The 72,089-nt window shown below is 45.0% G+C and overlaps 2 long non-coding RNA genes across 2 annotated transcripts; both read right to left on the bottom strand.

Moving 5' to 3' along the window:
- Positions 1–1,092: 1,092 nt before the first annotated feature.
- On the bottom strand, positions 1,093–4,446 carry LOC127923268 (uncharacterized). Its single transcript, XR_008113850.1, has 3 exons — positions 4,404–4,446; positions 2,285–2,336; positions 1,093–1,148 (listed from the first exon to the last, which is right to left on the bottom strand). It is a non-coding gene; the product is annotated as an uncharacterized LOC127923268 (long non-coding RNA).
- Positions 4,447–42,401: 37,955 nt separating this feature from the next.
- On the bottom strand, positions 42,402–49,627 carry LOC127923267 (uncharacterized). Its single transcript, XR_008113849.1, has 3 exons — positions 49,490–49,627; positions 42,465–42,602; positions 42,402–42,429 (listed from the first exon to the last, which is right to left on the bottom strand). It is a non-coding gene; the product is annotated as an uncharacterized LOC127923267 (long non-coding RNA).
- Between the last annotated feature and the right edge of the window lie 22,462 nt (positions 49,628–72,089).

Below are 72,089 nucleotides of genomic sequence, written 5' to 3'. Positions count from 1 at the left end.
CACTGATGCAGCCACCACCACCTGATGCAGCCACCACCACCTGATGCAGCCACCACCACCTGATGCAGCTACCACCACCTGATGCAGCCACCACCTGATGCAGCCACCACCATCTGATGCAGCCACCACCTGATGCAGCCACCACCACCTGAAGCAGCCACCACCTGATGCAGCCACCACCACCTGATGCAGCCACCACCTGATGCAGCCACCACCTCATGCAGCCACCACCACCTGATGCAGCCACCACCACTGATGCAGCCACCACCACCTGATACAGCCACCACCAGCTGATGCAGCCACCACCACCTGATGCAGCTGCCACCACCTGATGCAGCCACCACCTGATGCAGCCACCACCACCTGATGCAGCCACCACCACTGATGCAGCCACCACCACCTGATACAGCCACCACCATCTGATGCAGCCACCACCACCTGATGCAGCCACCACCTGATGCAGCCACCACCATCTGATGCAGCCACCACCACCTGAAGCAGTCACCACCACCTGATGCAGCCACCACCATCTGATGCAGCCACCACCACCTGAAGCAGCCACCACCACCTGATGCAGCCACCACCACCTGATGCAGCCACCACCACTGATGCAGCCACCACCACCTGATGCAGCCACCACCTGATGCAGCTACCACCACCTGATGCAGCCACCACCACTGATGCAGCCACCACCACCTGATGCAGCCACCACCTGATGCAGCTACCACCACCTGATGCAGCCACCACCTGAAGCAGCCACCACCATCTGATGCAGCCACCACCACCTGATGCAGCCACCACCTGATGCAGCCACCACCACCTGATGCAGCCACCACCACCTGATGCAGCCACCACCACTGATGTAGCCACCACCTGATGCAGCCACCACCACCTGATGCAGCCACCATCTGATGCAGCCACCACCACCTGATGCAGCCATCACCACCTGATGCAGCCACCACCACTGATGCAGCCACCACTTGATGTAGCCACCACCACCTGATGCAGCCATCACCACCTGATGCAGCCACCACCACCTGATGCAGCCACCACCACCTGAAGCAGCCACCACCACCTGATGCAGCCATCACCACCTGATGCAGCCATCACCACCTGATGCAGCCACCACCACCTGATGCAGCCACCACCTGATGCAGCTACCACCACCTGATGCAGCCATCACCACCTGATGCAGCCACCACCACCTGATGCAGCTACCACCTGATGCAGCCACCACCACCTGAAGCAGCCACCACCACCTGATGCAGCCACCACCAACTGATGCAGCCACCACCACCTGATGCAGCCACCACCACCTGATGCAGCCACCACCACCTGATGCAGCCACCACCAACTGATGCAGCCACCACCAACTGATGCAGCCACCACCACCTGATGCAGCCACCACCACCTGATGCAGGCCACCACCTGATGCAGCCACCACCACCTGAAGCAGCCACCACCTGAAGCAGCCACCACCTGATGCAGCCACCACCACCTGATGCAGCCACCACCACCTGATGCAGCCACCACCACCTGATGCAGCCACCACCACCTGATGCAGCCACCACCTGATGCAGCCACCACCACCTGATGCAGCAACCACCACCTGATGCAGGCCACCACCTGATGCAGCCACCACCACCTGAAGCAGCCACCACCTGAAGCAGCCACCACCTGATGCAGCCATCACCACCTGATGCAGCCACCACCACCTGATGCAGCCACCACCACCTGATGCAGCCACCACCACCTGATGCAGACCACCTGATGCAGGCCACCACCACCTGATGCAGCCACCACCACCTGATGCAGCCACCACCACCTGATGCAGCCACCACCACCTGATGCAGCCATCACCACCTGATGCAGCCACCACCTGATGCAGCCACCACCACCTGATGCAGCCACCACCACCTGATGCAGGCCACCACCTGATGCAACCACCACCTGATGCAGCCACCACCACCTGATGCAGACCACTGATGCAGCCATCACCACCTGATGCAGACCACTGATGCAGCCACCACCACCTGATGCAGCCACCACCACCTGATGCAGCCACCACCACCTGATGCAGACCACCTGATGCAGCTACCACCACCTGATGCAGACCACCTGATGCAGGCCACCAACACCTGATGCAGACCACCTGATGCAGCCACCACCACCTGATGCAGCCACCACCACCTGATGCAGACCACCTGATGCAGACCACCTGATGCAGACCACCTGATGCAGACCACCTGATGCAGCCACCACCACCTGATGCAGCCATCACCACCTGATGCAGCCACCACCACCTGATGCAGACCACCTGATGCAGCCACCACCACCTGATGCAGCCACCACCACCTGATGCAGACCACCTGATGCAGACCACCTGATGCAGACCACCTGATGCAGACCACCTGATGCAGCCACCACCACCTGATGCAGCCACCACCACCTGATGCAGCCACCACCACCTGATGCAGGCCACCACCACCTGATGCAGCCATCACCACCTGATGCAGCCACCACCACCTGATGCAGCCACCACCACCTGATGCAGCCACCACCACTGATGCAGCCACCACCACCTGATGCAGCCACCACCACCTGATGCAGCCACCACCACCTGATGCAGCCACCACCATCTGATGCAGCCACCACCACTGATGCAGCCACCACCAACTGATGCAGCCACCACCACTGATGCAGCCACCACCACCTGATGCAGCCACCACCACCTGATGCAGCCACCACCACCTGATGCAGCTACCACCACCTGATGCAGCCACCACCTGATGCAGCCACCACCATCTGATGCAGCCACCACCTGATGCAGCCACCACCACCTGAAGCAGCCACCACCTGATGCAGCCACCACCACCTGATGCAGCCACCACCTGATGCAGCCACCACCTGATGCAGCCACCACCACCTGATGCAGCCACCACCACTGATGCAGCCACCACCACCTGATACAGCCACCACCATCTGATGCAGCCACCACCACCTGATGCAGCCACCACCTGATGCAGCCACCACCACCTGATGCAGCTACCACCACCTGATGCAGCCACCACCTGATGCAGCCACCACCACCTGATGCAGCCACCACCACTGATGCAGCCACCACCACCTGATACAGCCACCACCATCTGATGCAGCCACCACCACCTGATGCAGCCACCACCTGATGCAGCCACCACCATCTGATGCAGCCACCACCACCTGAAGCAGTCACCACCACCTGATGCAGCCACCACCATCTGATGCAGCCACCACCACCTGAAGCAGCCACCACCACCTGATGCAGCCACCACCACCTGATGCAGCCACCACCACTGATGCAGCCACCACCACCTGATGCAGCCACCACCTGATGCAGCCACCACCACCTGATGCAGCCACCACCACTGATGCAGCCACCACCACCTGATGCAGCCACCACCTGATGCAGCTACCACCACCTGATGCAGCCACCACCTGAAGCAGCCACCACCATCTGATGCAGCCACCACCACCTGATGCAGCCACCACCTGATGCAGCCACCACCACCTGATGCAGCCACCACCACCTGATGCAGCCACCACCACTGATGTAGCCACCACCTGATGCAGCCACCACCACCTGATGCAGCCACCATCTGATGCAGCCACCATCTGATGCAGCCACCACTTGATGTAGCCACCACCACCTGATGCAGCCATCACCACCTGATGCAGCCACCACCACCTGATGCAGTCACCACCACCTGAAGCAGCCACCACCACCTGATGCAGCCACCACCACCTGATGCAGCCATCACCACCTGATGCAGCCACCACCACCTGATGCAGCCACCACCACCTGATGCAGCCACCACCACCTGATGCAGCTACCACCACCTGATGCAGCCATCACCACCTGATGCAGCCACCACCACCTGATGCAGCTACCACCTGATGCAGCCACCACCACCTGAAGCAGCCACCACCACCTGATGCAGCCACCACCAACTGATGCAGCCACCACCACCTGATGCAGCCACCACCACCTGATGCAGCCACCACCACCTGATGCAGCCACCACCACCTGATGCAGCCACCACCAACTGATGCAGCCACCACCACCTGATGCAGCCACCACCACCTGATGCAGCCACCACCACCTGATGCAGGCCACCACCTGATGCAGCCACCACCACCTGATGCAGCCACCACCTGACAGCCACCACCTGATGCAGCCACCACCACCTGATGCAGCCACCACCACCTGATGCAGCCACCACCACCTGATGCAGCCACCACCACCTGATGCAGCCACCACCTGATGCAGCCACCACCACCTGATGCAGCAACCACCACCTGATGCAGGCCACCACCTGATGCAGCCACCACCACCTGTAGCAGCCACCACCTGAAGCAGCCACCACCTGATGCAGCCATCACCACCTGATGCAGCCATCACCACCTGATGCAGCCACCACCACCTGATGCAGCCACCACCACCTGATGCAGCCACCACCACCTGATGCAGACCACCTGATGCAGGCCACCACCACCTGATGCAGCCACCACCACCTGATGCAGCCACCACCACCTGATGCAGACCACCTGATGCAGGCCACCACCACCTGATGCAGCCACCACCACCTGATGCAGCCACCACCACCTGATGCAGCCATCACCACCTGATGCAGCCACCACCTGATGCAGCCACCACCACCTGATGCAGCCACCACCACCTGATGCAGGCCACCACCTGATGCAACCACCACCTGATGCAGCCACCACCACCTGATGCAGACCACTGATGCAGCCATCACCACCTGATGCAGACCACTGATGCAGCCACCACCACCTGATGCAGCCACCACCACCTGATGCAGCCACCACCACCTGATGCAGACCACCTGATGCAGCTACCACCACCTGATGCAGACCACCTGATGCAGGCCACCACCACCTGATGCAGACCACCTGATGCAGCCACCACCACCTGATGCAGCCACCACCACCTGATGCAGACCACCTGATGCAGACCACCTGATGCAGACCACCTGATGCAGCCACCACCACCTGATGCAGCCATCACCACCTGATGCAGCCACCACCACCTGATGCAGACCACCTGATGCAGCCACCACCACCTGATGCAGCCACCACCACCTGATGCAGACCACCTGATGCAGACCACCTGATGCAGACCACCTGATGCAGACCACCTGATGCAGCCACCACCACCTGATGCAGCCACCACCACCTGATGCAGGCCACCACCACCTGATGCAGACCACCACCTGATGCAGACCACCTGATGCAGGCCACCACTCTCCTGGAACATATGGAGAGCAGTACTCAGTAAAGTGTTGGATTTGCCCCAAACATAACACTTCGTATTCCCACAAGAAGTGAATTCCTTCGCCACATTTTTTTGCAGTTTTACTTTAGTGCCTTGTAAAGACGATGCATGTTGTGGAATATTTTTATTCTGTACAGGCTTCCTTCTTTTCACTCTGTCAATTAGTTTACTAATGTGGAGTAACTACAATGTTGTTGATCCATCCTCAGGTTTCTCCTCACAACCATTAAACTCTGTTATAATTTTTTTATTATTTTTATTATTTAACCTTTATTTAACTAGGCAAGTCAGTTAAGAACAAATTCTTATTTACAATGACGGCCTACCCCGGTCAAACCCTCCCCTAACCCGGACGATACTGGGCCAATTGTGTGAACCCGAGTCTGTAGTGACGCCTCTAGCACTACAATGCAGTGCCTTAGACCGCTGCACCACTCGGGCCCCCCATTTAACGTCACCATTAGCCTCATGATGAGTACAGGAGAGGGCTGAGAATGCACCCCACTGGGGGCCCCACAAGGGTGCGTTCTCAGCCCTCTTCTGTACTCCCTGTTCACCCATGACTGCGTGGCCGCTTCCAACTAAATCATCAACTTTGCAGACGACACTACAGTGGTAGGCTTGATTACCAACAACGACGAGACGGCCTACAGGGAGGAGGTGAGGGCCCTCGGAGTGTGGTGCCAGGAAAATAACCTCACACTCAACATCAACAAAACAAAGGAGATGACCGTGGACTTCAGGAAACAGCAGAGGGAGCATCCCCCTATCCACATCGACAGGACAGTAGTGGAGAGGGTACACATCACGGACAAACTGAAATGGTCCACCCACACAGACGGTTTGGTGAAGAACATCAGGAGGCTGAAGAAATGTGGCTTGTCATCAAAAACACTGACAAACTTTTACAGATGCGCAATCGAGAGCATCCTGTCGGGCTGTATCACCGCCTGGTACGGCAACTGCTCCGCCCACAACCGCAAGGCTCTCCAGAGGGTAGTGCGGTCTGCACAACGTATCACCGGGGGCAAACTACCTGCCCTCCAGGACACCTACACCACCCGATGTCACAGGAAGGCCATAAAGATCATCAAGGACATCAACCACCCGAGCCACTGCCTGTTCACCCCGCTACCATCCAGAAGGCGAGGTCAGTACAGGTGCATCAAAGCTGGGACCGAGAGACTGAAAAACAGCTTCTATCTCAAGGCCATCAGACTGTTAAACAGCCATCACTAACATGGAGAGGCTGCTGTCAAAATACAGACTGAAATCTCTCTGTCTCCAAGCCATCAGACTGTTAAACAGCCATCACTAACATGGAGAGGCTGCTGCCAACAAACAGACTCAACGCTCTGACTTTAATAAAAGGTATCACTTTAAACTTTAATAATGTTTACATATCCTACATTATTCATCTCATATGTACAGTTGAAGTCGGAAGTCTAGATACACTTAGGTTGGAGTCATTAAAACTCATTTTTAACAAACTATAGTTTTGGCAAGTCGTTTAAACGTTTTGGGTAGCCTTCCACAACTTTCCCACAATAAGTTGGGTGCATTTTGGCCCATTCCTCCTGACAGGGCTGGTGTAACTGAGTCAGGTTTGTAGGCCCTCACACGCTTTTTCAGTTCTGCCCACAAATGTTCTATAGCAGGGGTGTCAAAGTCAAATGGACGGAGGGCCAAATAAAAAATTTAGCTACAAGCCGAGGGCCGGACTGTTCGAATGTTCATTGAAAAAATTTTAAATGACGCATATAGTCTAGTGAACCTAATTGAACCTACTGAAAACCTAACAAATATATTCCAATATGATCAGATAAATAAAGCAATATTTTCTTATGGCTCTGTCAGTAATCTTTAATTTTCAACAGACACAAAAGACAAATTTCCTTTATATAAAAATCCCCATAACCTGAACATTAAATGAAAGAAACCGGTATTCAAGGCACCATCAGTAGCCTATATTTTCTATTTTAGCAAAAGTGGGCTAAATTTACTTCAAAGAAAAAAACAATAATAGCAATTTTCTATCATCCACTCAACTGAAATATTTTTAAAATATAATTGGATTGAAATACAATAAAATAAAGTGCAAAAATCTATTAATCAAAAACAACACTTTGTTTAAGGAGAAGTAACATGCAGTGAAAACAAATATTAAACTTTAACTTTTAAACTTGAACTGAGTAAAAACTCTAAATATGTGATTGCACAGTAATGTTCACTTGTTTGAGGTTGAGGGTGATACTTGGTGGTGTCCCATCTTTTCCACAAGTTCATCAATGTTCGGGGTAAGGCTCTGAGCTGAGGAAATCCTCAGAATTGAGTGGAGGTGTTCAGCAGTAAGTCGACTTCTATGTGATGTTTTGTTCAAGTTCATCAAAGAAAACAGTTGTTCACACAGGTATGTGCTGCCAAACATAGACAACGTTTGAGCAGCCTGGATGCGCAGCTGGGGCATTGTGTCGGGGAGGAAACGGGCGAACTCCGCAGCACCCACTGCCGCATATTTTGCCCTCAGTGCATCATTGCATTGGAGGTCAATCAACTCCATTTGGAGGTTTGGTGGTGAGCTTTCCACGTCAACAGCAAATGGGTTACCGAGCAGTTCCAACCTGCTTTTGTGCTTCAAAGTCAGCAAATCGGCGTCGAAAGTCAGCGGCAAGCATACCTATTTTATCAGCCAACTGTGCGCTCGGGAACGCACTGGTAGAGAGCTTCTCTTTCATGGTCTGGCAGCTGGGAAAGTGGCTCAAATTTTCTTTCCGCATCTGCGTCTCCCACAGAGTCAGTTTGGTTTTAAATGCCTTCACTGTACTGTACATATCAGAGATGACACGATCCCGACCCTGCAGCTGCAAGTTCATTGCATTCAGATGACTCGTAATGTCACACAGAAAAGCCATTTCACACAGAAACATTTCGTCTCGGAGTTGTGTTGTGTCTTTCCCTTTGCTGTCCAAGAACAGACAAATCTCCTCACGAAGCTCGAAACATCTTTGAAGCACCTTTCCCTGGCTTAGCCATCGCACCTCTGTGTGATAAGGCAAATCACCATGCTCCGTTTCTAACTCCGTCAGAAATGCCTTGAACTGGCGGTGATTCAAACCTTTGGCTCTGATAAAGTTAACTGTGCGCGTGATGATGCTCATTACATGCTCCATTTTCAAGGCTTTACCGCACAACGCTTCCTGGTGTATGATACAATGATAAGCTGTCAGCTCACCTGTCGCGTTTTCCTCTTGCATCTTTTCCCGTATCTTCGCCACCAGTCCGCTCCTGTGTCCACACATCGCAGGTGCTCCGTCGGTTGTCAAACCCACGAGTTTTTCCCAAGGCAGCTCCATCTCATTTACACATCTTGACACCTCTTCATACAAATCATGCCCCGTAGTTGTGCCATGCATAGGACGTAAAGCCAAAAACTCCTCTGTCACGCTTAGGCTGGAGTCCACTCCGCGGATGAAAATTGACAACTGGGCAATGTCAGAAATGTCGGTGCTCTCATCCACAGCCAAGGAATATGCAATGAAATCTTTTCCCTTTTTCACAAGCTGCTCTTTTAGATTGATGGACAACTGGTCTACTCTCTCGGCAATGGTGTTTCTGCTCAGACTCACATTTAAAAAGAGTTGCCTTTTTCTGGGCAAACTTCGTCACAAACTTTAATCATGCAGTTTTTGATGAAATCCCCCTCCGTAAATGGCCGGGCTGATTTAGCGATCTCTTCTGCCAAAATAAAACTGGCCTTGACAGCAGCCTGGCCTTGTGATTTGGCTTTTTTTTTTTGAACAGAGCCTGTCGAGATTTGAGGCCTCGTTTTAATTCCTCTGCCTTTTGTAGCCTTTGTTCCATGTCCATATTCTTGTTTTTGTCCGCGTGTTTCGTTTCATAATGTCGTCTCAGATTATACTCTTTCAGTACCGCCACACTTTCTCCACACAGAAGACACACAGGTTTTCCAGCTACCTCCGTGAACAAATACTCCGACTCCCACCTTGTTTGAAACCCCGGTTCTCAGTGTCCACCTTCCGTTTTGCCATTTTTGATGGGTATCTGAAAGTTAATTTTACTGTGATGCTGACAACTGCTGTGCCAATAAATATTGAAATGAAGCAGCCTACTGCTCGGTGCGTCACCGTTGCATTGTGGGAAATGTAGTATTGGTGCGTGTAAAAGATCTGCGGGCTGCCGGCTTGCTGCGGTCTGCGGGCCGGTTCTAATAATAAATCAAGATCATCCCAGGGGCCGTAAAAAACCTTCTCGCGGGCCGGATGTGGCCCGCGGGCCTTGACTCTGACATATGTGTTCTATAGGATTGAGGTCAGGGCTTTGTGATGGCCACTCCAATACCTTGACTTTGTTGTTCTTAAGCCATTTTGCCACAACTTTGGAAGTATGCTTGGGGTCATTGTCCATTTGGAAGACCCATTTGCGACCAAGCTTTACCTTCCTGTCTGATGTCTTGAGATGTTGCTTCAATATACCCACATAATTTTCCATCCTCATGATGCCATCTTGTTTGCTAAGTGCACCAGTCCCTCCTGCAGCAAAGCACCCCCACAACATGATGCTGCCACCCCCATGCTTCACGGTTGGGATGGTGTTCTTCGGCTTGCAAGCCTCCCCGTTTTTTCTCCAAACATAACGATGGTCATTATGGCCAAACAGTTCTATTTTTGTTTCATCAGACCAGAGGACATTTCTCCAAAAAGTACCATCTTTGTCTCCATGTGCAGTTGCAAACCGTAGTCTGGCTTTTCTATGGCGGCTTTGGAGCAGTGGCTTCTTCCTTGCTGAGCGGCCTTTCAGGTTATGTTGATATAAGACTTGTTTTACTGTGGATATAGATACTTTTGTACCTGTTTCCTCCAGCATCTTCACAAGGGCTTTTGCTGTTTGTTGTTCCACGATTGATTTGCACTTCTCACACCAAGGTACATTATTCTCTCGGTGACAGAACGCGTCTCCTTCCTGAGCGGTATGACGGCTGCGTGGTCCCATGGTGTTTATACAGATGAACGTGGTCGCTTCAGGTGTTTGGAAATTGCTCCCAAGGATGAACCAGACTTGTGGAGGTCTACAAAAAAAATTCTGAGGACTTGGCTGATTTCTTTTGATTTTCCCATGATGTCAAGCAAAGAGGCCTGGGGTTTGAAGGTAGGCCTTCAAAAGCTTCTAAAGCCATGACATCATTTTCTGGAATATTCCAAACTGTTTAAAGGCACAGACAGCTTAATGTATGTACATTTCTGACCCACTGGAATTGTGATACAGTGAATTATAAGTGAAATAATCTGTCTGTAAACAATTGTTGGAAAAATTACTTGTGTCATGCACAAAGTAGATGTCCTAACCGACTTGCCAAAACTATAGTTTGTCTCATATATAGTTGAGTCAGTTGTCTCATATATAGTTGAGTCAGTTGTCTCATATATAGTTGAGTCAGTTGTCTCATATATAGTTGAGTCAGTTGTCTCATATATAGTTGAGTTAGGTGTCTCATATGAAGTTGAGTCAGTTGTCTCATATATAGTTGAGTCAGGTGTCTCATATATAGTTGAGTCAGTTGTCTCATATATAGTTGAGTCAGTTGTCTCATATATAGTTGAGTCAGTTGTCTCATATATAGTTGAGTCAGTTGTCTCGTATATAGTTGAGTCAGGTGTCTCATATATAGTTGAGTCAGTTGTCTCATATATAGTTGAGTCAGGTGTCTCATATATAGTTGAGTCAGTTGTCTCATATATAGTTGAGTCAGTGTCTCATATATAGTTGAGTCAGTTGTCTCATATATAGTTGAGTCAGTTGTCTTATATAGTTGAGTCAGGTGTCTCATATATAGTTGAGTCAGTTGTCTCATATAAAGTTGAGTCAGTTGTCTCATATATAGTTGAGTCAGGTGTCTCATATATAGTTGAGTCAGTTGTCTCATATATAATTGAGTCAGTTGTCTTATATATAGTTGAGTCAGTTGTCTCATATATAGTTGAGTCAGTTGTCTCATATATAGTTGAGTCAGTTGTCTCATATATAGTTGAGTCAGTTGTCTTATATAGTTGAGTCAGTTGTCTCATATATAGTTGAGTCAGTTGTCTCATATATTGTTGAGTCAGTTGTCTCATATATAGTTGAGTCAGTTGTCTCATATATAGTTGAGTCAGTTGTCTCATATATAATTGAGTCAGTTGTCTCATATATAGTTGAGTCAGTTGTCTCATATATAGTTGAGTCAGTTGTCTTATATAGTTGAGTCAGTTGTCTCATATATAGTTGAGTCAGTTGTCTCATATATAGTTGAGTCAGTTGTCTCATATATAGTTGAGTCAGTTGTCTCATATATAGTTGAGTCAGTTGTCTCATATATAGTTGAGTTAGGTGTCTCATATATAGTTGAGTCAGTTGTCTCATATATAGTTGAGTCAGGTGTCTCATATATAGTTGAGTCAGTTGTCTCATATATAGTTGAGTCAGTTGTCTCATATATAGTTGAGTCAGTTGTCTCATATATAGTTGAGTCAGTTGTCTCATATATAGTTGAGTTAGGTGTCTCATATGAAGTTGAGTCAGTTATCTCATATATAGTTGAGTCAGGTGTCTCATATATAGTTGAGTCAGGTGTCTCATATATAGTTGAGTCAGTTGTCTCATATATAGTTGAGTCAGTTGTCTCATATATAGTTGAGTCAGTTGTCTCATATATAGTTGAGTCAGTTGTCTCGTATATAGTTGAGTCAGGTGTCTCATATATAGTTGAGTCAGTTGTCTCATATAAAGTTGAGTCAGTTGTCTCATATATAGTTGAGTCAGGTGTCTCATATATAGTTGAGTCAGTTGTCTCATATATAATTGAGTCAGTTGTCTTATATATAGTTGAGTCAGTTGTCTCATATATAGTTGAGTCAGTTGTCTCATATATAGTTGAGTCAGTTGTCTCGTATATAGTTGAGTCAGGTGTCTCATATATAGTTGAGTCAGTTGTCTCGTATATAGTTGAGTCAGGTGTCTCATATATTGTTGAGTCAGTTGTCTCATATATAGTTGAGTCAGTTGTCTCATATATAGTTGAGTCAGTTGTCTCATATATAATTGAGTCAGTTGTCTCATATATAGTTGAGTCAGTTGTCTCATATATAGTTGAGTCAGTTGTCTTATATAGTTGAGTCAGTTGTCTCATATATAGTTGAGTCAGTTGTCTCATATATAGTTGAGTCAGTTGTCTCATATATAGTTGAGTCAGTTGTCTCATATATAGTTGAGTCAGTTGTCTCATATATAGTTGAGTCAGTTGTCTCATATATAGTTGAGTCAGTTGTCTCATATATAGTTGAGTCAGTTGTCTCATATATAGTTGAGTCAGTTGTCTCATATATAGTTGAGTCAGTTGTCTCATATATAGTTGAGTCAGTTGTCTCATATATAGTTGAGTCAGTTGTCTCATATATAGTTGAGTCAGTTGTCTCATATATAGTTGAGTCAGTTGTCTCATATATAATTGAGTCAGTTGTCTCATATATAGTTGAGTCAGTTGTCTCATATATAGTTGAGTCAGTTGTCTCATATATAGTTGAGTCAGTTGTCTCATATATAGTTGAGTCAGTTGTCTCATATATAGTTGAGTCAGTTGTCTCATATATAGTTGAGTCAGTTGTCTCATATATAGTTGAGTCAGTTGTCTCATATATAGTTGAGACACAAGGTTACATAGGGGTCACTCTGAGAGACAAGGTTACATAGGGCTCACTCTGAGGGACAAGGTTACATAGGGGTCACTCTGAGACACAAGGTTACATAGGGGTCACTCTGAGGGACAAGGTGACATAGGGGTCACTCTGAGACACAAGGTTACATAGGGGTCACTCTGAGGGACAAGGTGACATAGGGGTCACTCTGAGACACAAGGTTACATAGGGGTCACTCTCAGACACAAGGATACATGGGGGTCACTCTGAGAGACAAGGATACATGGGGGTCACTCTGAGACACAAGGTTACATAGGGGTCACTCTGAGGGACAAGGTTACATAGGGGTCACTCTGAGACACAAGGTTACATAGGGGTCACTCTGAGGGACAAGGTGACATAGGGGTCACTCTGAGACACAAGGTTACATAGGGGTCACTCTGAGGGACAAGGTGACATAGGGGTCACTCTGAGACACAAGGTTACATAGGGGTCACTCTGAGACACAAGGATACATGGGGGTCACTCTGAGGGACAAGGATACATGGGGGTCACTCTGAGACACAAGGATACATGGGGGTCACTCTGAGGGACAAGGTTACATAGGGGTCACTCTGAGACACAAGGTGACATAGGGGTCACTCTGAGAGACGTGTTACACAAAGACAGTCACTGATGTCATACATCATGCAACCAGTGGTTGTGTAGGTCGGTGTCATAGAAGCCTCTCTACCAACCCAGAGACAGACATTCAGCCTGAACTCTTTATTATAGCCTGTCCCCATGGCCCAGCAGGACGTTCTGTCTGAAGTCAAAGTTCAGCTCGTATTTATAGACTCACATGTATCGTAGATGAGGGTTCTGGGAGAAAGCCCGGGCCTGGATAGAGTGCAGACTGCAGTTTATAATGATTCTGAAAGACATGTGAACAAACAGACAGTAGAAGAAGTGATTAATGTTGGTACTGAACGATATCAGAAGGCAGGAGTCTTCTAATGTTCTCCCATGTTATAATCAGCTTGGTCATATTATAATCAGCTTGGTCATATTATAATCAGCTTGGTCTTATTATAATCAGCTTGGTCTTTAATCAGCTTGGTCTTTAATCAGCTTGGTCATATTATAATCAGCTTGGTCTTATTATAATCAGCTTGGTCTTTAATCAGCTTGGTCATATTATAATCAGCTTGGTCTTTAATCAGCTTGGTCTTTAATCAGCTTGGTCATATTATAGTCAGCTTGGTCTTAAATCAGCTTGGTCTTTAATCAGCTTGGTCATATTATAATCAGCTTGGTCATAATATAATCAGCTTGGTCTTTAATCAGCTTGGTCATATTATAGTCAGCTTGGTCTTTAATCAGCTTGGTCATATTATAATCAGCTTGGTCATATTATAATCAGCTTGGTCATATTATAATCAGCTTGGTCATATTATAATCAGCTTGGTCATATTATAATCAGCTTGGTCATATTATAATCAGCTTGGTCTTTAATCAGCTTGGTCATATTATAATCAGCTTGGTCATATTATAATCAGCTTGGTCATATTATAATCAGCTTGGTCATATTATAATCAGCTTGGTCATATTATAATCAGCTTGGTCTTATTATAATCAGCTTGGTCTTTAATCAGCTTGGTCATATTATAATCAGCTTGGTCTTTAATCAGCTTGGTCATATTATAATCAGCTTGGTCATATTATAATCAGCTTGGTCTTTAATCAGCTTGGTCTTTAATCAGCTTGGTCATATTATAATCAGCTTGGTCATATTATAATGTCATATTATAATCAGCTTGGTCTTATTATAATCAGCTTGGTCTTTAATCAGCTTGGTCATATTATAATCAGCTTGGTCTTTAATCAGCTTGGTCTTTACTCAGCTTGGTCATATTATAGTCAGCTTGGTCTTATTATAAAAAGCTTGGTCTTTAATCAGCTTGGTCATATTATAATCAGCTTGGTCATATTATAATCAGCTTGGTCATATTATAATCAGCTTGGTCATATTATAATCAGCTTGGTCATATTATAATCAGTTTGGTCATATTATAATCAGCTTGGTCATATTATAATCAGCTTGGTCATATTATAATCAGCTTGGTCATATTATAATCAGCTTGGTCATATTATAATCAGCTTGGTCATATTATAATCAGCTTGGTCTTTAAACAGCTTGGTCATAATATAATCAGCTTGGTCATATTATAATCAGCTTGGTCATATTATAATCAGCTTGGTCATATTATAATCAGCTTGGTCTTATTATAATCAGCTTGGTCTTTAATCAGCTTGGTCATATTATAATCAGCTTGGTCATATTATAATCAGCTTGGTCATATTATAATCAGCTTGGTCATATTATAATCAGCTTGGTCATATTATAATCAGCTTGGTCATATTATAATCAGCTTGGTCTTTAATCAGCTTGGTCATATTATAGTCAGCTTGGTCTTTAATCAGTTTGGTCATATTATAATCAGCTTGGTCATATTATAATCAGCTTGGTCTTTAATCAGCTTGGTCATATTATAATCAGCTTGGTCATATTATAATCAGCTTGGTCATATTATAATCAGCTTGGTCTTTAATCAGCTTGGTCATATTATAGTCAGCTTGGTCTTTAATCAGCTTGGTCTTTAATCAGCTTGGTTATATTATAATCAGCTTGGTCATATTATAATCAGCTTGGTCTTTAATCAGCTTGGTCTTTAATCAGCTTGGTCATATTATAATCAGCTTGGTCTTATTATAATCAGCTTGGTCATATTATAATCAGCTTGGTCATATTATAATCAGCTTGGTCATATTATAATCAGCTTGGTCATATTATAGTCAGTTTGGTCATATTATAATCAGCTTGGTCTTTAATCAGCTTGGTCATATTATAATCAGCTTGGTCTTTAATCAGCTTGGTCATATTATAGTCAGCTTGGTCATATTATAATCAGCTTGGTCTTTAATCAGCTTGGTCATATTATAATCAGCTTGGTCTTATTATAATCAGCTTGGTCTTATTATAATCAGCTTGGTCATATTATAATCAGCTTGGTCATATTATAATCAGCTTGGTCTTTAATCAGCTTGGTCATATTATAATCAGCTTGGTCTTATTATAATCAGCTTGGTCTTATTATAATCAGCTTGGTCATATTATAATCAGCTTGGTCATATTATAATCAGCTTGGTCTTTAATCAGCTTGGTCATATTATAATCAGCTTGGTCTTTAATCAGCTTGGTCATATTATAATCAGCTTGGTCATATTATAATCAGCTTGGTCATATTATAATCAGCTTGGTCATATTATAATCAGCTTGGTCATATTATAATCAGCTTGGTCTTATTATAATCAGCTTGGTCTTTAATCAGCTTGGTCATATTATAATCAGCTTGGTCTTTAATCAGCTTGGTCATATTATAATCAGCTTGGTCATATTATAATCAGCTTGGTCTTTAATCAGCTTGGTCTTTAATCAGCTTGGTCATATTATAATCAGCTTGGTCATATTATAATCAGCTTGGTCTTATTATAATCAGCTTGGTCTTTAATCAGCTTGGTCATATTATAATCAGCTTGGTCTTTAATCAGCTTGGTCTTTACTCAGCTTGGTCATATTATAGTCAGCTTGGTCTTATTATAAAAAGCTTGGTCTTTAATCAGCTTGGTCATATTATAATCAGCTTGGTCATATTATAATCAGCTTGGTCATATTATAATCAGCTTGGTCATATTATAATCAGCTTGGTCATATTATAATCAGTTTGGTCATATTATAATCAGCTTGGTCATATTATAATCAGCTTGGTCATATTATAATCAGCTTGGTCATATTATAATCAGCTTGGTCATATTATAATCAGCTTGGTCTTTAAACAGCTTGGTCATAATATAATCAGCTTGGTCATATTATAATCAGCTTGGTCATATTATAATCAGCTTGGTCATATTATAATCAGCTTGGTCTTATTATAATCAGCTTGGTCATATTATAATCAGCTTGGTCTTTAATCAGCTTGGTCATATTATAATCAGCTTGGTCATATTATAATCAGCTTGGTCATATTATAATCAGCTTGGTCATATTATAATCAGCTTGGTCATATTATAATCAGCTTGGTCTTTAATCAGCTTGGTCATATTATAGTCAGCTTGGTCTTTAATCAGTTTGGTCATATTATAATCAGCTTGGTCATATTATAATCAGCTTGGTCTTTAATCAGCTTGGTCATATTATAATCAGCTTGGTCATATTATAATCAGCTTGGTCATATTATAATCAGCTTGGTCTTTAATCAGCTTGGTCATATTATAGTCAGCTTGGTCTTTAATCAGCTTGGTCTTTAATCAGCTTGGTCATATTATAATCAGCTTGGTCATATTATAATCAGCTTGGTCTTTAATCAGCTTGGTCTTTAATCAGCTTGGTCATATTATAATCAGCTTGGTCTTATTATAATCAGCTTGGTCATATTATAATCAGCTTGGTCATATTATAATCAGCTTGGTCATATATATCAGCTTAGTCTTATTATAGACAGTTTGGTCATATTATAATCAGCTTGGTCTTTAATCAGCTTGGTCATATTATAATCAGCTTGGTCTTTAATCAGCTTGGTCATATTCCCAGCTTGGTCATATTATAATCAGCTTGGTCATATTATAATCAGCTTGGTCTTTAATCAGCTTGGTCATATTATAATCAGCTTGGTCTTATTATAATCAGCTTGGTCTTATTATAATCAGCTTGGTCATATTATAATCAGCTTGGTCATATTATAATCAGCTTGGTCATATTATAATCAGCTTGGTCTTTAATCAGCTTGGTCTTTAATCAGCTTGGTCATATTATAATCAGCTTGGTCTTATTATAATCAGCTTGGTCATATTATAATCAGCTTGGTCATATTATAATCAGCTTGGTCATATTATAATCAGCTTGGTCATATTATAGTCAGTTTGGTCATATTATAATCAGCTTGGTCTTTAATCAGCTTGGTCATATTATAATCAGCTTGGTCTTTAATCAGCTTGGTCATATTATAGTCAGCTTGGTCATATTATAATCAGCTTGGTCATATTATAATCAGCTTGGTCTTTAATCAGCTTGGTCATATTATAATCAGCTTGGTCTTATTATAATCAGCTTGGTCTTATTATAATCAGCTTGGTCATATTATAATCAGCTTGGTCATATTATAATCAGCTTGGTCTTTAATCAGCTTGGTCATATTATAATCAGCTTGGTCTTATTATAATCAGCTTGGTCTTATTATAATCAGCTTGGTCATATTATAATCAGCTTGGTCATATTATAATCAGCTTGGTCTTTAATCAGCTTGGTCATATTATAATCAGCTTGGTCTTTAATCAGCTTGCTCATATATAATCAGCTTGGTCATATTATAATCAGCTTGGTCATATTATAATCAGCTTGGTCATATTATAATCAGCTTGGTCATATTATAATCAGCTTGGTCATATTATAATCAGCTTGGTCATATTATAATCAGCTTGGTCTTTAATCAGCTTGGTCATATTATAGTCAGCTTGGTCTTTAATCAGCTTGGTCTTTAATCAGCTTGGTCATATTATAATCAGCTTGGTCATATTATAATCAGCTTGGTCTTTAATCAGCTTGGTCTTTAATCAGCTTGGTCATATTATAATCAGCTTGGTCTTATTATAATCAGCTTGGTCATATTATAATCAGCTTGGTCATATTATAATCAGCTTGGTCATATTATAATCAGCTTGGTCATATTATAGTCAGTTTGGTCATATTATAATCAGCTTGGTCTTTAATCAGCTTGGTCATATTATAATCAGCTTGGTCTTTAATCAGCTTGGTCATATTATAGTCAGCTTGGTCATATTATAATCAGCTTGGTCATATTATAATCAGCTTGGTCTTTAATCAGCTTGGTCATATTATAATCAGCTTGGTCTTATTATAATCAGCTTGGTCTTATTATAATCAGCTTGGTCATATTATAATCAGCTTGGTCATATTATAATCAGCTTGGTCTTTAATCAGCTTGGTCATATTATAATCAGCTTGGTCTTATTATAATCAGCTTGGTCTTATTATAATCAGCTTGGTCATATTATAATCAGCTTGGTCATATTATAATCAGCTTGGTCTTTAATCAGCTTGGTCATATTATAATCAGCTTGGTCTTATTATAATCAGCTTGTATATAGTCTCCACATTGACTCTGTACCGGTACCCCCTGCATATAGCCTCCACATTGACTCTGTACCGGTACCCACCTTCTGTAGCTCAGTTGGTAGAGCATGGCGCTTGTAACGCCAGGGTAGTGGGTTCGATCCCCGGGACCACCCATACGTAGAATGTATGCACACATGACTGTAAGTCGCTTTGGATAAAAGCGTCTGCTAAATGGCATATATAAAAAAAAAATATATATAGTCTCCACATTGACTCTGTACCGGTACCCCCTGTATATAGCCTCCACATTGACTCTGTACCGGTACCCACCTGTATATAGTCTCCACATTGACTCTGTACCGGTACCCCCTGTATATAGCCTCCACATTGACCCTGTACTGGTACCCCCTGTATATAGCCCCCACATTGACTCTGTACTACCGGTACCCCCTGTATATAGCCTCCACATTGACTCTGTACTACCGGTACCCCCTGTATATAGCCTCCACATTGACTCTGTACCGGTACCCCCTGTATATAGCCTCCACATTGACTCTGTACCGGTACCCCCTGTATATAGCCTCCACATTGACTCTGTACCGTAACACCCTGTATATAGCCTCCACATTGACTCTGTACCGTAACACCCTGTATATAGCCTCCACATTGACTCTGTACCGTAACCCCCTGTATATAGCCTCCACATTGGCTCTGTACCGGTACCCCCTGTATATAGCCTCCACATTGGCTCTGTACCGGTACCCCCTGTATATAGCCTCCACATTGACTCTGTACCGGTACCCCCCTGTATATTGACTCTGTACTGTAATACCCTGTATATAGCCTCCACATTGACTCTGTACCGTAACACCCTGTATATAGCCTCCACATTGACTCTGTACCGGTACCCCCTGTATATAGCCTCCACATTGACTCTGTACCGGTACCCCCTGTATATAGCCTCCACATTGACTCTGTACTGTAACACCCTGTATATAGCCTCCACATTGACTCTGTACCGTAACACCCTGTATATAGCCTCCACATTGTGTATATAGCCTCCACATTGACACCAGTACCCCCTGTATATAGCCTCCACATTGACTTGGTACCAGTACCCACTGTATATAGCCTCCACATTGACTCTGTACCGTAATACCCTGTATATAGCCTTCACATTGTGTATATAGCCTCCACATTGACTCTGTACCGGTACCCCCTGTATATAGCCTCCACATTGACTCTGTACCGGTACCCCCTGTATATAGCCTCCACATTGACTCTGTACCGGTACCCCCTGTATATAGCCTCCACATTGACTCTGTACCGGTACCCCCTGTATATAGCCTCCACATTGACTCTGTACCGTAATACCCTGTATATAGCCTCCACATTGACTCTGTACTGTAACACCCTGTATATAGCCTCCACATTGACTCTGTACCGGTACCCCCTGTATATAGTCTCCACATTGACTCTGTACCGTAACACCCTGTATATAGTTTAGCCTTTCTTCAGACAGCTGCCTATATTCCCATAGCTTAGCCTTTCTCTAGACAGCTGCCTATATTCCCATAGCTTAGCCTTTCTCTAGACAGGTGCCTATATTCCCATAGCTTAGCCTTTCTCTAGACAGCTGCCTGTATTCCCATAGTTTAGCCTTTCTCTAGACAGCTGCCTATATTCCCATAGCTTAGCCTTTCTCTAGACAGGTGCCTATATTCCCATAGCTTAGCCTTTCTCTAGACAGCTGCCTATATTCCCATAGCTTAGCCTTTCTCTAGACAGCTGCCTATATTCCCATAGCTTAGCCTTTCTCTAGACAGCTACCTATATTCCCATAGCTTAGCCTTTCTCTAGACAGCTGCCTATATTCCCATAGCTTAGCCTTTCTCTAGACAGCTACCTATATTCCCATAGCTTAGCCTTTCTCTAGACAGCTACCTATATTCCCATAGCTTAGCCTTTCTCTAGACAGCTGCCTATATTCCCATAGCTTAGCCTTTCTCTAGACAGCTACCTATATTCCCATAGCTTAGCCTTTCTCCAGACAGCTGCCTATATTCCCATAGCTTAGCCTTTCTCTATACAGCTGCCTATATTCCCATAGCTTAGCCTTTCTTCAGACAGCTGCATATGGCTGTATTGCTAAACATAGGTCACTACTTCAAAAGTCAAAAGTAGTGGATTATATAGGGGACAGGGTGCCATAGGGGCCTGGTGTAAGTAGTGCAGTAGTAACGATATAGGGAATAGGGTGCTGTCGGGTTCTGGTCTAAAGTAGTGCACTATATAGGGAATAGGGCTCTTGTCTAAAGTAGTGCACTATATAGGGAATAGGGCTCTTGTCTAAAGTAGTGCAATTTATAGGGAATAGGGTGCCATTTGGGACTCTTCCCTGTTGTATCAACACTTACAGCCTCTGTAGTCCAGTGTACAGCTCCATGTCCACGTCTCTCAGAGTCTGCAGTCCTGTCCAGTTCTCTATGTGTCTGAAACAGAGTAACAAATCATTTTCAGTCGTAGTAACAGGGCAGCAGTAACAGTAGTAACAGGGCAGCATTAACAGTAGTAACAGGGCAGCAGTAGTAACAGGGCAGCAGTAACAGGGCAGTAGTAACAGGGCAGTAGTAACAGGGCAGCAGTAACAGGGCAGCAGTAACAGGGCAGCAGTAACAGGGCAGTAGTAACAGGGCAGTAGTAACAGGGCATCAGTAACAGGGCAGTAGTAACAGGGCAGCAGTAACAGGGTAGCAGTAACAGGGAAGCAGTAACAGGGCAGCAGTAACAGGGCAGTAGTAACAGGGCAGCAGTAACAGGGCAGTAGTAACAGGGCAGCAGTAACAGGGCAGCAGTAACAGGGCAGTAGTAACAGGGCAGCAGTAACAGGGCAGCAGTAACAGGGCAGCAGTAACAGGGCATCAGTAACAGGGCAGTAGTAACAGGGCAGCAGTAACAGGGCAGCAGTAACAGGGTAGTAGTAACAGGGCAATAGTAACAGGGCAGCAGTAACAGGGCAGCAGTAACAGGGCAGTAGTAACAGGGCAGCAGTAACAGGGCAGCAGTAACAGGGCAGAAGTAACAGGGCAGCAGTAACAGGGCAGTAGTAACAGGGCAGTAGTAACAGGGCAGTATTAACAGGGCAGCAGTAACAGGGCATCAGTAACAGGGCAGCAGTAACAGGGCAGCAGTAAAAGGGCAGTAGTAACAGGGCAGTAGTAACAGGGCAGCAGTAACAGGGCAGCAGTAAAAGGGCAGCAGTAACAGGGTAGTAGTAACAGGGCAGAAGTAGTAACAGGGCAGTAGTAACAGGGCATCAGTAACAGGGCAGTAGTAACAGGGCATCAGTAACAGGGCAGTAGTAACAGGGCATCAGTAACAGGGTAGTAGTAACAGTGCAGCAGTAACAGGGCAGTAGTAACAGGGTAGTAGTAACAGGGCAGTAGTAACAGGGCAGCAGTAGTAACAGGGCAGTAGTAACAGGGCATCAGTAACAGGGCAGTAGTAACAGGGCATCAGTAACAGGGTAGTAGTAACAGGGCAGTAGTAACAGGGTAGTAGTAACAGGGCAGCAGTAACAGGGCAGTAGTAACAGGGCAGTAGTAACAGGGCATCAGTAACAGTGCAGCAGTAACAGGGCAACAGTAACAGGGCAGCAGTAACAGGGTAGTAGTAACAGGGCAGCAGTAACAGGGCAGCAGTAACAGGGCAGTAGTAACAGGGCAGTAGTAACAGGGCAGGACTAACAGGGCAACAGTAACAGGGCAGTAGTAACAGGGCAGCAGTAACAGGGCAGTAGTAACAGTGCAGCAGTAACAGGGCAGCAGTAACAGGGTAGTAGTAACAGGGCAGTAGTAACAGGGCAGCAGTAACAGGGCAGTAGTAACAGGGCAGTAGTAACAGGGCAGTAGTAACAGGGCAGTAGTAACAGTGCAGCAGTAACAGGGCAACAGTAACAGGGCAACAGTAACAGGGTAGTAGTAACAGGGCAGCAGTAACAGGGCAGTAGTAACAGGGCAGCAGTAACAGGGCAGTAGTAACAAGGCAGTAGTAACAGGGCAGTAGTAACAGGGTAGCAGTAACAGGGCAGTAGTAACAGGGCATCAGTAACAGGGCAGCAGTAACAGGGCAGTAGTAACAGGGCAGCAGTAACAGGGCAGTAGTAACAAGGCAGTAGTAACAGGGCAGTAGTAACAGGGCAGCAGTAACAGGGCAGTAGTAACAGGGCAGTAGTAACAGGGCAGTAGTAACAGGGCAGCAGTAACAGGGCAGTAGTAACAGGGCATCAGTAACAGGGCAGCAGTAACAGGGCAGCAGTAACAGGGCAGCAGTAACAGGGCAGCAGTAACAGGGCAGCAGTAACAGGGCAGTAGTAACAGGGCAGCAGTAACAGGGCAGTAGTAACAGGGTAGCAGTAACAGGGTAGCAGTAACAGGGCAGCAGTAACAGGGCAGCAGTAACAGGGCAGCAGTAACAGGGCAGTAGTAACAGGGCAGCAGTAACAGGGCAGTAGTAACAGGGTAGCAGTAACAGGGTAGCAGTAACAGGGCAGCAGTAACAGGGCAGCAGTAACAGGGCAGTAGTAACAGGGTAGCAGTAACAGGGCAGCAGTAACAGGGCAGCAGTAACAGGGCAGCAGTAACAGGGCAGTAGTAACAGGGCAGCAGTAACAGGGCAGTAGTAACAGGGCAGCAGTAACAGGGCAGCAGTAACAGGGCAGCAGTAACAGGGCAGCAGTAACAGGGCAGTAGTAACAGGGCAGCAGTAACAGGGCAGTAGTAACAGGGCAGCAGTAACAGGGCAGTAGTAACAGGGTAGCAGTAACAGGGCAGTAGTAACAGGGCAGTAGTAACAGGGCAGTAGTAACAGGGCAGCAGTAACAGGGCAGCAGTAACAGGGCAGCAGTAACAGGGCAGCAGTAACAGGGCAGCAGTAACAGTAGTAACAGGGCAGCAGTAACAGGGCAGCAGTAACAGTAGTAACAGGGCAGCAGTAACAGGGCAGTAGTAACAGGGCAGTAGTAACAGGGCAGCAGTAACAGGGCAGTAGTAACAGGGCAGCAGTAACAGGGCAGCAGTAACAGGGCAGTAGTAACAGGGCAGTAGTAACAGGGCAGTAGTAACAGGGCAGTAGTAACAGGGCAGCAGTAACAGGGCAGCAGTAACAGGGCAGCAGTAACAGGGCAGCAGTAACAGGGCAGCAGTAACAGGGCAGCAGCCGTCGTTTTAGAAACATTAGTTTCTTAAGCAAAAGTTTGTTCATCCATTTTCATTTAAATTTAAATTATGTTACAGAGCTGTTATCCTGTTGGATACTGATAGATGCAGATGCTCAAATTCACTAGTGCAAAATGTCAATATGCTATAGTAAAGCGGTTTAAATTGATCCTGAGTGTCGGTTATTTCCCTGACATCTGGAATCAAGGACTCATAACCCCAATCTTTAAGAACAGAGACAAATTTGACCCAAACAATTACAGTAACCTGGGGAAGGTTTTCTGTAGTATCATAAATGTAAGAGTTCTTAACTTCCTTAATAAGCACAATGTCTTGAGTAAAAGCCCAATTGGATTTATACCAAAACATCACACGACTGACCATATTTACACCCTACACACCCTGATAGATAAACATGTCCACCAAAATAATACCAAAACATCACACAACTGATCATATTTACCAAAATAATACTAAAACATCACACGACTGACCATATTTACACCCTACACACCCTGATAGATTAACATGTCCACCAAAATAATACCAAAACATCACACGACTGACCATATTTACACCAAAATAATACCAAACATCACACGACTGACCATATTTACACCCCTACACACCCTGATAGATTAACATGTCCACCAAAATAATACCAAAACATCACACGACTGACCATATTTACACCAAAAATAGACCTGGGCCCCAAAACATCACACGACTGACCATATTTACACCCTACACACCCTGATAGATTAACATGTCCACTGGCATAATACCAAAACATCACACGACTGACCATATTTACACCAAAATAATACAAAACATCACACGACTGACCATATTTACACCCTACACACCCTGATAGATAAACATGTCCACCAAAATAATACTAAAATGTATTCTTGCTTTATCGACTTCCAAAAGCATTTGATTCTATTTGGCATACAGGACTGTTCTACAAAGTAATTGAAAGTGGTATAGGGGTAAAACATGACATAATTAAATCAATGTCTACTGCCAATATGTGCAGCGTCAAAACTGGCACGAAAATAACATCATCATCTTTAACCAGGGGCGGAGCCTTAGAGATATGAGGAGGAATACCAGGGATGCAAAAGCCCTGCAGTCTTCAATATTTACATCAACGAATTGGCCACTATTCTAGAAAAATCCTCAACTCATGGTGTTAGTCTCCACAGTTCAGAGGTTAAATGCCTGCTCTTCGCAGATGACCTATGCCTGCTGTCACCCAGAGCACCTGGCCTACAGCAGTACTGCCAGACCTGGGCCCTGGCAGTAAACACCCACAGCACATGGCCTACAGCAGAGCCTGGACCTGCTAGAGCAGTAGTGCCAGACCTGGGCCCTGGCAGTAAACACCCACAACACCTGGCCTACAGCAGAGCCTGGACCTGCTAGAGCAGTACTGCCAGACCTGGGCCCTGGCAGTAAACACCCACAACACCTGGCCTACAGCAGAGCCTGGACCTGCTAGAGCAGTACTGCCAGACCTGGGCCCTGGCAGTAAACCCCAAAAATACTAAAATAATGATTTTCCAGAGAAGACCCAGATCTCAGGGAATTAGACCAAAATATATAGAGTACTGCGCACACTACAATTACTTAGGTGAAAAAAAAAAAACTAAACTGGACACCGTAACGATGCAGTGAATTAACTGAGAGAGGAAGTATGCAGGGCATTCTACTTAATTAAAAAAACAAATTCAATAATAAACCCTAATAAAATAGGGTTTTAGCGAATTGAATGTGTCATTGAATACATGGTAATGGTAGAAGTAGAGATATGAGAGAAATACATTATACTAGTGGTAATGGTAGAAGTAGAGATATGAGAGAAATACATTATACTAGTGGTAATGGTAGAAGTAGAGATATGAGAGAAATACATTACACTAGTGGTAATGGTAGAAGTAGAGATATGAGAGAAATACATTATACTAGTGGTAATGGTAGAAGTAGAGATATGAGAGAAATACATTACACTAGTGGTAATGGTAGAATATGTAGAGATATGAGAGAAATACATTACACTAGTGGTAATGGTAGAAGTAGAGATATGAGAGAAATACATTATACTAGTGGTAATGGTAGAAGTAGAGATATGAGAGAAATACATTATACTAGTGGTAATGGTAGAAGTAGAGATATGACAGAAATACATTATACTAGTGGTAATGGTAGAAGTAGAGATATGAGAGACATACATTATGAGAGAAGTACATTATACTAGTGGTAATGGTATGAGAGGAGGAATCCTGTCCAACAACAGAGTAGTGTTGACTGATGAGAGGAGGAATCCTGTCCAACAACACAGTAGTGTTGACAGATGAGAGGAGGAATCCTGTCCAACAACACAGTAGTGTTGACCGATGAGAGGAGGAATCCTGTCCAACAACACAGTAGTGTTGACAGATGAGAGGAGGAATCCTGTCCAACAACAGAGTAGTGTTGACTGATGAGAGGAGGAATCCTGTCCAACAACAGAGTAGTGTTGACTGATGAGAGTAGGAATCCTGTCCAACATCAGAGTAGTGTTGACTGATGAGAGGAGGAATCCTGTCCAACAACAGAGTAGAGTTGACTGATGAGAGGAGGAATCCTGTCCAACAACAGAGTAGTGTTGACTGATGAGAGGAGGAATCCTGTCCAACAACAGAGTAGTGTTGACTGATGAGAGGAGGAATCCTGTCCAACAACAGAGTAGTGTTGACTGATGAGGAGGAATCCTGTCCAACAACAGAGTAGTGTTGACTGATGAGAGGAGGAATCCTGTCCAACAACAGAGTAGTGTTGACTGATGAGAGGAGGAATCCTGTCCAACATCAGAGTAGTGTTGACTGATGAGAGGAGGAATCCTGTCCAACATCAGAGTAGTGTTGACTGATGAGAGGAGGAATGAGAGGTAGAGATGTCCAACAACACAGTAGTGTTGACAGATGAGAGGAGGAATCCTGTCCAACAACACAGTAGTGTTGACTGATGAGAGGAGGAATCCTGTCCAACAACACAGTAGTGTTGACTGATGAGAGGAGGAATCCTGTCCAACATCAGAGTAGTGTTGACTGATGAGAGGAGGAATCCTGTCCAACAACACAGTAGTGTTGACTGATGAGAGGAGGAATCCTGTCCAACAACACAGTAGTGTTGACTGATGAGAGGAGGAATCCTGTCCAACAACAGAGTAGTGTTGACTGATGAGAGGAGGAATCCTGTCCAACAACAGAGTAGTGTTGACTGATGAGAGGAGGAATCCTGTCCAACAACAGAGTAGTGTTGACTGATGAGAGGAGGAATCCTGTCCAACAACAGAGTAGTGTTGACTGATGAGAGGAGGAATCCTGTCCAACATCAGAGTAGTGTTGACTGATGAGAGGAGGAATCCTGTCCAACAACAGAGTAGTGTTGACTGATGAGAGGAGGAATCCTGTCCAACAACACAGTAGTGTTGACTGATGAGAGGAGGAATCCTGTCCAACAACAGAGTAGTGTTGACTGATGAGAGGAGGAATCCTGTCCAACAACACAGTAGTGTTGACTGATGAGAGGAGGAATCCTGTCCAACAACAGAGTAGTGTTGACTGATGAGAGGAGGAATCCTGTCCAACAACAGAGTAGTGTTGACTGATGAGAGGAGGAATCCTGTCCAACAACACAGTAGTGTTGACTGATGAGAGGAGGAATCCTGTCCAACAACACAGTAGTGTTGACTGATGAGAGGAGGAATCCTGTCCAACATCAGAGTAGTGTTGACTGATGAGAGGAGGAATCCTGTCCAACATCAGAGTAGTGTTGACTGATGAACAACAGAGTAGTGTTGAGATGAATCCTGTCCAACATCAGAGTAGTGTTGACTGATGAGAGGAGGAATCCTGTCCAACAACAGAGTAGTGTTGACTGATGAGAGGAGGAATCCTGTCCAACAACACAGTAGTGTTGACTGATGAGAGGAGGAATCCTGTCCAACAACACAGTAGTGTTGACTGATGAGAGGAGGAATCCTGTCCAACAACACAGTAGTGTTGACTGATGAGAGGAGGAATCCTGTCCAACAACAGAGTAGTGTTGACTGATGAGAGGAGGAATCCTGTCCAACAACAGAGTAGTGTTGACTGATGAGAGGAGGAATCCTGTCCAACAACAGAGTAGTGTTGACTGATGAGAGGAGGAATCCTGTCCAACAACACAGTAGTGTTGACTGATGAGAGGAGGAATCCTGTCCAACAACACAGTAGTGTTGACTGATGAGAGGAGGAATCCTGTCCAACAACAGAGTAGTGTTGACTGATGAGAGGAGGAATCCTGTCCAACATCAGAGTAGTGTTGACTGATGAGAGGAGGAATCCTGTCCAACAACAGAGTAGTGTTGACTGATGAGAGGAGGAATCCTGTCCAACATCAGAGTAGTGTTGACAGATGAGAGGAGGAATCCTGTCCAACATCAGAGTAGTGTTGACTGATGAGAGGAGGAATCCTGTCCAACATCAGAGTAGTGTTGACTGATGAGAGGAGGAATCCTGTCCAACAACAGAGTAGTGTTGACTGATGAGAGGAGGAATCCTGTCCAACATCAGAGTAGTGTTGACTGATGAGAGGAGGAATCCTGTCCAACAACACAGTAGTGTTGACTGATGAGAGGAGGAATCCTGTCCAACAACACAGTAGTGTTGACTGATGAGAGGAGGAATCCTGTCCAACAACACAGTAGTGTTGACTGATGAGAGGAGGAATCCTGTCCAACATCAGAGTAATGTTGACTGATGAGAGGAGGAATCCTGTCCAACATCAGAGTAGTGTTGACTGATGAGAGGAGGAATCCTGTCCAACAACAGAGTAGTGTTGACTGATGAGAGGAGGAATCCTGTCCAACAACAGAGTAGTGTTGACTGATGAGAGGAGGAATCCTGTCCAACATCAGAGTAGTGTTGACTGATGAGAGGAGGAATCCTGTCCAACAACAGAGTAGTGTTGACTGATGAGAGGAGGAATCCTGTCCAACAACAGAGTAGTGTTGACTGATGAGAGGAGGAATCCTGTCCAACAACAGAGTAGTGTTGACTGATGAGAGGAGGAATCCTGTCCAACAACAGAGTAGTGTTGACTGATGAGAGGAGGAATCCTGTCCAACATCAGAGTAGTGTTGACTGATGAGAGGAGGAATCCTGTCCAACAACAGAGTAGTGTTGACTGATGAGAGGAGGAATCCTGTCCAACATCAGTCGAGTGTTGACTGATGAGGAGGAATCCTGTCCAACATCAGAGTAGTGTTGACTGATGAGAGGAGGAATCCTGTCCAACATCAGAGTAGTGTTGACTGATGAGAGGAGGAATCCTGTCCAACAACAGAGTAGTGTTGACTGATGAGAGGAGGAATCCTGTCCAACATCAGAGTAGTGTTGACTGATGAGAGGAGGAATCCTGTCCAACAACACAGTAGTGTTGACTGATGAGAGGAGGAATCCTGTCCAACAACACAGTAGTGTTGACTGATGAGAGGAGGAATCCTGTCCAACAACACAGTAGTGTTGACAGATGACTGTTGACTGATGAGAGGAGGAATCCTGGCCAACAACAGAGTAGTGTTGACTGATGAGAGGAGGAATCCTGTCCAACATCAGAGTAGTGTTGACTGATGAGAGGAGGAATCCTGTCCAACAACAGAGTAGTGTTGACTGATGAGAGGAGGAATCCTGTCCAACATCAGTAGTGTTGACTGATGAGGGAGGAATCCTGTCCAACATCAGAGTAGTGTTGACTGATGAGAGGAGGAATCCTGTCCAACAACAGAGTAGTGTTGACTGATGAGAGGAGGAATCCTGTCCAACAACAGAGTAGTGTTGACTGATGAGAGGAGGAATCCTGTCCAACAACAGAGTAGTGTTGACTGATGAGAGGAGGAATCCTGTCCAACAACACAGTAGTGTTGACTGATGAGAGGAGGAATCCTGTCCAACAACACAGTAGTGTTGACTGATGAGAGGAGGAATCCTGTCCAACAACACAGTAGTGTTGACTGATGAGAGGAGGAATCCTGTCCAACATCAGAGTAATGTTGACTGATGAGAGGAGGAATCCTGTCCAACATCAGAGTAGTGTTGACTGATGAGAGGAGGAATCCTGTCCAACAACAGAGTAGTGTTGACTGATGAGAGGAGGAATCCTGTCCAACAACAGAGTAGTGTTGACTGATGAGAGGAGGAATCCTGTCCAACATCAGAGTAGTGTTGACTGATGAGAGGAGGAATCCTGTCCAACAACAGAGTAGTGTTGACTGATGAGAGGAGGAATCCTGTCCAACAACAGAGTAGTGTTGACTGATGAGAGGAGGAATCCTGTCCAACAACAGAGTAGTGTTGACTGATGAGAGGAAGAATCCTGTCCAACAACAGAGTAGTGTTGACTGATGAGAGGAGGAATCCTGTCCAACAACAGAGTAGTGTTGACTGATGAGAGGAGGAATCCTGTCCAACAACAGAGTAGTGTTGACTGATGAGAGGAGGAATCCTGTCCAACAACAGAGTAGTGTTGACTGATGAGAGGAGGAATCCTGTCCAACAACACAGTAGTGTTGACTGATGAGAGGAGGAATCCTGTCCAACAACACAGTAGTGTTGACTGATGAGAGGAGGAATCCTGTCCAACAACACAGTAGTGTTGACTGATGAGAGGAGGAATCCTGTCCAACAACACAGTAGTGTTGACAGATGACTGTTGACTGATGAGAGGAGGAATCCTGTCCAACAACAGAGTAGTGTTGACTGATGAGAGGAGGAATCCTGTCCAACAACACAGTAGTGTTGACAGATGACTGTTGACTGATGAGAGGAGGAATCCTGTCCAACAACAGAGTAGTGTTGACTGATGAGAGGAGGAATCCTGTCCAACAACAGAGTAGTGTTGACTGATGAGAGGAGGAATCCTGTCCAACATCAGTCGAGTGTTGACTGATGAGGAGGAATCCTGTCCAACAACAGAGTAGTGTTGACAGATGAGAGGAGGAATCCTGTCCAACAACACAGTAGTGTTGACTGATGAGAGGAGGAATCCTGTCCAACAACACAGTAGTGTTGACTGATGAGAGGAGGAATCCTGTCCAACATCAGAGTAGTGTTGACTGATGAGAGGAGGAATCCTGTCCAACAACACAGTAGTGTTGACTGATGAGAGGAGGAATCCTGTCCAACAACACAGTAGTGTTGACTGATGAGAGGAGGAATCCTGTCCAACAACACAGTAGTGTTGACTGATGAGAGGAGGAATCCTGTCCAACAACAGAGTAGTGTTGACTGATGAGAGGAGGAATCCTGTCCAACAACAGAGTAGTGTTGACTGATGAGAGGAGGAATCCTGTCCAACAACAGAGTAGTGTTGACTGATGAGAGGAGGAATCCTGTCCAACAACAGAGTAGTGTTGACTGATGAGAGGAGGAATCCTGTCCAACATCAGAGTAGTGTTGACTGATGAGAGGAGGAATCCTGTCCAACAACAGAGTAGTGTTGACTGATGAGAGGAGGAATCCTGTCCAACAACAGAGTAGTGTTGACTGATGAGAGGAGGAATCCTGTCCAACAACAGAGTAGTGTTGACTGATGAGAGGAAGAATCCTGTCCAACAACAGAGTAGTGTTGACTGATGAGAGGAGGAATCCTGTCCAACATCAGAGTAGTGTTGACTGATGAGAGGAGGAATCCTGTCCAACAACAGAGTAGTGTTGACTGATGAGAGGAGGAATCCTGTCCAACAACAGAGTAGTGTTGACTGATGAGAGAGGAATCCTGTCCAACATCAGAGTAGTGTTGACTGATGAGAGGAGGAATCCTGTCCAACATCAGAGTAGTGTTGACTGATGAGAGGAGGAATCCTGTCCAACAACAGAGTAGTGTTGACTGATGAGAGGAGGAATCCTGTCCAACATCAGAGTAGTGTTGACTGATGAGAGGAGGAATCCTGTCCAACAACACAGTAGTGTTGACTGATGAGAGGAGGAATCCTGTCCAACAACACAGTAGTGTTGACTGATGAGAGGAGGAATCCTGTCCAACAACACAGTAGTGTTGACAGATGACTGTTGACTGAGACTGAGGAGGAATCCTGTCCAACAACAGAGTAGTGTTCACTGATGAGAGGAGGAATCCTGTCCACTGATGAGAGGAGGAATCCTGTCCAACAACAGAGTAGTGTTGACTGATGAGAGGAGGAATCCTGTCCAACAACAGAGTAGTGTTGACTGATGAGAGGAGGAATCCTGTCCAACAACAGAGTAGTGTTGACTGATGAGGAGGAATCCTGTCCAACATCAGAGTAGTGTTGACTGATGAGAGGAGGAATCCTGTCCAACATCAGAGTAGTGTTGACTGATGAGAGGAGGAATCCTGTCCAACAACAGAGTAGTGTTGACTGATGAGAGGAGGAATCCTGTCCAACATCAGAGTAGTGTTGACTGATGAGAGGAGGAATCTGTCCAACAACACAGTAGTGTTGACTGATGAGAGGAGGAATCCTGTCCAACAACACAGTAGTGTTGACTGATGAGAGGAGGAATCCTGTCCAACAACACAGTAGTGTTGACTGATGAGAGGAGGAATCCTGTCCAACATCAGAGTAATGTTGACTGATGAGAGGAGGAATCCTGTCCAACATCAGAGTAGTGTTGACTGATGAGAGGAGGAATCCTGTCCAACAACAGAGTAGTGTTGACTGATGAGAGGAGGAATCCTGTCCAACAACAGAGTAGTGTTGACTGATGAGAGGAGGAATCCTGTCCAACATCAGAGTAGTGTTGACTGATGAGAGGAGGAATCCTGTCCAACAACAGAGTAGTGTTGACTGATGAGAGGAGGAATCCTGTCCAACAACAGAGTAGTGTTGACTGATGAGAGGAGGAATCCTGTCCAACAACAGAGTAGTGTTGACTGATGAGAGGAGGAATCCTGTCCAACAACAGAGTAGTGTTGACTGATGAGAGGAGGAATCCTGTCCAACAACAGAGTAGTGTTGACTGATGAGAGGAGGAATCCTGTCCAACAACAGAGTAGTGTTGACTGATGAGAGGAGGAATCCTGTCCAACAACAGAGTAGTGTTGACTGATGAGAGGAGGAATCCTGTCCAACAACACAGTAGTGTTGACTGATGAGAGGAGGAATCCTGTCCAACAACACAGTAGTGTTGACTGATGAGAGGAGGAATCCTGTCCAACAACACAGTAGTGTTGACTGATGAGAGGAGGAATCCTGTCCAACAACAGAGTAGTGTTGACTGATGACTGTTGACTGATGAGAGGAGAATCCTGTCCAACAACAGAGTAGTGTTGACTGATGAGAGGAGGAATCCTGTCCAACAACAGAGTAGTGTTGACAGATGACTGTTGACTGATGAGAGGAGGAATCCTGTCCAACAACAGAGTAGTGTTGACTGATGAGAGGAGGAATCCTGTCCAACAACAGAGTAGTGTTGACTGATGAGAGGAGGAATCCTGTCCAACATCAGTCGTAGTGTTGACTGATGAGGGAGGAATCCTGTCCAACAACAGAGTAGTGTTGACTGATGAGAGGAGGAATCCTGTCCAACAACACAGTAGTGTTGACTGATGAGAGGAGGAATCCTGTCCAACAACACAGTAGTGTTGACTGATGAGAGGAGGAATCCTGTCCAACAACAGAGTAGTGTTGACTGATGAGAGGAGGAATCCTGTCCAACAACAGAGTAGTGTTGACTGATGAGAGGAGGAATCCTGTCCAACATCAGAGTAGTGTTGACTGATGAGGAGGAATCCTGTCCAACAACAGAGTAGTGTTGACTGATGAGAGGAGGAATCCTGTCCAACAACAGAGTAGTGTTGACTGATGAGAGGAGGAATCCTGTCCAACAACAGAGTAGTGTTGACTGATGAGAGGAGGAATCCTGTCCAACAACAGAGTAGTGTTGACTGATGAGAGGAGGAATCCTGTCCAACAACACAGTAGTGTTGACTGATGAGAGGAGGAATCCTGTCCAACAACACAGTAGTGTTGACTGATGAGAGGAGGAATCCTGTCCAACAACACAGTAGTGTTGACAGATGACTGTTGACTGATGAGAGGAGGAATCCTGTCCAACAACAGAGTAGTGTTGACTGATGAGAGGAGGAATCCTGTCCAACATCAGAGTAGTGTTGACTGATGAGAGGAGGAATCCTGTCCAACAACAGAGTAGTGTTGACTGATGAGAGGAGGAATCCTGTCCAACATCAGTCGAGTGTTGACTGATGAGGAGGAATCCTGTCCAACATCAGAGTAGTGTTGACTGATGAGAGGAGGAATCCTGTCCAACAACAGAGTAGTGTTGACTGATGAGAGGAGGAATCCTGTCCAACAACAGAGTAGTGTTGACTGATGAGAGGAGGAATCCTGTCCAACATCAGAGTAGTGTTGACTGATGAGAGGAGGAATCCTGTCCAACAACACAGTAGTGTTGACTGATGAGAGGAGGAATCCTGTCCAACAACACAGTAGTGTTGACTGATGAGAGGAGGAATCCTGTCCAACAACACAGTAGTGTTGACTGATGAGAGGAGGAATCCTGTCCAACATCAGAGTAGTGTTGACTGATGAGAGGAGGAATCCTGTCCAACATCAGAGTAGTGTTGACTGATGAGAGGAGGAATCCTGTCCAACAACAGAGTAGTGTTGACTGATGAGAGGAGGAATCCTGTCCAACAACAGAGTAGTGTTGACTGATGAGAGGAGGAATCCTGTCCAACATCAGAGTAGTGTTGACTGATGAGAGGAGGAATCCTGTCCAACAACAGAGTAGTGTTGACTGATGAGAGGAGGAATCCTGTCCAACAACAGAGTAGTGTTGACTGATGAGAGGAGGAATCCTGTCCAACAACAGAGTAGTGTTGACTGATGAGAGGAAGAATCCTGTCCAACAACAGAGTAGTGTTGACTGATGAGAGGAGGAATCCTGTCCAACAACAGAGTAGTGTTGACTGATGAGAGGAGGAATCCTGTCCAACAACAGAGTAGTGTTGACTGATGAGAGGAGGAATCCTGTCCAACAACAGAGTAGTGTTGACTGATGAGAGGAGGAATCCTGTCCAACAACACAGTAGTGTTGACTGATGAGAGGAGGAATCCTGTCCAACAACACAGTAGTGTTGACTGATGAGAGGAGGAATCCTGTCCAACAACACAGTAGTGTTGACTGATGAGAGGAGGAATCCTGTCCAACAACACAGTAGTGTTGACTGACTGAGATGAGAGGAGGAATCCTGTCCAACAACAGAGTAGTGTTGACTGATGAGAGGAGGAATCCTGTCCAACAACACAGTAGTGTTGAGATGACTGTTGACTGATGAGAGGAGGAATCCTGTCCAACAACAGAGTAGTGTTGACTGATGAGAGGAGGAATCCTGTCCAACAACAGAGTAGTGTTGACTGATGAGAGGAGGAATCCTGTCCAACATCAGTCGAGTGTTGACTGATGAGGAGGAATCCTGTCCAACAACAGAGTAGTGTTGACAGATGAGAGGAGGAATCCTGTCCAACAACACAGTAGTGTTGACTGATGAGAGGAGTAATCCTGTCCAACAACACAGTAGTGTTGACTGATGAGAGGAGGAATCCTGTCCAACATCAGAGTAGTGTTGACTGATGAGAGGAGGAATCCTGTCCAACAACAGAGTAGTGTTGACTGATGAGAGGAGGAATCCTGTCCAACATCAGTCGAGTGTTGACTGATGAGGAGGAATCCTGTCCAACAACAGAGTAGTGTTGACAGATGAGAGGAGGAATCCTGTCCAACAACACAGTAGTGTTGACTGATGAGAGGAGGAATCCTGTCCAACAACACAGTAGTGTTGACTGATGAGAGGAGGAATCCTGTCCAACAACACAGTAGTGTTGACTGATGAGAGGAGGAATCCTGTCCAACAACACAGTAGTGTTGACTGATGAGAGGAGGAATCCTGTCCAACAACACAGTAGTGTTGACAGATGACTGTTGACTGATGAGAGGAGGAATCCTGTCCAACAACAGAGTAGTGTTGACTGATGAGAGGAGGAATCCTGTCCAACATCAGAGTAGTGTTGACTGATGAGAGGAGGAATCCTGTCCAACAACAGAGTAGTGTTGACTGATGAGAGGAGGAATCCTGTCCAACAACAGAGTAGTGTTGACTGATGAGAGGAGGAATCCTGTCCAACAACAGAGTAGTGTTGACTGATGAGAGGAGGAATCCTGTCCAACAACAGAGTAGTGTTGACTGATGAGAGGAGGAATCCTGTCCAACAACACAGTAGTGTTGACTGATGAGAGGAGGAATCATGTCCAACAACACAGTAGTGTTGACTGATGAGAGGAGGAATCCTGTCCAACAACACAGTAGTGTTGACTGATGAGAGGAGGAATCCTGTCCAACAACAGAGTAGTGTTGACTGATGAGAGGAGGAATGAGAGGAGGAATCCTGTCCAACAACAGAGTAGTGTTGACTGATGAGAGGAGGAATCCTGTCCAACAACAGAGTAGTGTTGACTGATGAGAGGAGGAATCCTGTCCAACAACAGAGTAGTGTTGACTGATGAGAGGAGGAATCCTGTCCAACAACAGAGTAGTGTTGACTGATGAGAGGAGGAATCCTGTCCAACATCCGAGTAGTGTTGACTGATGAGAGGAGGAATCCTGTCCAACAACAGTCGAGTGTTGACTGATGAGAGGGGTGTATGCTAGGAGGGGAATATGATAGTCCTATATCATACTGTAGCACACCAAAGTATACCCTCAGAGACAACAAGGCACCGTCCCAAATGACACCCTATTTCCTAAATAGTGCACTACTTTTGACCAGAGATAGTGCACTACTTTTGACCAGAGATAGTGCACTACTTTTGACCAGAGATAGTGCACTACTTTTGACCAGAGATAGTGCACTACTTTTGACCAGAGATAGTGCACTACTTTTGACCAGAGATAGTGCACTACTTTTGACCAGAGATAGTGCACTACTTTTGACCAGAGCCCTATAGGAATGTAGGGAATAGGGTGCCATTTGAGTGCTTTCCAAAATATAGAAGTAGTGTAATAGATGTAATACTGTGTGAAACCGTCCCTCCCTCCCTCCCTCCTCTCCTCTCCACTGAGGAATCACTTCTATTTGTTGTTAAACCAACTCACTATTTCACGATCTTGTCAAGAGGCCACCCTACACAAACATCCAAGGTCTCCCAAATTGTAATCTTCTCTGATTCTCTCTGTTGTTTCCAATAGGGCTGATTCTCTCTATTGATTCCAACAGGACTGTTTCTACATGATTTATGAGGTGGTTATTATGATCTACAACACTGCTACTTCTGACTTAATGGGGCAATGTTAAATAAAATATAACATCTCAGGAGTGCTCTCCCTGCATTCTACATTCACTTCTGTTCCTTTCTGTTCCCTTTCTGTTTCCTTTCTGTTTCCTTTCTGTTTCCTTTCTGTTCCTTTCTGTTTCCTTTCTGTTCCCTTCTGTTCCTTTCTGTTTCCTTTCTGTTCCATTCTGTTCCTTTCTGTTTCCTTTCTGTTCCTTTCTGTTCCCTTTCTGTTTCCTTTCTGTTTCCTTTCTGTTTCCTTTCTGTTCCTTTCTGTTCCTTTCTGCTTCCTTTCTGTTCCATTCTGTTTCCTTTCTTCTTCCTTTCTGTTTCCTTTCTGTTTCCTTTCTACTTCCTTTCTGTTTCCTTTCTGTTTCCTTTCTACTTCCTTTCTACTTCCTTTCTGTTTCCTTTCTGTTCCCTTTCTGTTCCCTTTCTGTTTCCTTTCTTCTTCCTTTCTGTTTCCTTTCTACTTCCTTTCTGTTCCCTTTCTGTTTCCTTTCTACTTCCTTTCTGTTTCCTTTCTTCTTCCTTTCTGTTTCCTTTCTGTTTCCTTTCTACTTCATTTCTGTTTCCTTTCTGTTTCCTTTCTACTTCCTTTCTTCTTCCTTTCTGTTTCCTTTCTGTTTCCTTTCTACTTCCTTTCTGTTTCCTTTCTGTTCCCTTTCTGTTTCCTTTCTTCTTCCATTCTGTTTCCTTTCTGTTTCCTTTCTGTTTCCTTTCTACTTCCTTTCTGTTCCCTTTCTGTTTCCTTTCTGTTTCCTTTATGTTTCCTTTATGTTTCCTTTCTGTTCCATTCTGTTCCTTTCTGTTTCCTTTCTGTTTCCTTTCTGTTTCCTTTCTGTTTCCTTTCTGTTTCCTTTCTGTTCCCTTTCTACTCCCTTTCTGTTTCCTTTCTGTTCCCTTTCTACTCCCTTTCTGTTTCCTTTCTGTTCCCTTTCTACTCCCTTTCTGTTTCCTTTCTGTTCCCTTTCTACTCCCTTTCTGTTTCCTTTCTGTTCCCTTTCTACTCCCTTTCTGTTTCCTTTCTGTTTCCTTTCTACTCCCTTTCTGTTTCCTTTCTGTTCCCTTTCTGTTTCCTTTCTGTTCCTTTCTGTTTCCTTTCTGTTTCCTTTCTGTTCCCTTTCTACTTCCTTTCTGTTTCCTTTCTGTTCCCTTTCTACTCCCTTTCTGTTTCCTTTCTGTTCCCTTTCTACTCCCTTTCTGTTTCCTTTCTGTTTCCTTTCTGTTTCATTTCTGTTCCCTTTCTGTTCCCTTTCTGTTTCCTTTCTTCTTCCTTTCTGTTTCCTTTCTTCTTGCTTTCTGTTTCCTTTCTGTTTCCTTTCTGTTTCCTTTCTGTTTCCTTTCTGTTTCCTTTCTACTTCCTTTCTGTTCCCTTTCTGTTTCCTTTCTGTTTCCTTTCTGTTCCCTTTCTGTTTCCTTTCTGTTCCTTTCTGTTTCCTTTCTGTTCCCTTTCTGTTTCCTTTCTGTTCCCTTTCTGTTTCCTTTCTGTTCCCTTTCTACTTCCGTTCTACTTCCTTTCTGTTTCCTTTCTACTTCCTTTCTACTTCCTTTCTGTTTCCTTTCTACTTCCTTTCTGTTCCCTTTCTGTTCCCTTTCTACTTCCTTTCTGTTTCCTTTCTGTTCCTTTCTGTTTCCTTTCTGTTCCCTTTCTACTTCCTTTCTGTTTCCTTTCTGTTCCCTTTCTACTCCCTTTCTGTTTCCTTTCTGTTCCCTTTCTACTCCCTTTCTGTTTCCTTTCTGTTCCCTTTCTACTCCCTTTCTGTTTCCTTTCTGTTTCCTTTCTGTTTCCTTTCTGTTCCCTTTCTGTTTCCTTTCTGTTTCCTTTCTTCTTCCTTTCTGTTTCCTTTCTGTTTCCTTTCTTCTTCCTTTCTGTTTCCTTTCTACTTCCTTTCTGTTTCCTTTCTGCTTCCTTTCTGTTTCCTTTCTGTTTCCTTTCTACTTCCTTTCTGTTTCCTTTCTTCTTCCTTTCTGTTTCCTTTCTGTTTCCTTTCTGTTTCCTTTCTGTTTCCTTTCTGTTTCCTTTCTACTTCCTTTCTGTTTCCTTTCTTCTTCCTTTCTGTTTCCTTTCTGTTTCCTTTCTACTTCCTTTCTGTTTCCTTTCTTCTTCCTTTCTGTTTCCTTTCTGTTTCCTTTCTACTTCCTTTCTGTTTCCTTTCTGTTTCCTTTCTTCTTCCTTTCTGTTTCCTTTCTGTTTCCTTTCTTCTTCCTTTCTGTTTCCTTTCTGTTTCCTTTCTTCTTCCTTTCTGTTTCCTTTCTTCTTCCTTTCTGTTTCCTTTCTGTTCCCTTTCTGTTTCCTTTCTGTTTCCTTTCTGTTTCCTTTCTTCTTCCTTTCTGTTTCCTTTCTTCTTCCTTTCTGTTTCCTTTCTGCTTCCTTTCTGTTTCCTTTCTTCTTCCTTTCTGTTTCCTTTCTGTTTCCTTTCTTCTTCCTTTCTGTTTCCTTTCTGTTTCCTTTCTTCTTCCTTTCTGTTTCCTTTCTGTTTCCTTTCTTCTTCCTTTCTGTTTCCTTTCTGTTTCCTTTCTTCTTCCTTTCTGTTTCCTTTCTTCTTCCTTTCTGTTTCCTTTCTGTTCCCTTTCTGTTTCCTTTCTGCTTCCTTTCTGTTCCATTCTGTTCCATTCTGTTTCCTTTCTGTTTCCTTTCTGTTTCCTTTCTGCTTCCTTTCTGTTTCCTTTCTTCTTCCTTTCTGTTTCCTTTCTGTTCCCTTTCTGTTTCCTTTCTGTTTCCTTTCTGTTTCCTTTCTGTTCCATTCTGTTTCCTTTCTGTTTCCTTTCTGTTCCTTTCTGTTCCATTCTGTTCCATTCTGTTCCTTTCTGTTTCCTTTCTGTTTCCTTTCTGTTTCCTTTCTGTTTCCTTTCTGTTCCCTTTCTGTTCCCTTTCTACTCCCTTTCTGTTTCCTTTCTGTTTCCTTTCTGTTCCCTTTCTACTTCCTTTCTACTTCCTTTCTGTTTCCTTTCTACTTCCTTTCTGTTCCCTTTCTGTTCCCTTTCTACTTATTTTCTGTTTCCTTTCTGTTCCCTTTCTACTTCCTTTCTGTTCCCTTTCTACTTCCTTTCTGTTCCCTTTCTACTTCCTTTCTGTTTCCTTTCTACTTCCTTTCTACTTCTTTTCTGTTTCCTTTCTGTTTTCTTTCTACTTCCTTTCTGTTTCCTTTCTACTTCCTAAAATACTAAAATAACACATCCTAGATCTGAATGAATGAAATATTTTTATTAAATACTTTTTTCATTACATAGTTGAATGTGCTGAAAAATAAATCACACAAAAATGATCAATGGAAATCAAATGTATCAACCCATGGAGGTCTGGATTTGGAGTCACACTCAAAATTAAAGTGGAAAACCACACTACAGGTTGATCCAACTTTGATGTAATGTCCTTAAAACAAGTCAAAATGAGGCTCAGTAGTGTGTGTGGCCTCCATGTGCCTGTATGACCTCCCTACAACGCCTGGGCATGCTCCTGATGAGGTGGCGGATGGTCTCCTGAGGGATCTCCTCCCAGACCTGGACTAAAGCATTTGCTAACTCCTGGACAGTCTGTGGTGCAACGTGGCGTTGGTGGATGGAGCGAGACATGATGTCCCAGATGTGCTCAATTGGATTCAGGTCTGGGGAACGGGCGGTCCATAGCATCAATGCCTTCCTCTTGCAGAAACTGCTGACACACTCCAGCCACATGAGGTCTAGCATTGTCTTTAGGAGGAACCCAGGGCCAACCGCACCAAGGGGTCTAAGGATCTCATCTCGGTACCTAATGGCAGTCAGGCTACCTCTGGCGAGCACATGGAGGGCTGTGCGGCCCCCCAAAGAAATGCCACCCCACACCATGACTGACCCACCGCCAAACCGGTCATGCTGGAGGATGTTGCAGGCAGCAGAACGTTCTCCACGACGTCTCCAGACTCTGTCACATGTGCTCAGTGTGAATCTGCTTCCATCTGTGAAGAGCACAGGGCGCCAGTGGCGAATTTGCCAATCTTGGTGTTCTCTGGCAAATGCCAAACGTCCTGCACGGTGTTGGGCTGTAAGCACAACCCCCACCTGTGGACGTCGGGCCCTCATACCACCCTCATGGAGTCTGTTTCTGACCGTTTGAGCAGACACATGCACATTTGTGGCCTGCTGGGGGTCATTTTGCAGGGCTCTTGCAGTGCTCCTCCTGCTCCTCCTTGCACAAAGGCGGAGGTAGAGGTCCTGCTGCTGGGTTGTTGCCCTCCTACGGCCTCCTCCACGTCTCCTGATGTACTGGCCTGTCTCCTGGTAGCGCCTCCATGCTCTGGACACTACGCTGACAGACACAGCAAACCTTCTTGCCACATCTCGCATTGATGTGCCATCCTGGATGAGCTGCACTACCTGAGCCACTTGCGTGGGTTGTAGACTCCGTCTCATGCTACCACTAGAGAGAAAGCACCGCCAGCATTCAAAAGTGACCAAAACATCAGCCAGGAAGCATAGGAACTGAGAAGTGGTCTTCATCCCTCTGACTTGATGTTGCTGTCCTCACTACACATCCCTCTGACTTGATGTTGCTGTCCTCACTACACATCCCTCTGACTTGATGTTGCTGTCCTCACTACACATCCCTCTGACTTGATGTTGCTGTCCTCACTACACATCCCTCTGACTTGATGTTGCTGTCCTCACTACACATCCCTCTGACCTGATGTTGATGTCCTCACTACACATCCCCCTGACTTGATGTTGCTGTCCTCACTACACATCCCTCTGACTTGATGTTGCTGTCCTCACTACACATCCCTGACTTGATGTTGCTGTCCTCACTACACATCCCTCTGACTTGATGTTGCTGTCCTCACTACACATCCCTCTGACCTGATGTTGATGTCCTCACTACACATCCCCCTGACTTGATGTTGCTGTCCTCACTACACATCCCTGACTTGATGTTGCTGTCCTCACTACACATCCCTCTGACTTGATGTTGCTGTCCTCACTACACATCCCTGACTTGATGTTGCTGTCCTCACTACACATCCCTCTGACATGATGTTGCTGTCCTCACTACACATCGATCTGACTTGATGTTGCTGTCCTCACTACACATCCCTCTGACTTGATGTTGCTGTCCTCACTACACATCCTCTGACTTGATGTTGCTGTCCTCACTACACACCCTCTGACATGATGTTGCTGTCCTCACTACACATCCCTCTGACTTGATGTTGCTGTCCTCACTACACATCCCTCTGACTTGATGTTGCTGTCCTCACTACACATCCTCTGACTTGATGTTGCTGTCCTCACTACACATCCCTCTGACTTGATGTTGCTGTCCTCACTACACATCCCTCTGACTTGATGTTGCTGTCCTCACTACACATCCCTCTGACTTTATGTTGCTGTCCTCACAACACATCCCTCTGACTTGATTACATTTCATTATAGTACAACGGTTGATTTGTCTAATCCTAGCAATTTCTTCTTAGCTAGCTACAAAGCCGTCCTTGTATCAGAGATAATTGCATAATTATCGTATTTCGTCGCCCTAACGTAGCCTTCACTGCTATTCGCCCAGCAGCTAGCCAGCTAGCAAACGCCCACAGATTAGCAGCACTGTAGTACTATTACACTCAACTGAACGACTTGATTAGTTTAGTGTTAGCTAGCTACATAGCTGTCTTTGTATCCAAGATAATTGTGTAGTTTAGAGTGTGTAGTCTTGGAGTGATTATCTTAATTTACAGAGGTTAGCTAGCCAGCTATTTGTCGTCCTTAACGTAGGAGACTCTGCTAGCTAGCCAACAGCTAACAGCTAACAGCTAGCCAACGTCTACTGAATTGAACCCAACAACCCGGTCGCACTCACAGGTAGTATCACATTTTCATTTCATTTCATTACAGTACAACGGTTTGATTTGTTTGATCGCAGCTAGCTACATAGCTAGCTACATAGCCGTCTTTGTATCAAAGATAATTGTGTAGTCTAGAGCGATTTTCTAGGTTAGCTAGCCAGCTATTGTCGTTCTTTAACGCAACGTAACGTTAACAACACTGCTAGCTAGCCAGCTAGCCCCGAATAGCAGCACTGCAGAAACTATTACACTCAACGGAACGACTTGATTAGTGTAGTGTCAACAACGCAGCTACTGCCAGCTAGCTTACTTCAGCAGTACTGTATCATTTTAATCATTTTAGTCAATAAGATTCTTGCTACGTAAGCTTAACTTTCTGAACATTCGAGACGTGTAGTCCACTTGTCACCCAATCTCCTTTGCATTAGCGTAGCCTCTTCTGTAGCCTGTCAACTATGTGTCTGTCTATCCCTGTTCTCTCCTCTCTGCACAGACCATACAAACGCTCCACACCGCGTGGCCGCGCCACCCTAATCTGGTGGTCCCAGCGCGCACGACCCACGTGGAGTTCCAGGTCTCCGGTAGCCTCTGGAACTGCCGATCTGCGGCCAACAAGGCAGAGTTCATCTCAGCCTATGCCTCCCTCCAGTCCCTCGACTTCTTGGCACTGACGGAAACATGGATCACCACAGACAACACTGCTACTCCTACTGCTCTCTTCGTCCGCCCACGTGTTAACGCACACCCCGAGAGCTTCTGGTCAGCGGGGTGGCGGCACCGGATCCTCATCTCTCCCAAGTGGTCATTCTCTCTTTCTCCCCTCACCCATCTGTCTATCGCCTCCTTTGAATTCCATGCTGTCACAGTTACCAGCCCTTTCAAGCTTAACATCCTTATCATTTATCGCCCTCCAGGTTCCCTCGGAGAGTTCATCAATGAGCTTGATACCTTGATAAGCTCCTTTCCTGAGGACGGCTCACCTCTCACAGTGCTGGGCGACTTTAACCTCCCCACGTCTACCTTTGACTCATTCCTCTCTGCCTCCTTCTTTCCACTCCTCTCCTCTTTGACCTCACCCTCTCACCTTCCCCCTACTCACAAGGCAGGCAATTCGCTCGACCTCATCTTTACTAGATGCTGTTCTTCCACTAACCTCATTGCAACTCCCTCCAAGTCTCCGACCACTACCTTGTATCCTTTTCCCTCTCGCTCTCATCTAACACCTCCCACACTGCCCCTACTCGGATGGTATCGCGCCGTCCCAACCTTCGCTCTCTCTCCCCCGCTACTCTCTCCTCTTCCATCCTATCATCTCTTCCTCTGCTCATACCTTCTCCAACCTATCTCCTGATTCTGCCTCCTCAACCCTCCTCTCCTCCCTTTCTGCATCCTTTGACTCTCTATGTCCCCTATCCTCCAGGCCGGCGCGGTCCTCCCCTCCCGCCCCGTGGCTCGACGACTCATTGCGAGCTCACAGAACAGGGCTCCGGGCAGCTGAGCGGAAATGGAGGAAAACTCGCCTCCCTGCGGACCTGGCATCCTTTCACTCCCTCCTCTCTACATTTTCCTCCTCTGTCTCTGCTGCTAAAGCCATTTTCTACCACTCTAAATTCCAAGCATCTGCCTCTAACCCTAGGAAGCTCTTTGCCACCTTCTCCTCACTCCTGAATCCTCCTCCCCTCCCCCATCCTCCCTCTCTGCAGATGACTTCGTCAACCATTTTGAAAAGAAGGTCGACGACATCCGATCCTCGTTTGCTAAGTCAAACGGCACCGCTGGTTCTGCTCACACTGCCCTACCCTGTGCTCTGACCTCTTTCTCCCTCTCTCTCCAGATGAAATCTCGCGTCTTGTGACGGCCGGCCGCCCAACAACCTGCCCGCTTGACCCTATCCCTCCTCTCTTCTCCAGACCATTTCCGGAGACCTTCTCCCTTACCTCACCTCGCTCATCAACTCATCCCTGACCGCTGGCTACGTCCCTTCCGTCCTCAAGAGAGCGAGAGTTGCACCCCTTCTGAAAAACCTACACTCGATCCCTCCGATGTCAACAACTACAGAACAGTATCCCTTCTTTCTTTTCTCTCCAAAACTCTTGAACGTGCCGTCCTTGGCCAGCTCTACCGCTATCTCTCTCAGAATGACCTTCTTGATCCAAATCAGTCAGGTTTCAAGACTAGTCATTCAACTGAGACTGCTCTTCTCTGTATCACGGAGGCGCTCCGCACCGCTAAAGCTAACTCTCTCTCCTCTGCTCTCATCCTTCTAGACCTATCGGCTGCCTTCGATACTGTGAACCATCAGATCCTCCTCTCCACCCTCTCCGAGTTGGGCATCTCCGGCGCGGCCCACGCTTGGATTGCGTCCTACCTGACAGGTCGCTCCTACCAGGTGGCGTGGCGAGAATCTGTCTCCTCACCACGCGCTCTCACCACTGGTGTCCCCCAGGGCTCTGTTCTAGGCCCTCTCCTATTCTCGCTATACACCAAGTCACTTGGCTCTGTCATAACCTCACATGGTCTCTCCTATCATTGCTATGCAGACGACACACAATTAATCTTCTCCTTTCCCCCTTCTGATGACCAGGTGGCGAATCGCATCTCTGCATGTCTGGCAGACATATCAGTGTGGATGACGGATCACCACCTCAAGCTGAACCTCGGCAAGACGGAGCTGCTCTTCCTCCCGGGAAGGACTGCCCGTTCCATGATCTCGCCATCACGGTTGACAACTCCATTGTGTCCTCCTCCCAGAGCGCTAAGAACCTTGGCGTGATCCTGGACAACACCCTGTCGTTCTCAACTAACATCAAGGCGGTGGCCCGTTCCTGTAGGTTCATGCTCTACAACATCCGCAGAGTACGACCCTGCCTCACACAGGAAGCGGCACAGGTCCTAATCCAGGCACTTGTCATCTCCCGTCTGGACTACTGCAACTCGCTGTTGGTTGGGCTCCTGCCTGTGCCATTAAACCCCTACAACTCATCCAGAACGCCGCAGCCCGTCTGGTGTTCAACCTTCCCAAGTTCTCTCACGTCACCCCGCTCCTCCGCTCTCCCACTGGCTTCCAGTTGAAGCTCGCATCCTCTACAAGACCATGGTGCTTGCCTACGGAGCTGTGAGGGGAACGGCACCTCAGTACCTCCAGGCTCTGATCAGGCCCTACACCCAAACAAGGGCACTGCGTTCATCCACCTCTGGCCTGCTCGCCTCCCTACCACTGAGGAAGTACAGTTCCCGCTCAGCCCAATCAAAACTGTTCGCTGCTCTGGCCCCCAATGGTGGAACAAACTCCTCACGACGCCAGGACAGCGGAGTCAATCACCACCTTCCGGAGACACCTGAAACCCCACCTCTTTAAGGAATACCTAGGATAGGATAAGTAATCCTTCTCACCCCCCTTTAAGATTTAGATGCACTATTGTAAAGTGACTATTCTACTGGATGTCATAAGGTGAATGCACCAATTTGTAAGTCGCTCTGGATAAGAGCGTCTGCTAAATGACTTAAATGTAAATGGAAATGTTGATGTTGCTGTCCTCACTACACATCCCTGACTTGATGTTGCTGTCCTCACTACACATCCCTCTGACTTGATGTTGCTGTCCTCACTACACATCCCTCTGACTTGATGTTGCTGTCCTCACTACACATCCCTGACTTGATGTTGCTGTCCTCACACACATCCTCTGACTTGATGTTGATGTCCTCACTACACATCCTCTGACTTGATGTTGCTGTCCTCACTACATCCCTCTGACTTGATGTTGCTGTCCTCACTACACATCCCTCTGACTTGATGTTGCTGTCCTCACTACACATCCCTCTGACTTGATGTTGCTGTCCTCACTACACACCCCCTGACTTGATGTTGCTGTCCTCACTACACATCCCTCTGACTTGATGTTGCTGTCCTCACTACACACCCTCTGACTTGATGTTGCTGTCCTCACTACACATCCCTCTGACCTGATGTTGCTGTCCTCACTACACATCCCTCTGACTTGATGTTGCTGTCCTCACTACACATCGATCTGACTTGATGTTGCTGTCCTCACTACACATCCCCTGACTTGATGTTGCTGTCCTCACTACACATCCCTGACTTGATGTTGCTGTCCTCCTACACATCCCCTGACTTGATGTCCTCACTACACATCCCTCTGACTTGATGTTGCTGTCCTCACTACACATCCCTCTGACTTGATGTCCTCACTACACATCACTCTGACTTGATGTTGCTGTCCTCACTACACATCCCTCTGACTTGATGTTGCTGTCCTCACTACACATCCCTCTGACTTGATGTTGATGTCCTCACTACACATCCCTCTGACTTGATGTTGCTGTCCTCACTACACATCCCTCTGACCTGATGTTGCTGTCCTCACTACACACCCCTCTGACTTGATGTTGCTGTCCTCACTACACACCCTCTGACTTGATGTTGCTGTCCTCACTACACATCCCTCTGACTTGATGTTGCTGTCCCCACTACACATCCCTGACTTGATGTTGCTGTCCTCACTACACATCCCTGACTTGATGTTGCTGTCCTCACTACACATCCTCTGACTTGATGTTGCTGTCCTCACTACACATCCCTCTGACTTGATGTTGCTGTCCTCACTACACATCCCTCTGACCTGATGTTGCTGTCCTCACTACACATCCCTCTGACCTGATGTTGCTGTCCTCACTACACATCCCTGACTTGATGTTGCTGTCCTCACTACACATCCTCTGACTTGATGTTGCTGTCCTCACTACACATCCCCCTGACTTGATGTTGCTGTCCTCACTACACACCCTCTGACTTGATGTTGCTGTCCTCACTACACATCCCCTGACTTGATGTTGCTGTCCTCACTACACATCCCTCTGACTTGATGTTGCTGTCCTCACTACACATCCCTGACTTGATGTTGCTGTCCTCACACACATCCCTCTGACTTGATGTTGATGTCCTCACTACACATCCCTCTGACTTGATGTTGCTGTCCTCACTACACATCCCTCTGACTTGATGTTGCTGTCCTCACTACACATCCCTCTGACTTGATGTTGCTGTCCTCACTACACATCCCTGACTTGATGTTGCTGTCCTCACTACACATCCTCTGACTTGATGTTGCTGTCCTCACTACACATCCCTCTGACTTGATGTTGCTGTCCTCTACACATCCTCTGACTTGATGTTGCTGTCCTCACTACACATCCCTGACTTGATGTTGCTGTCCTCACTACACATCCCCCTGACTTGATGTTGCTGTCCTCACTACACATCCTCTGACTTGATGTTGCTGTCCTCACTACACATCCTCTGACTTGATGTTGCTGTCCTCACTACACATCCCTCTGACTTGATGTTGCTGTCCTCACTACACATCCCTGACTTGATGTTGCTGTCCTCACTACACATCCCTGACTGATGTTGATGTCCTCACTACACATCCTCTGACTTGATGTTGCTGTCCTCACTACACATCCCTCTGACTTGATGTTGCTGTCCTCACTACACATCCCTCTGACTTGATGTTGCTGTCCTCACTACACATCCCTCTGACTTGATGTTGCTGTCCTCACTACACATCCTCTGACTTGATGTTGCTGTCCTCACTACACACCCTCTGACTTGATGTTGCTGTCCTCACTACACATCCCTCTGACTTGATGTTGCTGTCCTCACTACACATCCTCTGACTTGATGTTGCTGTCCTCACTACACATCCCTCTGACTTGATGTTGCTGTCCTCACTACACATCCCTCTGACTTGATGTTGCTGTCCCCACTACACATCCCTGACTTGATGTTGCTGTCCTCACTACACATCCCTGACTTGATGTTGCTGTCCTCACTACACATCCCTCTGACTTGATTTTGCTGTCCTCACTACACATCCCTCTGACATGATGTTGCTGTCCTCACTACACATCCCTCTGACTTGATGTTGCTGTCCTCACTACACATCCCTCTGACCTGATGTTGATGTCCTCACTACACATCCCTGACTTGATGTTGCTGTCCTCACTACACATCCCTCTGACTTGATGTTGCTGTCCTCACTACACATCCCCTGACTTGATGTTGCTGTCCTCACTACACACCCCTCTGACTTGATGTTGCTGTCCTCACTACACATCCCCCTGACTTGATGTTGCTGTCCTCACTACACATCCCTCTGACTTGATGTTGCTGTCCTCACTACACATCCCTGACTTGATGTTGCTGTCCTCACACACATCCCTCTGACTTGATGTTGATGTCCTCACTACACATCCCTCTGACTTGATGTTGCTGTCCTCACTACACATCCCTCTGACTTGATGTTGCTGTCCTCACTACACATCCCTCTGACTTGATGTTGCTGTCCTCACTACACATCCCTGACTTGATGTTGCTGTCCTCACTACACATCCCTCTGACTTGATGTTGCTGTCCTCACTACACATCCCTCTGACTTGATGTTGCTGTCCTCACTACACATCCCTCTGACTTGATGTTGCTGTCCTCACTACACATCCCTCTGACTTGATGTTGCTGTCCTCACTACACATCCCCCTGACTTGATGTTGCTGTCCTCACTACACATCCCTCTGACTTGATGTTGCTGTCCTCACTACACATCCCTCTGACTTGATGTTGCTGTCCTCACTACACATCCCTCTGACTTGATGTTGCTGTCCTCACTACACATCCCTCTGACTTGATGTTGCTGTCCTCACTACACATCCCTCTGACTTGATGTTGCTGTCCTCACTACACATCCCTGACTTGATGTTGCTGTCCTCACTACACATCCCTCTGACTTGATGTCCCTCACTACACATCCCTGACTTGATGTTGCTGTCCTCACTACACATCCCTCTGACTTGATGTTGCTGTCCTCACTACACATCCCTCTGACTTGATGTTGCTGTCCTCACTACACATCCCTCTGACTTGATGTTGCTGTCCTCACTACACATCCCTCTGACTTGATGTTGCTGTCCTCACTACACATCCCTCTGACTTGATGTTGCTGTCCTCACTACACATCCCTCTGACTTGATGTTGCTGTCCTCACTACACATCCCTCTGACTTGATGTTGCTGTCCTCACTACACATCCCTCTGACTTGATGTTGCTGTCCTCACTACACATCCCTCTGACTTGATGTTGCTGTCCTCACTACACATCCCTGACTTGATGTTGCTGTCCTCACTACACATCCCTCTGACTTGATGTTGCTGTCCTCACTACACATCCCTCTGACTTGATGTTGCTGTCCTCACTACACATCCCTCTGACTTGATGTTGCTGTCCTCACTACACATCCCTCTGACCTGATGTTGCTGTCCTCACTACACATCCCTCTGACCTGATGTTGCTGTCCTCACTACACATCCCTGACTTGATGTTGCTGTCCTCACTACACATCCCTCTGACTTGATGTTGCTGTCCTCACTACACATCCCCTGACTTGATGTTGCTGTCCTCACTACACATCCTCTGACTTGATGTTGCTGTCCTCACTACATCCCTGACTTGATGTTGCTGTCCTCACACACATCCCTCTGACTTGATGTTGATGTCCTCACTACACATCCCTCTGACTTGATGTTGCTGTCCTCACTACACATCCTCTGACTTGATGTTGCTGTCCTCACTACACATCCCTCTGACTTGATGTTGCTGTCCTCACTACACATCCCTGACTTGATGTTGCTGTCCTCACTACACATCCCTCTGACTTGATGTTGCTGTCCTCACTACACATCCCTCTGACTTGATGTTGCTGTCCTCACTACACATCCCTCTGACTTGATGTTGCTGTCCTCACTACACATCCCTGACTTGATGTTGCTGTCCTCACTACACATCCCCTGACTTGATGTTGCTGTCCTCACTACACATCCCTCTGACTTGATGTTGCTGTCCTCACTACACATCCCTCTGACTTGATGTTGCTGTCCTCACTACACATCCCTCTGACTTGATGTTGCTGTCCTCACTACACATCCTCTGACTTGATGTTGCTGTCCTCACTACACATCCCTCTGACTTGATGTTGCTGTCCTCACTACACATCCCTGACTTGATGTTGCTGTCCTCACTACACATCCTCTGACTTGATGTCCTCACTACCATACATAAGGGAAGAATTCGGCAGTACCTGTATGGTTAGTGAGAAAGTCCATATTGCAAATGTACGGTCCTTACTAGACGTCCGAAATCGTTTGTAAAATTCGCGGACGGCGTCGGGCCGAGCGGCAGGGCCGGACCTACCAGGAAGTCATCAAATGAACGTTGTCGGACATTCGGTTTCCGTTTACAAAAATAATAAGATTTATGTCATTTTTCCCATGTCCCGGAAATTCCCACAAGAGGGCATAAGCAATCATATGGCTATTGCTACAAAACATCACGATTCACGACGGGGCCTTATCTCGAAAACTGAAAATATTTAGAAGCCGAAACTCGGTGAGCGTAGGGGCGGCATAATGGGCAGTTGGCCCCGAACAAGATGGCGTCTAGGCCTCAACGGTTTTTGAGTTATGGCCATTTATCTGGGATTAAAGGTCCAAAATGAAAATAGAGAAATTATTTTTCCACTTCACGTCAAAGTCAAGGAGCCTCCGGTGTCAATAAAAAGAACCAGCCATTTATCTATCGTCATTTAAGAGAAATCGCATAACGACACCTTGGTGATGTTCACGGATAGGTGTTTTTTTTTTCAACGGTTACAGATCCAGTTGCAGGTTGTTCTTACGAATCTTTTTAAAGTGTGCTGCGGAGCTCTGCGAGATTTCTGTGATTTTCTATGATTTTCTGAAATAACACACACTCACTAAACCCTCCGTAAATAACTCAGTTCTTAACGTAAAGACTTAAAACTCGGGATTCTGTAAAGGCATACCCCAATCATGATATGAGTTTATTTATAGCTTCCTGTGCCAACCGGAAGTGCCTTTAATGGTGTCACAGTGGCAGTTTCCATGGGTTAAAAAGGTCAGATCTTTTCAAAACTTCATATGTGTGACTAGGTAACCCTCGTGAACTGTAAATCAGTCATTTCTCCCAGCAGATGTCAAAGAAAAAGCTCTCACACGCACACACAGCAAGGATGGAGTGAAAAGTGCGGTTCTTAAAGACACAGAGAGCAGGCAATGGCATAAACATAATGTCTAGGCCGTGCCGAGTTCAACGAGATATCCCGCTTGACCGTAGCTCGCTCGGTCTGAGCGCAGCGACCATTAGAAAAGTAGGCCCAAAATGAAGCCTGCCCCACAACGTCATTTGCTTTTGGGTGACAGTGAGAGAACCGTTAGGGTGAGAAGCACAATTCGACCTCAGGTATGTTCCTAAGGTCCTTCCGATCCGTGCAAGCCTAACGTTGACAGTGTGGCATTAACCCTTAATAGTTAAAAGATGGTGTTTACTTCAAAAGTTTGCATTGATTTCTCTCCCCATAGGAATACATTGCCTTTACCCCTAAATTCAACCTGAAGTCTATATGGGTTATGAATGCCGTATGAACCTGTCTTTGGTAACAGTCCATCAGGCCAGTATGAGGTCTACCTGTGTTGATTCTAAGCTTCCTGGACCAACCGGAAGTGGTTAAAATCACCCTAAAAGTGTTTTTCCATTACCTGCCTGCAGTTTGATAGACATAGTGCATTCAACCCTGTGTAAATCAGTCAATTCTTAACGTAAGGACTTAAAACTCAGGATTCTGTAAAAGCATAGCCCAGTGAGGATATGTGTTGACTTATAGCTTCCTGTGACAACCGGAAGTGCCTTAATTGGTGTCTCAGGGGCTGTTTCGAGGGTTAAAAAGTCAGATCTGTCCAAAACTTCATATGTGTGATTAGGCAACCCCCATGAACTGTAAATCAGTCATTTTTCCCATAAAATTTCAAAGGAAAACTAAATCACACAGACACACAACTTGGAAGGAGGGACGTATTGGGGGTTGTAGAGACAGACAGTGCCTCCAATAGTTAGCTTTGTTCGAGCTAAAAAGAACCGTCAGACCTAGAGTTCCGAAACTTTAGAAACCTGTTCTAGACCTCGGGTCGATAGTGCGTGGTGAGTTAGGTGGCTCTAGAAGGTTCTCGGACCGAGAAATAGCCTCGTACATTTGCAATGATTTCAATTCATTTTGACCATTACGAAAATGGCGACATTTAGAAAAGTCTCAGAGACACAAGACTAGGTGCATTGGAACCGGCTCGGCCCATAGAGACGGACCCCAACGTTTCGGTCCGATCGCTCATTCAAGGACCCCATAGCAAGGCATGGAAAAAGTGGATTTTCAGCACCAATTAGGGTTTTACTCGGGCACCGAAGGACCTATCGAGCCGAAACTCGGGATTCGGGGTCGCCTCACATAGGCCTTCACATAATGTCTGACCTGGACCCGCAGCTAGAACGTAACTATGTGTTTTACGTTTTATTATGTTTTAAACTAATGGCGCTGTGAATTATGGGCCTGCTCTGACATATGTGATAGTTGGCTTCTAAATGAGTTGGAAAAAGTGGGTTTGGTGTCAATTGGTATCAGTTTGGTGTCAGAATGACATCTAATTGACTGGTGGACACTGACTTGCTAGTTGACTTTTGTACATTAGCAATATGTTTAAACGGAGAGGGACCATCACCAAAATGGCATTCTGAAATCAACACAAAAATGGCATCACCATAGTCTCCAGGCTGTGCAGAGTTCAACGAGACGCCCCGCTTGACCGTAGCTCGCTCTGAGTGCAGCGACCTTGAAAAAAAGAAGGCGCAAAAGGAAGCCTGGCCCTCAATGTCATTTGCTTTTGGGTGACAGTGAGAGAACCGTTAGGGTGAGAAGCACAATTCGACCTCAGGTACGTTCCTGAGGTCCTCCCGATCCGTGCAAGCCTAACCTTGACCGTGTGGCATTAACCCTTAATAGTTAAAATAAGGTGTTTACTTCAAAGAGTTTGCATTGACTTCTCTCCCCATAGGAATACATTGCCTGCACCCCTAAATTCAACCTGAAGCCTATGTGGGTTATGAATGACTTATGAACCTGTCTTCTATGACAGTCCATCAGACCACTATGAGGTCTACCTGTGCCAATTATAAGCTTCCTGAAGCAACCGGAAGTGGTTGAAATCACCTTATCAGTGTTGATCCATACACTGCATGCAGTTTGATAGACATAGTGCATTCAACCCTGTGTAGATCAGTCAATTCTTAACTTAAAGACTTAAAACTCAGGATTCTGTAAGTGGCTATGTCAATCAAGACATGTGTTTACTTATAGCTTCCTGTGCCAACCGGAAGTGCCTTTAATTGGGTCACACTGTCTGTTTTGAAGGGTTAGAAAAGTCACATCTCTCCAAAACTTCATATGTGTGACCAGGTAACCCTCCTAAACTGTAAATCAGTCATTTCTCCCAGCAGATGTCAAAGAAAAGCTCTCACACGCACACACAGCAAGGATGGAGTGAAAAGTGTGGTTCTTAAAGACACAGAGAGCAGGCAATGGCATAAACATAATGTCTAGGCCGTGCCGAGTTCAACGAGATATCCCGCTTGACCGTAGCTCGCTCGGTCTGAGCGCAGCGACCATTAGAAAAGTAGGCCCAAAATGAAGCCTGCCCCACAACGTCATTTGCTTTTGGGTGACAGTGAGAGAACCGTTAGGGTGAGAAGCACAATTCGACCTCAGGTACGTTCCTAAGGTCCTTCCGATCCGTGCAAGCCTAACCTTGACCGTGTGGCATTAACCCTTAATAGTTAAAAGAAGGTGTTTACTTCAAATAGTTTGCATTGATTTCTCTCCCCATAGGAATACATTGCCTGCACCCCTAAATTCAACCTGAAGTCTATATGGGTTATGAATGCCGTATGAACCTGTCTTTGGTAACAGTCCATCAGGCCAGTATGAGGTCTACCTGTGTTGATTCTAGGCTTCCTGGACCAACCGGAAGTGGTTAAAATCACCCTAAAATTGTTTTTCCATTACCTGCCTGCAGTTTGATAGACATAGTGCATTCAACCCTGTGTAAATCAGTCAATTCTTAACGTAAGGACTTAAAACTCAGGATTCTGTAAGTTTCTATGTCAATCAAGACATGGGTTTACTTATAGCTTCCTGTGCCAACCGGAAGTGCCTTTAATGATGTCACAGTGGCAGTTTCCAAGGGTTAAAAAGGTCAGATCTTTTCAAAACTTCATATGTGTGACTAGGTAACCCTCATGAACTGTAAATCAGTCATTTCTCCCAACAGATGTCAAAGAAAAGCTCTCACACGCACACACAGCAAGGATGGAGTGAAAAAGTGTGGTTCTTAAAGACACAGAGAGCAGGCAATGGCATAAACATAATGTCTAGGCCGTGCCGAGTTCAACGAGATATCCCGCTTGACCGTAGCTCGCTCTGAGTGCAGCGACCATTAGAAAAAGTAGGCCCAAAATGAAGCCTGCCCCACAACGTCATTTGCTTTTGGGTGACAGTGAGAGAACCGTTAGGGTGAGAAGCACAATTCGACCTCAGGTACGTTCCTAAGGTCCTTCTGATCCGTGCAAGCCTAACCTTGACCGTGTGGCATTAACCCTTAATAGTTAAAAGAAGGTGTTTACTTCAAATAGTTTGCATTGATTTCTCTCCCCATAGGAATACATTGCCTGCACCCCTAAATTCAACCTGAAGTCTATATGGGTTATGAATGCCGTATGAACCTGTCTTTGGTAACAGTCCATCAGGCCAGTATGAGGTCTACCTGTGTTGATTCTAGGCTTCCTGGACCAACCGGAAGTGGTTAAAATCACCCTAAAAGTGTTTTTCCATTACCTGCCTGCAGTTTGATAGACATAGTGCATTCAACCCTGTGTAAATCAGTCAATTCTTAACGTAAGGACTTAAAACACAGGATTCTGTAAAAGCATAGCCCAGTGAGGATATGTGTTGACTTATAGCTTCCTGTGCCAACCGGAAGTGCCTTAATTGGTGTCTCAGGGGCTGTTTCGAGGGGTTAAAAAAGTCAGATCTGTCCAAAACTTCATATGTGTGATTAGGCAACCCCCATGAACTGTAAATCAGTCATTTTTCCCATAAAATTTCAAAGGAAAACTAAATCACACAGACACACAACTTGGAAGGAGGGACGTATTGGGGTTGTAGAGACAGACAGTGCCTCCAATAGTTAGCTTTGTTCGAGCTAAAAAGAACCGTCAGACCTAGAGTTCCGAAACTTTAGAAACCTGTTCTAGACCTCGGGTCGATAGTGCGTGGTGAGTTAGGTGGCTCTAGAAGGTTCTCGGACCGAGAAATAGCCTCGTACATTTGCAATGATTTCAATTCATTTTGACCATTACGAAAATGGCGACATTTAGAAAAGTCTCAGAGACACAAGACTAGGTGCATTGGAACCGGCTCGGCCCATAGAGACGGACCCCAACGTTTCGGTCCGATAGCTCATTCAAGGACCCCATAGCAAGGCATGGAAAAAAGTGGATTTTCAGCACCAATTAGGGTTTTACTCGGGCACCGAAGGACCTATCGAGCCGAAACTCGGGATTCGGGTCGCCTCACATAGGCCTTCACATAATGTCTGACCTGGACCCGCAGCTAGAACGTAACTATGTGTTTTACGTTTTTATTATGTTTTAAACTAAAGGCGCTGTGAATTATGGGCCTGCTCTGACATATATGATAGTTGGCTTCTAAATGAGTTGGAAAAAGTGGGTTTGGTGTCAATTGGTATCAGTTTGGTGTCAAAATGACATCTAATTGACTGATGGACACTGACTTGCTAGTTGACTTTTGTACATTAGCAATATGTTTAAACGGAGAGGGACCATCACCAAAAGTGACATTCTGAAATCAACCCTAACGAGCCATGGAGATGAACCAGAATCACTGCCCAGCTATCCCGAGTTCATCGGGCCAGTCAATTTCACATTCCTGCAGGATTTTTATAGCATGACAAATTCGTGATGGTACCTGCCCATTGAACCATATTGCAAATGCACAGTGACTTTGCAAAAGTGAGAAAACATAAACAAATGGACATGATGAAATCAACACAACAGGTGATGGAAATGTACAACTATCACTGCTCAGCCATCCTGTGTTCATCAGACCAGTCAATTTTGCATTTTTGAGCATGTCAAATTTCATATGGTAAATGCACATTGAAACATATTGCAAATGCGCGCACTTGCAATATGATTCTATAGTGAAAAACATCACCTAATGGACATGATGAAATCAACACAACGAGTGATGGAAATGTACAACTATCACTGCTCAGCCATCCTGTGTTCATCAGACCAGTCAATTTTGCATTTTTGAGCATGTCAAATTTCATATGGTAAATGCACATTGAAACATATTGCAAATGCGCGCGCACTTGCAATATGATTCTATAGTGAAAAACATCACCTAATGGACATGATGAAATCAACACAACGAGTGATGGAAATGTACAACTATCACTGCTCGGCCATCCTGTGTCCATCAGACCAGTCAATTTTGCATTTTTGAGCATGTCAAATTTCATATGGTAAATGCACATTGAAACATATTGCAAATGCGCGCGCACTTGCAATATGATTCTATAGTGTAAAAACATCACCTAATGGACATGATGAAATCAACACAACGAGTGATGGAAATGTACAACTATCACTGCCCGGCCATCCTGTGTTCCCATAGCGAGCATTAATATCAGAATGACCGGTAAATGCATTTACAACCATATTTTTATTTTTGGGTTACCAGTTGCACAACAATGCACGTGCATTTGCAATATGATTCTATAGTGTAAAAACATCACCTAATGGACATGATGAAATCAACACAACGAGTGATGGAAATGTACAACTATCACTGCTCGGCCATCCTGTGTCCATCAGACCAGTCAATTTTGCATTTTTGAGCATGTCAAATTTCATATGGTAAATGCACATTGAAACATATTGCAAATGCGCGCGCACTTGCAATATGATTCTATAGTGTAAAAACATCACCTAATGGACATGATGAAATCAACACAACGAGTGATGGAAATGTACAACTATCACTGCTCGGCCATCCTGTGTCCATCATACCAGTCAATTTTGCATTTTTGAGCATGTCAAATTTCATATGGTAAATGCACATTGAAACATATTGCAAATGCGCGCGCACTTGCAATATGATTCTATAGTGTAAAAACATCACCTAATGGACATGATGAAATCAACACAACGAGTGATGGAAATGTACAACTATCACTGCCCGGCCATCCTGTGTTCCCATAGCGAGCATTAATATCAGAATGACCGGTAAATGCATTTACAACCATATTTTTATTTTTGGGTTACCAGTTGCACAACAATGCACGTGCATTTGCAATATGATTCTATAGTGAAAAACATCACCTAATGGACATGATGAAATCAACACAACAAGTGATGGAAATGTACAACTATCACTGCTCGGCCATCCTGTGTTCATCAGACCAGTCAATTTCACATTCCTGCAGGATTTTTATAGCATGACAAATTCGTGATGGTACCTGCCCATTGAACCATATTGCAAATGCACAGTGACTTTGCAAAAGTGAGAAAACATAAACAAATGGACATGATGAAATCAACACAACAGGTGATGGAAATGTACAACTATCACTGCTCGGCCATCCTGTGTCCATCAGACCAGTCAATTTTGCATTTTTGAGCATGTCAAATTTCATATGGTAAATGCACATTGAAACATATTGCAAATGCGCGCGCACTTGCAATATGATTCTATAGTGTAAAAACATCACCTAATGGACATGATGAAATCAACACAACGAGTGATGGAAATGTACAACTATCACTGCCCGGCCATCCTGTGTTCCCATAGCGAGCATTAATATCAGAATGACCGGTAAATGCATTTACAACCATATTTTTATTTTTGGGTTACCAGTTGCACAACAATGCACGTGCATTTGCAATATGATTCTATAGTGAAAAACATCACCTAATGGACATGATGAAATCAACACAACAAGTGATGGAAATGTACAACTATCACTGCTCGGCCATCCTGTGTTCATCAGACCAGTCAATTTCACATTCCTGCAGGATTTTTATAGCATGACAAATTCGTGATGGTACCTGCCCATTGAACCATATTGCAAATGCACAGTGACTTTGCAAAAGTGAGAAAACATAAACAAATGGACATGATGAAATCAACACAACAGGTGATGGAAATGTACAACTATCACTGCTCAGCCATCCTGTGTTCATCAGACCAGTCAATTTTGCATTTTTGAGCATGTCAAATTTCATATGGTAAATGCACATTGAAACATATTGCAAATGCGCGCACTTGCAATATGATTCTATAGTGAAAAACATCACCTAATGGACATGATGAAATCAACACAACGAGTGATGGAAATGTACAACTATCACTGCTCGGCCATCCTGTGTCCATCAGACCAGTCAATTTTGCATTTTGAGCATGTCAAATTTCATATGGTAAATGCACATTGAAACATATTGCAAATGCGCGCGCACTTGCAATATGATTCTATAGTGTAAAAACATCACCTAATGGACATGATGAAATCAACACAACGAGTGATGGAAATGTACAACTATCACTGCCCGGCCATCCTGTGTTCCCATAGCGAGCATTAATATCAGAATGACCGGTAAATGCATTTACAACCATATTTTTATTTTTGGGTTACCAGTTGCACAACAATGCACGTGCATTTGCAATATGATTCTATAGTGAAAAACATCACCTAATGGACATGATGAAATCAACACAACAAGTGATGGAAATGTACAACTATCACTGCTCGGCCATCCTGTGTTCATCAGACCAGTCAATTTCACATTCCTGCAGGATTTTTATAGCATGACAAATTCGTGATGGTACCTGCCCATTGAACCATATTGCAAATGCACAGTGACTTTGCAAAAGTGAGAAAACATAAACAAATGGACATGATGAAATCAACACAACAGGTGATGGAAATGTACAACTATCACTGCTCAGCCATCCTGTGTTCATCAGACCAGTCAATTTTGCATTTTTGAGCATGTCAAATTTCATATGGTAAATGCACATTGAAACATATTGCAAATGCGCGCGCACTTGCAATATGATTCTATAGTGAAAAAACATCACCTAATGGACATGATGAAATCAACACAACGAGTGATGGAAATGTACAACTATCACTGCTCGGCCATCCTGTGTCCATCAGACCAGTCAATTTTGCATTTTTGAGCATGTCAAATTTCATATGGTAAATGCACATTGAAACATATTGCAAATGCGCGCGCACTTGCAATATGATTCTATAGTGTAAAAACATCACCTAATGGACATGATGAAATCAACACAACGAGTGATGGAAATGTACAACTATCACTGCCCGGCCATCCTGTGTTCCCATAGCGAGCATTAATATCAGAATGACCGGTAAATGCATTTACAACCATATTTTAATTTTTGGGTTACCAGTTGCACAACAATGCACGTGCATTTGCAATATGATTCTATAGTGAAAAACATCACCTAATGGACATGATGAAATCAACACAACAAGTGATGGAAATGTACAACTATCACTGCTCGGCCATCCTGTGTTCATCAGACCAGTCAATTTCACATTCCTGCAGGATTTTTATAGCATGACAAATTCGTGATGGTACCTGCCCATTGAACCATATTGCAAATGCACAGTGACTTTGCAAAAGTGAGAAAACATAAACAAATGGACATGATGAAATCAACACAACAGGTGATGGAAATGTACAACTATCACTGCTCAGCCATCCTGTGTCCATCAGACCAGTCAATTTTGCATTTTTGAGCATTTCAAATTTCATATGGTAAATGCACATTGAAACATATTGCAAATGCGCGCGCACTTGCAATATGATTCTATAGTGAAAAACATCACCTAATGGACATGATGAAATCAACACAACGAGTGATGGAAATGTACAACTATCACTGCTCGTCGGCCATCCTGTGTCCATCAGACCAGTCAATTTTGCATTTTTGAGCATGTCAAATTTCATATGGTAAATGCACATTGAAACATATTGCAAATGCGCGCGCACTTGCAATATGATTCTATAGTGTAAAAACATCACCTAATGGACATGATGAAATCAACACAACGAGTGATGGAAATGTACAACTATCACTGCCCGGCCATCCTGTGTTCCCATAGCGAGCATTAATATCAGAATGACCGGTAAATGCATTTACAACCATATTTTAATTTTTGGGTTACCAGTTGCACAACAATGCACGTGCATTTGCAATATGATTCTATAGTGAAAAAACATCACCTAATGGACATGATGAAATCAACACAACGAGTGATGGAAATGTACAACTATCACTGCTCGGCCATCCTGTGTCCATCAGACCAGTCAATTTTGCATTTTTGAGCATTTCAAATTTCATATGGTAAATGCACATTGAAACATATTGCAAATGCGCGCGCACTTGCAATATGATTCTATAGTGTAAAAACATCACCTAATGGACATGATGAAATCAACACAACGAGTGATGGAAATGTACAACTATCACTGCTCGGCCATCCTGTGTCCATCAGACCAGTCAATTTTGCATTTTTGAGCATTTCAAATTTCATATGGTAAATGCACATTGAAACATATTGCAAATGCGCGCGCACTTGCAATATGATTCTATAGTGTAAAAACATCACCTAATGGACATGATGAAATCAACACAACGAGTGATGGAAATGTACAACTATCACTGCCCGGCCATCCTGTGTTCCCATAGCGAGCATTAATATCAGAATGACCGGTAAATGCATTTACAACCATATTTTTATTTTTGGGTTACCAGTTGCACAACAATGCACGTGCATTTGCAATATGATTCTATAGTGTAAAAACATCACCTAACGGAGATGATGAAATCAACACAACGAGTGATGGAAATGTACAACTATCACTGCCCGGCCATCCCGAGTTCATCAGGCCAGTCAATTTTGCATTTCTGCAGGATTTTTGAGCATGTCAAATTTCTTACGTCATTTGGCCCACAAAAAATCCTTATGCACAATTTAAAAAAATATATAAAAAATATGATAATAAAATTGGACAAAAGTATATTCATACAGTTCTTACACATGTGTAATTGACAAAAAAATTGAAAGAATTTCAAAAAACGGTCCAGAAAGCACTTTTTAAGGGTGTGTGAAGTTTTTACAAAATTTTGACATTTTTGACTTTTGACTTTTGACTTCCTATGAAATCATATTGGAATTGGACAAAACATATTCCTTATGCGCATGTAAAAAAAAAAAAAAAATTATGATAATAAAATTGGACAAAAGTATATTCATACAGTTCTTACACATGTGTAATTGACAAAAAATCGAAAGAATTTCGAAAACGGTCCAGAAAGCACTTTTTATGGGTGTGTGAAGTTTTTACAAAATTTTGACATTTTTGACTTTTGACTTTGACTTCCTATGAAATCATATTGGAATTGGACAAAACATATTCCTTATGCGCATATAAAATTTTTTTAAAAAATTATGATAATAAAATTGGACAAAAGTATATTCATACAGTTCTTACACATGTGTAATTGACAAAAAAATCGAAAGAATTTCGAAAAACGGTCCAGAAAGCACTTTTTAAGGGGTGATAAGTTTTTGAAAAAAGTTCATTTTTTTCAAAATTTTACTTTTGGACATTGATTTGGGTTACATATCCAATATGAAAAACCCCGGTGGAGCGCATTTGCCCCTGTTGAATTTTTAAAGTGTTACAACTGGCAATTACCATATGGCATTTGCAATACACTTTGGATGAATCAACGCCGAATTGGGTGGTATTGGCCAATGTGTATATGGTTTGTCCGATGCCAATGACATGCCATTCATTTTTGTCCAATACAGGGGGTATTCCCTTAACATCCCTCTGACTTGATGTTGCTGTCCTCACTACACATCCCTCTGACTTGATGTTGCTGTCCTCACTACACATCCCTCTGACTTGATGTTGCTGTCCTCACTACACATCCCTCTGACTTGATGTTGCTGTCCTCACTACACATCCCTCTGACTTGATGTTGCTGTCCTCACTACACATCCCTCTGACTTGATGTTGCTGTCCTCACTACACATCCCTCTGACTTGATGTTGCTGTCCTCACTACACATCCCTCTGACTTGATGTTGCTGTCCTCACTACACATCCCTCTGACTTGATGTTGCTGTCCTCACTACACATCCCTGACTTGATGTTGCTGTCCTCACTACACATCCCTCTGACTTTATGTTACTAGCGTAGCCTTCAGGCTAGTCAGTCAGTCACACACACCCCTCTGACTTTATGTTACTAGCGTAGCCTTCAGGCTAGTCAGTCAGTCACACACACCCCTCTGACTTTATGTTGCTAGCGTAGCCTTCAGGCTAGTCAGTCACACACACACCCCTCTGACTTTATGTTGCTAGCGTAGCCTTCAGGCTAGTCAGTCAGTCACACACATCCCTCTGACTTTATGTTGCTAGCGTAGCCTTCAGGCTAGTCAGTCAGTCACACACACCCCTCTGACTTTATGTTGCTAGCGTAGCCTTCAGGCTAGTCAGTCACTCATACACACCCCTCTGACTTTATGTTGCTAGCGTAGCCTTCAGGCTAGTCAGTCACATCCCTGGTTCTAGTTCTGAAAGCATCTTCCTGTTATTAAGATACAGATGCTTCATTAGTATGCGTGTTCCTGTTCCTCGCTAGCTGCAGATGTGTGACTGCGTGGGAGAAGACGGGTCACATGGTCTTTTCATTACAGCTCTGTATGCAGGGGATCCAAACACTCCCCTCCCCACTCCCCCTCCTCTCCTCCCCCTACTCCCCTCCCACCACCCCTACTCGCCCTCCTCTCCTCCCACCACCCCTACTCCCCCTCCTCTCCTCCCACCACCCCTACTCCCCCTCCTCTCCTCCCCCTACCTCCCCTCCCCACTCCTCCTCCTCTCCTCCCCCTACCTCCCCTCCCCACTCCCCCTCCTCTCCTCCCACCACCCCTACTCCCCCTCCTCTCCTCCCCCTACCTCCCCTCCCCACTCCCCCTCCTCTCCTCCCCCTACCTCCCTCCCCACTCCCCCTCCTCTCCTCCCACCACCCCTACTCCCCTCCCCACTCCCCCTCCTCTCCTCCCACCACCCCTACTCCCCCTCCCTCTCCTCCCCCTACCTCCCCTCCCCTACTCCCCCTCCTCTCCTCCCACCACCCCTACTCCCCTCCCCACTCCCCCTCCTCTCCTCCCACCACCCCTACTCCCCTCCCCACTCCCCCTCCTCTCCTCTCCTCTCCTCTCCTCTCCTCTCCTCTCCTCTCCTCTCCTAATTCTCACATGGTGAAGCTGACCTAGTTATAACACAAAGACAGCCTCATGCAAACTTGATGATATGCATATAACACAGAATTTACAGTGTCACTACCGAGCAGACAAGGTCTCCTCCATTTACACTACAGGCCCTCTACTCCCTCCCCTCTACTCCCTCCATCCCTCCTGTCTACTCCCTCCCTCCTCTCTACTCCCTCCCCTCTACTCCCTCCCTCCTCTCTACTCCCTCCCTCCTCTCTACTCCCTCCCTCCCCTTTACTCCCTCCCTCCCCTCTACTCCCTCCCCTCTACTCCCTCCATCCCTCCTGTCTACTCCCTCCCTCCTCTCTACTCCCTCCCTCCTCTCTACTCCCTCCCTCCCCTCTACTCCCTCCCTCCCCTCTACTCTACTCCCTCCAAAAGGTTTCCACATGGAACTAAAATGGTTCTACTTTGGTTCTTCAAAGGGTTCTCCTATAGCTGAAGAACTGTCTTTAGTTCTAGATAGCACCTTTATTTCTAAGAGTAGGAGATGTAAGAGAGACTATTCTGCAGGCCAAATGGTACCCTATTCCGTTTATAGTGCACTACTTTAGACCAGGACCCTATTCCGTATATAGTGCACTACTTTAGACCAGGGCCCTATGGCACCCTATTCCCTATATAGTGCACTACTTTAGACCAGGGCCCTATTCCGTATATAGTGCACTACTTTAGACCAGAGCCCTATGGCACCCTATTCCGTTTATAGTGCACTACTTTAGACCAGGGCCCTATTCCGTATATAGTGCACTACTTTAGACCAGGACCCTATTCCGTATATAGTGCACTACTTTAGACCAGAGCCCTATGGCACCCTATTCCGTATATAGTGCACTACTTTAGACCAGGACCCTATTCCGTATATAGTGCACTACTTTAGACCAGAGACAAATGGAACTTATGGAGAATAGGGTGTTGTTTAGGACAGAGCTATGCTTCTCAGCTCTGGTCAAAAGCAGTGCACTATAAAGGGAATAGGGTCCCATTTGGAACGCAGACAGGGACTCTTAATGGTCTCATCAAGCAGCCGCAGCCTCTCAGCCTCTCAGCCTCTCAGCCTCTCAGCCTCTCAGCCTCCCAGCCTCTCAGCCTCCCAGCCTCCCAGCCTCTCAGCCTCCCAGCCTCTCAGCCTCTCAGCCTCTCAGCCTCTCAGCCTCTCAGCCTCTCAGCTTCCCAGCCTCTCCAACACTTCAACAGAGCAGAGCTGCATGTACAAGACGTCAGCTGCCTGCTGTCTAGAAACAAAGTGCTCTGCTTTCCACATGAAGCCTTATCTTACTGAACAGAGATCATTCTGAGACAAATTACTGTGAAAAACACGAGTGGGAATACACTGTAGCCTGGGGTCACAAGTCCCCTAGTGGGAATACACTGTAGCCTGGGGTCACAAGTGCTCTAGTTTTCATCCACTAGTGGGAATATAGGGTCTCTAGTCCTCTAGTTTTCATCCACTAGTGGGAATATAGGGTCTCTAGTCCTCTAGTTTTCATCCACTAGTGGGAATATAGGGTCTCTAGTCCTCTAGTTTTCATCCACTAGTGGGAATATAGGGTCTCTAGTCCTCTAGTTTTCATACACTAGTGGGAATATAGGGTCTCTAGTCCTCTAGTTTTCATCCACTAGTGGGAATATAGGGTCTCTAGTCCTCTAGTTTTCATACACTAGTGGGAATATAGGGTCTCTAGTCCTCTAGTTTTCATACACTAGTGGGAATATAGGGTCTCTAGTCCTCTAGTTTTCATCCACTAGTGGGAATATAGGGTCTCTAGTCCTCTAGTTTTCATCCACTAGTGGGAATATAGGGTCTCTAGTCCTCTAGTTTTCATCCACTAGTGGGAATATAGGGTCTCTAGTCCTCTAGTTTTCATACACTAGTGGGAATATAGGGTCTCTAGTCCTCATCCACTAGTGGGAATATAGGGTCTCTAGTCCTCTAGTTTTCATACACTAGTGGGAATATAGGGTCTCTAGTCCTCATCCACTAGTGGGAATATAGGGTCTCTAGTCCTCATCCACTAGTGGGAATATAGGGTCTCTAGTCCTCTAGTTTTCATCCACTAGTGGGAATATAGGGTCTCTAGTCCTCTAGTTTTCATACACTAGTGGGAATATAGGGTCCTCTAGTTTTCATACACTAGTGGGAATATAGGGTCTCTAGTCCTCTAGTTTTCATACACTAGTGGGAATATAGGGTCTCTAGTCCTCATCCACTAGTGGGAATATAGGGTCTCTAGTCCTCATCCACTAGTGGGAATATAGGGTCTCTAGTCCTCTAGTTTTCATACACTAGTGGGAATATAGGGTCTCTAGTCCTCTAGTTTTCATCCACTAGTGGGAATATAGGGTCTCTAGTCCTCTAGTTTTCATCCACTAGTGGGAATATAGGGTCTCTAGTCCTCTAGTTTTCATACACTAGTGGGAATATAGGGTCTCTAGTCCTCTAGTTTTCATACACTAGTGGGAATATAGGGTCTCTAGTCCTCTAGTTTTCATACACTAGTGGGAATATAGGGTCTCTAGTCCTCTAGTTTTCATACACTAGTGGGAATATAGGGTCTCTAGTCCTCATACACTAGTGGGAATATAGGGTCTCTAGTCCTCTAGTTTTCATACACTAGTGGGAATATAGGGTCTCTAGTCCTCTAGTTTTCATCCACTAGTGGGAATATAGGGTCTCTAGTCCTCTAGTTTTCATCCACTAGTGGGAATATAGGGTCTCTAGTCCTCTAGTTTTCATACACTAGTGGGAATATAGGGTCTCTAGTCCTCTAGTTTTCATACACTAGTGGGAATATAGGGTCTCTAGTCCTCTAGTTTTCATCCACTAGTGGGAATATAGGGTCTCTAGTCCTCTAGTTTTCATACACTAGTGGGAATATAGGGTCTCTAGTCCTCTAGTTTTCATACACTAGTGGGAATATAGGGTCTCTAGTCCTCTAGTTTTCATCCACTAGTGGGAATATAGGGTCTCTAGTCCTCTAGTTTTCATACACTAGTGGGAATATAGGGTCTCTAGTCCTCTAGTTTTCATACACTAGTGGGAATATAGGGTCTCTAGTCCTCTAGTTTTCATACACTAGTGGGAATATAGGGTCTCTAGTCCTCTAGTTTTCATACACTAGTGGGAATATAGGGTCCTCTAGTTTTCATCCACTAGTGGGAATATAGGGTCTCTAGTCCTCTAGTTTTCATCCACTAGTGGGAATATAGGGTCTCTAGTCCTCTAGTTTTCATCCACTAGTGGGAATATAGGGTCTCTAGTCCTCTAGTTTTCATCCACTAGTGGGAATATAGGGTCCTCTAGTTTTCATACACTAGTGGGAATATAGAGTCTCTAGTCCTCTAGTTTTCATACACTAGTGGGAATATAGGGTCTCTAGTCCTCTAGTTTTCATACACTAGTGGGAATATAGGGTCTCTAGTCCTCTAGTTTTCATACACTAGTGGGAATATAGGGTCTCTAGTCCTCTAGTTTTCATACACTAGTGGGAATATAGGGTCTCTAGTCCTCTAGTTTTCATACACTAGTGGGAATATAGGGTCTCTAGTCCTCTAGTTTTCATCCACTAGTGGGAATATAGGGTCTCTAGTCCTCTAGTTTTCATACACTAGTGGGAATATAGGGTCTCTAGTCCTCTAGTTTTCATACACTAGTGGGAATATAGGGTCTCTAGTCCTCTAGTTTTCATCCACTAGTGGGAATATAGGGTCTCTAGTCCTCTAGTTTTCATACACTAGTGGGAATATAGGGTCTCTAGTCCTCTAGTTTTCATACACTAGTGGGAATATAGGGTCCTCTAGTTTTCATACACTAGTGGGAATATAGGGTCTCTAGTCCTCTAGTTTTCATACACTAGTGGGAATATAGGGTCTCTAGTCCTCTAGTTTTCATCCACTAGTGGGAATATAGGGTCTCTAGTCCTCTAGTTTTCATACACTAGTGGGAATATAGGGTCTCTAGTCCTCTAGTTTTCATACACTAGTGGGAATATAGGGTCTCTAGTCCTCTAGTTTTCATACACTAGTGGGAATATAGGGTCTCTAGTCCTCTAGTTTTCATACACTAGTGGGAATATAGGGTCTCTAGTCCTCTAGTTTTCATCCACTAGTGGGAATATAGGGTCTCTAGTCCTCTAGTTTTCATCCACTAGTGGGAATATAGGGTCTCTAGTCCTCTAGTTTTCATACACTAGTGGGAATATAGGGTCTCTAGTCCTCTAGTTTTCATCCACTAGTGGGAATATAGGGTCTCTAGTCCTCACTAGTGGGAATATAGGGTCTCTAGTCCTCTAGTTTTCATACACTAGTGGGAATATAGGGTCTCTAGTCCTCTAGTTTTCATCCACTAGTGGGAATATAGGGTCTCTAGTCCTCTAGTTTTCATACACTAGTGGGAATATAGGGTCTCTAGTCCTCTAGTTTTCATACACTAGTGGGAATATAGGGTCTCTAGTCCTCTAGTTTTCATACACTAGTGGGAATATAGGGTCTCTAGTCCTCTAGTTTTCATACACTAGTGGGAATATAGGGTCTCTAGTCCTCTAGTTTTCATCCACTAGTGGGAATATAGGGTCTCTAGTCCTCTAGTTTTCATCCACTAGTGGGAATATAGGGTCTCTAGTCCTCTAGTTTTCATACACTAGTGGGAATATAGGGTCTCTAGTCCTCTAGTTTTCATCCACTAGTGGGAATATAGGGTCCTCTAGTTTTCATACACTAGTGGGAATATTTCCTCTAGTTTTCATACACTAGTGGGAATATAGGGTCTCTAGTCCTCTAGTTTTCATACACTAGTGGGAATATAGGGTCTCTAGTCCTCTAGTTTTCATCCACTAGTGGGAATATAGGGTCTCTAGTCCTCTAGTTTTCATCCACTAGTGGGAATATAGGGTCTCTAGTCCTCTAGTTTTCATCCACTAGTCCTCTAGTTTTCATCCACTAGTGGGAATATAGGCTCTAGTCTCTAGTTTTCAGTCCTCTAGTTTTCTAGTCCACACTAGTGGGAATATAGGGTCTCTAGTCCTCTAGTTTTCATCCACTAGTGGGAATATAGGGTCTCTAGTCCTCTAGTTTTCATACACTAGTGGGAATATAGGGTCTCTAGTCCTCTAGTTTTCATACACTAGTGGGAATATAGGGTCTCTAGTCCTCTAGTTTTCATACACTAGTGGGAATATAGGGTCTCTAGTCCTCTAGTTTTCATACACTAGTGGGAATATAGGGTCTCTAGTCCTCTAGTTTTCATACACTAGTGGGAATATAGGGTCTCTAGTCCTCTAGTTTTCATCCACTAGTGGGAATATAGGGTCTCTAGTCCTCTAGTTTTCATACACTAGTGGGAATATAGGGTCTCTAGTCCTCTAGTTTTCATCCACTAGTGGGAATATAAGGGTCTCTAGTCCTCTAGTTTTCATACACTAGTGGGAATATAGGGTCTCTAGTCCTCTAGTTTTCATCCACTAGTGGGAATATAGGGTCTCTAGTCCTCTAGTTTTCATCCACTAGTGGGAATATAGGGTCTCTAGTCCTCTAGTTTTCATACACTAGTGGGAATATAGGGTCTCTAGTCCTCTAGTTTTCATACACTAGTGGGAATATAGGGTCTCTAGTCCTCTAGTTTTCATCCACTAGTGGGAATATAGGGTCTCTAGTCCTCTAGTTTTCATACACTAGTGGGAATATAGGGTCTCTAGTCCTCTAGTTTTCATCCACTAGTGGGAATATAGGGTCTCTAGTCCTCTAGTTTTCATACACTAGTGGGAATATAGGGTCTCTAGTCCTCTAGTTTTCATACACTAGTGGGAATATAGGGTCTCTAGTCCTCTAGTTTTCATCCACTAGTGGGAATATAGGGTCTCTAGTCCTCTAGTTTTCATACACTAGTGGGAATATAGGGTCTCTAGTCCTCTAGTTTTCATACACTAGTGGGAATATAGGGTCTCTAGTCCTCTAGTTTTCATCCACTAGTGGGAATATAGGGTCTCTAGTCCTCTAGTTTTCATCCACTAGTGGGAATATAGGGTCTCTAGTCCTCTAGTTTTCATCCACTAGTGGGAATATAGGGTCTCTAGTCCTCTAGTTTTCATACACTAGTGGGAATATAGGGTCTCTAGTCCTCTAGTTTTCATCCACTAGTGGGAATATAGGGTCTCTAGTCCTCTAGTTTTCATACACTAGTGGGAATATAGGGTCTCTAGTCCTCTAGTTTTCATCCACTAGTGGGAATATAGGGTCTCTAGTCCTCTAGTTTTCATCCACTAGTGGGAATATAGGGTCTCTAGTCCTCTAGTTTTCATACACTAGTGGGAATATAGGGTCTCTAGTCCTCTAGTTTTCATCCACTAGTGGGAATATAGGGTCTCTAGTCCTCTAGTTTTCATACACTAGTGGGAATATAGGGTCTCTAGTCCTCTAGTTTTCATACACTAGTGGGAATATAGGGTCTCTAGTCCTCTAGTTTTCATCCACTAGTGGGAATATAGGGTCTCTAGTCCTCTAGTTTTCATCCACTAGTGGGAATATAGGGTCTCTAGTCCTCTAGTTTTCATCCACTAGTGGGAATATAGGGTCTCTAGTCCTCTAGTTTTCATCCACTAGTGGGAATATAGGGTCTCTAGTCCTCTAGTTTTCATCCACTAGTGGGAATATAGGGTCTCTAGTCCTCTAGTTTTCATACACTAGTGGGAATATAGGGTCTCTAGTCCTCTAGTTTTCATACACTAGTGGGAATATAGGGTCTCTAGTCCTCTAGTTTTCATACACTAGTGGGAATATAGGGTCTCTAGTCCTCTAGTTTTCATAGTGGGAATATAGGGTCTCTAGTCCTCTAGTTTTCATCCACTAGTGGGAATATAGGGTCTCTAGTCCTCTAGTTTTCATCCACTAGTGGGAATATAGGGTCTCTAGTCCTCTAGTTTTCATCCACTAGTGGGAATATAGGGTCTCTAGTCCTCTAGTTTTCATACACTAGTGGGAATATAGGGTCTCTAGTCCTCTAGTTTTCATCCACTAGTGGGAATATAGGGTCTCTAGTCCTCTAGTTTTCATCCACTAGTGGGAATATAGGGTCTCTAGTCCTCTAGTTTTCATACACTAGTGGGAATATAGGGTCTCTAGTCCTCTAGT

The sequence above is a fragment of the Oncorhynchus keta genome, unplaced genomic scaffold (assembly GCF_023373465.1).
Source record: "Oncorhynchus keta strain PuntledgeMale-10-30-2019 unplaced genomic scaffold, Oket_V2 Un_contig_2910_pilon_pilon, whole genome shotgun sequence".
NCBI classification, from domain to species: Eukaryota; Metazoa; Chordata; class Actinopteri; order Salmoniformes; family Salmonidae; genus Oncorhynchus; species Oncorhynchus keta.
This window is presented reverse-complemented; position numbering and strand designations above follow the sequence as displayed.